This window comes from Mytilus californianus, unplaced genomic scaffold (assembly GCF_021869535.1).
Source record: "Mytilus californianus isolate M0D057914Y unplaced genomic scaffold, xbMytCali1.0.p SCAF_1, whole genome shotgun sequence".
In the NCBI taxonomy this organism is placed as follows: Eukaryota; Metazoa; Mollusca; class Bivalvia; order Mytilida; family Mytilidae; genus Mytilus; species Mytilus californianus.
In genome coordinates this window covers 2229959-2287421 of record NW_026262581.1, presented here as the reverse complement: position 1 = coordinate 2287421, position 57463 = coordinate 2229959, and the positions used below count along the sequence as shown (strand labels likewise).

At 33.7% G+C, this 57463-nt stretch overlaps 1 protein-coding gene and 1 long non-coding RNA gene across 4 annotated transcripts; both read right to left on the bottom strand.

Annotated features, from left to right (window-relative positions):
* Nucleotides 1-16934: 16934 nt before the first annotated feature.
* LOC127732933 (pleckstrin-2-like) lies at nucleotides 16935-57003 on the bottom strand. Of its 3 annotated transcripts, none has more exons than XR_007996555.1 (11): nucleotides 56943-57003; nucleotides 49017-49175; nucleotides 47893-48018; nucleotides 45722-45774; nucleotides 44254-44345; nucleotides 43470-43642; nucleotides 41216-41365; nucleotides 39847-39936; nucleotides 32065-32131; nucleotides 24336-25139; nucleotides 16935-24296 (listed from the first exon to the last, which is right to left on the bottom strand). XR_007996555.1 is itself a non-coding variant. In XM_052242183.1 (10 exons), exons 1-10 carry the CDS (start codon nucleotides 56988-56990, stop codon nucleotides 24997-24999), a joined length of 1101 nt encoding a protein of 366 aa, XP_052098143.1. In that variant the 5' UTR covers nucleotides 56991-57003; the 3' UTR covers nucleotides 16935-24996. The 3 variants fall into 3 exon arrangements, 1 of the variants encoding a protein (XP_052098143.1); XR_007996568.1 differs by having other exon boundaries at nucleotides 16935-24220; XM_052242183.1 differs by having other exon boundaries at nucleotides 16935-25139.
* LOC127734480 (uncharacterized) lies at nucleotides 49821-50891 on the bottom strand. The gene is made up of 2 exons (XR_007997633.1): nucleotides 50486-50891; nucleotides 49821-50174 (listed from the first exon to the last, which is right to left on the bottom strand). It is a non-coding gene; the product is annotated as an uncharacterized LOC127734480 (long non-coding RNA).
* Nucleotides 57004-57463: the final 460 nt, after the last annotated feature.

The window sequence follows — 57463 nt, the reverse complement described above, 5'->3', positions numbered from 1 at the left end:
GACATGAAATTTTAAAGTACATTTTTGTATATTACATACAGTAACTAATTATTATTACAGTGAAACCTGTCTAAACTGAACAAAATCTTCAGTCCCAAAGGTGTTCGGTTTAGGCAGGTTTCACTGTATATAATATTTATTATACTGTAGTTAGCTTGTATGCTTGAGCATCCACATGTTTCCAGTAGAAAGATACCAAAAATTAAATTTACCACCCCACTTTTTTCTCAGTTGTAATGGAAAGTATCCACATTATCTTACCCCTAGCTACGCCACTGATACTCCAGACTGTCGGCTCAGAGGTAAAATGTCTATAAAATTCAGTCCGCAAGTTTATATAGGGGAGGCAATTTAGGTAACAACATTTCAGCCTGCGATCGTCTGCACAGAGGCATATTTCAGCACATAGCACACAAATGTATATGAGGGAAGTAATTTTAGGTCATGACATTTCAGCCATCGAGTGTCTGATCTGAGGTATACGTGTATTTCAGTCCGCAATTTATATAGGAGGGGGTAATTTATGGTCACAATATTTCTCCCCGTGTTTGAGGAGGGTGCACCACTAATTTTCTATGGTTTCAGTATGAGTGCTTCAGTCCCAAATTTGTGTGGGGGACGTAATACGACTTCAGTCCCAATTTTATGTGGGGTACGTATTAATAGGTATCGACATTTCAGCCTGTGTTTGAGGAGGGTGCACCACTAATTTACAACAGATTCAGTCTCAAATTTATGTGGGGGTAAGGACATTTCAGCCTGCATTTTGATGACAAATATTTCAAGTTGAATTTATGACATGTATAATATGATTGTGGTGTTTGCCATGGGCATTGTGCATGTGACAAATTGAAAGCGTTGGCAAAGGCTGCCATGCCATGGGCATTGTGCATGTGACAAATTGTAAGCATTGTCCAAGGCTGCCATGCCATGGGCATTGTGCATGTGACAAATTGTGAGCGTTGGCCAAGGCTGCCATGATCGAGATCACTTCGACACGTTCAACACCCATTCCTTTTTTGGACAGTGGTTTAAATATGCAGTGAGTGAAAAGGGGTGGAGTGCATGCAGATGTGACAAAATGTGTAAGCGTTGGCTCAGGCTACAGGCACCCGACGTCAGGACCTTCCCCATTTTTATGTGTAAATCGGCCCCTAGGCCTAAAAAAAATTCTGTGTTTCCGGTAACATCATTTTGAAAAATATGGTCGTTCGGGAAATTATTTTTTTTTATTTTTATTTTTTTGTGACATCGTAAACGAAATATCATGGTTTTTCCAAGTCTGAATCCGTATTTAGTTTCAAATACCGGAAGTGCGTATAAGACGGTCTCCGAATTTGGATATTTTCTCAAAAATTGGCGTTTTCTGTGGAAAAAAGATTGTTTCAAAGACAACTTTAGGAAGTACAAACCACTACATTTATACGTCATATCACAAATATTTCTGACTTTGTATGGTTTCAGAGAACATGCGGCTCAATGAAATCGGTCTCTTTCTTCAGTAGTATAGATGTGGCACTATACTTATTTTCTATTGACTTACAATGAACAGTACTGAAATTATCTGAATTGTATTTATTTCGATAATAGAAATCAGCATTGTAAAGAACACAGCTCTAGTAATTCCCCAGGCATGCATAAGCCGTATTTAGCACAACTTTTCGGAATTTTCGGCTTTTGATGCTCTTCGTATTTAATTTTGCAACTGCTTCTTTGATGAGTTTTTACAACCCCTGAATCAATGTCACTGCCGGTGGACGTTTCGTCCTCGGAAGAGGGCCTCACAAGCCCAGTAATCAGCACTTTTGTGTTGGCATGAAATATCATTGATGTTTCTTCATTATCTGTACATTTACTGTTATTAAAATGTTGAATTATTTGAGTATAATACGTAAATACTTTCCAAAACCTGCAGATATGACCAACAAAAAAAAATGGATAATCCAGTTTAAACAATTATGACAATACAATAATTTTCTTTAATGTCTTTAATATCTACAGTTTTGGTTATATTACCAACCATTATGAATTATCTTGTGACTGGAGATATAACAACACAAGACAATACTGTGACCTGTAATTTACCGGTTATCCTCCGCTATGTACACTTATCGGGTGATCAAAGAATCCTCTAGTATCTGAAATTATGGCAATGTTAAAAGCTGGGCGCAAACGTTAATTTTTTTAATCCCCAAATGCGTAATGCGCCCATACACGAATAATTGAGAATTCATAAACAGTTGCAATTTTGGCAACGCAAGTGTATTCTATATTCAAAATTATGAACATACAAAGATACCTCTAGTATCTGCAATGTTGTTCAATACAAGATGTATCAAATATCTATCATTATTTCGTGAAAAAAAACAGAAATAAAATAATTAACAGCTGCGCTATGAGTGCATAATAAGTCGGCCGTTTAAAGCAATCTTTATAAAAGTATGGTAACGCATTTGAAAAATATTGATCAAATAAGTAAGACGTTCAAAGCATACTTCAGTTATTGGGAGACATGTGTGTCCCTATTTTTTGACGATTAAAGACGCGCATTTCTGCAACAAAAGTAGTGAAATCCCATAACATATATCGATCCTTCTTTTTCCATCATTCGCGATGAATTCTAAAGATTGAAGTTGATCTTTCCAGGCATATTCCAGTTAGAGCACTATGTGAACAAATACCTAATTTAAGTCCAGTTACTCTATAAAACAAACTCGTCAAAGGTATACTCACCCTTTTCTTATTTCTTAAGCGTTGGCCAAGGCTGCCATGATCGAGATCACTTCGACACGTTCAACACCCATTCCTTTTTTGGACAGTTGTTTAAATATGCAGTGAGTGAAAAGGGGTGGAGTGCATGCAGATGTGACAAAATTTGTAAGCGTTGGCTCAGGCTACAGGCACCCGACGTCAGGACCCTCCCCATTTTTATGTGTAAACCGGCCCCTAGGCCTAAAAAAAATTCTGTGTTTCCGGTAACATCATTTTGAAAAATATGGTCGTTCGGGAAATTATTTCTTTTTATTTTTATTTTTTTGTGACATCGTAAACGAAATCCAGAAAATTCGCGATGAATTCTAAAGATTCAGTGAAGTTTATCTTTTCAGGCATATTCCAGATAGAGCACTATGTGAACAAATACCTTAATTTAAGTCCAGTTACGCTATAAAACAAACTCGTCAAAGGTATACTCACCCTTTTCTTATTTCTTTCGGTGAAGTTTGAAGTACATCGCTCAATACATATTTGAGTCAGTGCTCGAAATGTAAAAAATTGCATATTTTTCAAAGATCAAAACGTTAAAAGTGAAAATCGTTAAAACGTATACAGGTCCCTAGGCCACCAATTAAAATAATGTCATAAAACTTTGTTTGATGTTAACCGTTTAATGCATACTTGCGTTACCGAACAACGCACGAACAGACGAAAAAACGGAGGGACAACGGAATACCATAATACGGCCGTCGTTATCGGCCGTATGAAAATTCTTTGGTTCCCAGTATTATGATAATACACGAATCGCATGAAACCTGCAATTATTTTAAAGTAAAACAAAAAAATAAATTTGTGATAATACTAGATTCCTTCGGCATAAATCATCTGTAATCTATAATGAGGGAAATGCAATAATACTTCAGTTTATACAATTATGACAACACAAAGAATCCCACAATATCTTCAATAATTGCAATTATAACATAGCAATGCAAAAATCCCAAGTATCTACTCTATTTTCTATAATCATAGCAAAATCGAACATTCTAGTATTCTTAAATAAATGATAACAATAAAAAAATCCGCAAATATGGCAATATCAGAATCCTCCAGTTTCTACAATCATGACCAGTACATGGCTAACCTATAGTGCCGCGAGTCAAAAAGCCAACTATAAGAGGAATACAAAACCCACAGTCAATACAAAGTGTCGGACAATACAAAAACATCCCCAAATTTCTACAATTATTGCATAGTTCCTCAATATCCAAAATCATGACAACAGATGCGGATCCAGAATTTGAGGTAAAAAAAGATCCCAAATACCTTCAAGTGTGACACTAAAAGAGTATCTACAATAATGACATTACAGGAATTCTCCAATATCTACTGGCAATACTGACATCACAAGAATTCTCGGCGTTAATTAGGGTTTGACGGTCACAAATATCTTACCGGGGTAATGTCATGAAAATTTCATAGGCCATGGAAGTATACGTCAATAATACTTCCATGGATAGGCTAAAAGACTTTTACTGTATGATTTAAGCTTGGTCAGACGATACAGGAGGATTAAGTATTATATATACTAGTTTGATGTTAAGTGCCAGTACCAAATATTGTCTCCGGCCCTTCGTATCTTATTAAGGATTGAATGTTAATTCTGGACTTCCATCGTTTCATGACTAGGGTCAATACGATGTCGGCGCTTGTCGGTGTGCGTCGATGGAAACAGTAAGCCGTCCATTTTGGTGACTTTGCTGTCTTAGTGATGATAATCTGAGACTTCTATAACACAGTATAGTAGTCTCAGTGTTTATGTTTTTCCATATAGTTGACGACGGTTATGTCTGTTTGTTTCTTTCGCGTGTTATTTGTATTACCTAAATTGTAATTATTGTTGGCAATATTTTACATATCGTTTTAAATTGTGTATATATTCCTTTTCATCTAAATATTGACTACAACTTGAAATTCATTTCATTATACATGTTTTCTTGTATATTGCTCGTGAAATGCCTGTTACAAATACCTAGAGTGTATGGTTTAGACATAACTTTTAATTGTTCCTCCTATTAGTCGTTTAAAAGACATCCTGTTGGACTGTGAGGCGTATATATATGTAACATGTGTATATGCATGGTTTTCTCTTAGAAATTTTCAATTTAAGGATTGTATAGTTTATGATTTAATCAAACGCAATAAATCTTACTTTTATTAGTCTACTTTTTGTTACATTAATGTTTTCGCTTTCAGGGACAATGTACCCTGAAGCCTGGAGATGTCGGTACGACTCTGTTCCCTTTTTATTGTCATACTATATGGGCAGTTACAAATTACAAGACCATTTTGTTATTTTCGTAATCTTAACAATTATCAAGATTAAATGCCGTGAATTATGATGTGAAAATATTTATGACCATTTCGCCTAAATGTAATTACTTAAACGAAAGTGTCTTTTTATTGATTTAACTGATGCGGGTAGCAAATTTGATCATAATCTGTCAAGTAAAAATCACCGACTCGTAAATACAATCCGCAATAAAATGTGCAGGTAAATAATTATTTATAAGTTTAAGGATACCTTCTTCACTTCATTTATGTTGCTGCAAAACTGAACAATACATAAAATACTAACATCAAAGTTAAAATTCTCCGAGACCAATCAATTTCAAGTTCGTTGCAGATTTTATCTGTTTCACACATAAATTAATAACCGATATTTCAAATTAATATCATCAAAGGACAATATTTCGATGCGACTAATTTAACATTAAAAGATTATATATGTGAAAATTTCGCTCACCCGAAAATAATATTTTTCTGACAAATTTCGTCTGGGTGAATCATTATGTTAATGAAAGAGCATCGAGCCAAAAGGTCTGGTTTGATATACAAACATATGAATTGAATATTCATATTACAAAGGTTTAAGTCGGTAAAATTAATTAATGGTGTCTTTCAGCATTCTTTGCGTTGGCAATAATTCTTTATCTAAGGGATAGTACTTCCTCGGATGAGAACATGAAAAAGACATGAAAACGGTTAATTAAACCGTGGGTTAGAATTCAACGTTTACTTCTATTTATAAAATTTTGAAACTTGTGATATCCTTTTTTACCTTGTATAAGCCAATAATTTGTATTTATTTTATACAAGCTATTTTTCTATTTACTTTTCACGGTAGGTATAGTGTCCGGTTGGAACTGTGTTTCTTTCGAGGGAATTGTTACTTTTTTCGAGTGTTCTGTAGACCGTTTTATCGATTGAAATAATATTCAACCAAATCGATTTACTCTTATTTCGGAAGTATGTCAGCTTTATTCAATTCTACGTAACTTATTTTAATGATTCTCATGTATTAAACACAAATAACGCATGCTTGTCCTTTATTTCATTTAAAATCAAGCTTTTTACATCGTCCGTGTTTTTCCGATTACTACAGTTATATTGTCCATTTTTTTCCTGATTACTACAGTTATTTTGTCCATTTTCTCCCGATTACTACAGTTATATTGTCCATTTTCCCCGATTACTACAGTTATATTGTCCATTTTTCCCGATTACTACACGGTTATATTGTCCATTTTTTCCCCGATTACTACAGTTGTATTGTCCATTTTTTCCGATTACTACAGTTATATTGTCCATTTTTTTCAAAACTTATCTGGTCTTTACGAAAAGTGATCATAAAATAAGGCACGGATAGTTAAGTGTCCGGTTGAGATCGTGTTTTCGCGAGAATCGGTCCGGTTTTTTTCCGAGTGCAAACTGTTTGTTTTTCGAATGAAAATACATGCGGTCAAACCGATTTACTCTTATTTTGGAAATATATCAGTTTTATTCATGATTGTCCAACTTATCTTTAATGCTAAACAAGTTTTTTGCACAAATGACGCATATTTTCTCTCATTTCTCTTTAATTACAACTTTTTACATCGTCCAGGTTTTCAACTAGTTCGGAACCAGTTTGGAAGAACAAATAGAAGGTTGGTTTATCACACCAACCAGAAACCTCAGTGTTTGGAGCTAATTTTTGGTGAGGATTAATGAGTAGTGTATCGTTTCCATTAAATGTAAAATTTCAGATCCGAGTTTCTCATTTGCGAAAAGGCTCAGAAATAAAATCAACAGATATCTGCTCTCGGACTTCAGTCACACTTAGAAAATAAGTACCGCAGCATGTGCTAAATATACAAGGATTCGTGTAAAACACTGATACAAATAACAGTGCGTACAAACTGATCAAACGATGATTTATTGTTACATAAATAAACTAAGTTTCCAAAAACAAGTGTTTATCCTAACCACCATAGAGTTCTCTTACTGAAGAACATTAAATTTGACACAAAGCAGGGGGATTTTGAATAAACTGATAATATATTTTTCATAACGTAATAAACTTCTTTTAATTTGCAGTTTTGTTTCTTTGACATCTGCAGATGAATAACTATAAGATATTAAACCCGATCCATAACGTTTATTACCAGAATTTAATATCAAACATTCTTTAATATCAGAAAATGCTGGAATAAATCTGTTCACCTGTTTAGAAAAGAACATAAATTATGATCGCATTTACCTGTGTATCATAGCTAAATAAACGAGTTTGAAAATAGTACTGACATTAGGGATAACATGTGCATTTATGATTAAATAAACGTGTAGGTCTTATGTTTAAATATTAATTGAATCAATTAAAATCTTAAGATTTGAAAGTCAGAAAAAACAACATATGTTCTGTATGCAATCTTAAAAGGCTCTTGTTTATGCTCTGCCGATATTAAGATTATTTTCAAAACAAAACTGCGCAAGCTCATTGTTTCTAAAGGAGTCGTAGATATTCATAAAAAATCTCAAGCCTGGATACGTAATAAATTTAGAATTGTACATCAAACCCACCACACACTACGATTTGGTTGACGAAAAACTAACTATTATAATTCACGTTTAAGTTCATAACGTGATATAGACGTAGCCACATAAATGCAGTTATGTGCTTTTAGAAGCTATACACATGTAAACTATAATTTTATCCTCAAAAGTTGAAAGAAAGACTTGCAATAAACTTTTCAAAATCCTTAAAAATGTATGCTCTTTATTGGCAATGTCATCTTAGTTTGTGGTCGCGTTTTCCATGCTGGAAACCAAAAGTAGTATCTTACTGTAGACAGTTTTTTAAAAATTTTAATCGATGATAGTTACATCTTTTTAAATGAAAAATAAAAAAAACACTATCCAGGGATCGTGGAACAGACCGAAGTAAAGCTGCTGTAACGGAGATAAATGATCATAATATAATATCCTGACATTAACATTTTGAAATCCTGGTTGTGCATAATGGATGACACGTTGTTAAAAGTATCAATTTAGTTTTTTTTTTCACAATTTCAAGACTTTTAACATATTTATGTGAAATATAACGATCACATCAAAACTAGAATATTATTACACACAAGGATTTCACACCTAGTCAAATTTTATTTCTTAAAGTTACAGCTTTATTTAACGCATGAAAAAAACATTGAAGGTTCAGTTGTCATACTAGCTTTGACTTTGAAAGTCTATTTAAAAATTCTAAATTATCCAAAATAAAGATAGTTTGTTTTGCTAACACACAACCGAAATATGACCAAGAAGCTTATGTGATAAACATAATATATTCTGAAAGACTTCATTCTCGTCTAGTTTCGCCAAAGAGCTTAAGCGGCGGTAATCTATAAGAATTAGTAAATTCTAATCAAAACTGTTTAAATCTTTCACTAACAGTCACAAATTGAAACGTTTTCCAGTACCAATCAAAACCCAAGAACGTCTTCCAGTACCAGTAACAAACCGAACATGTCATGAACAGTCACTAACAAGAAATGTCTTTCATTACCAGTCACAAACTAGAAACGTCTTCCATCACTATTGCAAGAAAAATACATTTTATACTACATCTTATACTACCAGTCAGTCACATTATATCATCATTTCTTATTGTGCAACAGGAATCTTCCTTTATTTCTAACAACAGACAACTACAAATACAAGTCACATACCATGGACATTTTCCATAATCAGTCAGGAACACTATACGCCTCTCAGTAACAGAGGACGTCTTTCTATATATCTTCTACCGCAACTTAAATCAAGTACGCCTTACACTACCAATCGCAAACATGGGAAATAATGGTACACAATAGTTATGTCTTTAACAAGTATACACCAGTGATGTTTTCTACAATCAATAACAAACCAGTGATGTCTTCAACAATCGGTTAAAACTAGTGGTATCTTCTAAAACTAGGGATGTCTTCTACAACAAATTATAGACCACGTATGTCTTCTACAACAAGGTACAGACAACTGATATCTTCTTCAACCAGTTTCAGATCACTGATGTCTTCTTCAGCCAGTTATAAACCACTGATGTCTTCTTCAACAAGTTAAAGATTTCTGATGCCTTCTACAACAAGTTACAGACTTCTGATGTCTTCTTCAACCAGATACAGACCACTGATGTCTTCTTCAACAAGTTACAGACCACTGATGTCTTCTCCAAAAAAGTAACAGACCACTGATGTCTTCTTCAACCAGTTACAGACCACCAGTGTCTTCATCAACCATTTACATACCACTGATGTCTTCCTCAACCAGTTTCAGACCACTGATGTCTTCTCTAAAAAGTAACATACCACTGATGTCTTCTCTAAAAAGTAACATACCACTGATGTCTTCTCTAAAAAGTAACATACCACTGATGTCTTCTCTTAAAAGTAACATACCACTGATGTCCTCTTCAACCAGTAACAGAGTACTGATGTCTTCGTCAAAGAGTTACAGACCACTGATGTATTCTTCAACAAGTTACAGACTTCTGATGTCCTCTTCAACCAGATATAGACCATTGATGTCTATTCAACAATTACAAACCACTGATGTCTTCTTCAACAAGTTACAGAACACTGATGCGTTCGTCAACAAGTTACAGAACACTGATGCGTTCGTCAACAAGTAACATACTTCTGATGTCTTCTTCAACCAGATACAGACCACTGATATCTTCTTCAATCAGACACAGACCACTTATGTCTTCTACAACAAGTTACAGACCACTGATGTCTTCTCTAAAAAGTAACGTACCACTATGTCCTCTTCAACAAGTTACAGACCACCGATGTTTTCTTCAACAAGTTACAGACCACTGATGTCTTCTTCAACCAATTACAGACCACTGATGTCTTTTTCAGCAACTCACAGACCATTGATGTCTTCTTCAACAAGTTACAGACCACTGATGTCTTCTACAACCAGTTACAGACCACCAGTGTCTTCATCAACCATTTACATACCACTGATGTCTTCCTCAACCTGTTTCTGACCACTGATGTCTTCTCTAAAAAGTAACATACCACTGATGTCCTCTTCAACCAGTTACAGAGTACTGATGTTTTCGTCAAAGAGTTACAGATCACTGATGTCTTCTTCAACAAGTTACAGACTTCTGATGTCTTCTTCAACCAGATATAGACCACTGATGTCTATTCAACAAGTACAAACCACTGATGTCTTCTTCAACAAGTTACAAAACACTGATGCGTTCGTCAACAAGTTACAGAACACTGATGCGTTCGTCAACAAGTTACAGACTTCTGATGTCTTCTTCAACCAGATACAGACCACTGATGTCTTCTTCAACCAGACACAGACCACTTATGTCTTCTACAACAAGTTACAGACCACTGATGTCTTCTCTGAAAAGTAACATACCACAATGTCCTCTTCAACATGTTACAGACCACCGATGTTTTCTACAACCAGTAACACACAAGTGATGTTTCTGACTACCAGTTACTGAGTAATGTTGTTTCTTAATACCAGTTACAAACTAATTATGTTTCTGACTACGAGTTACAAACTCTGAAATCAGTTAAAAACCAGTTATATCTACAGCTAGTTACATATCAGGGATGTTGTCTACAAACAATTTCAAACTAGTGTCATCTTCCACTACTATTTACAATCCAGTGATGTCTTCTAATAATATTTAAGCACCAGTGATTTTTCTACAACCAATTACAAACCAGTGATATCCTCTACAAAAAGTAACAAACCATAGAGTTTTCTTTCAACCAGTAATGTTTTTTACAACCACTTATGAACCAATGCTGTCTTCGGAAACCAGTAACAAATCTGTGATATGTTTTTATAAAAGTGAGAAATGTTTTTAAAAAAAGTGTGATATATTTTTATAAAAGTAACAAATATAGTGTCTTCTACAACCAGTAACAAACCATGAAAGTCTTCATTCAGGTAAAAACCAGGATGTTTTTCAATTTCCGCCAAAATAGTAATGTCTTGCATTACTAGTAATAACAGAGGTTTACACTCAAAATATTCTAAAAGAACGTCTTACTTTGGTGATAACACATACATCTTCCACTGAAATCCAAATACTTTCCAACCAATTTCAACTTTTCCTTGCTTAAAACAACAGGCACAACTTACTAAGTCAGGAATATGACAGCTGTTTTTCATTCGTTTGATGTGCGTTTGCTTTTGCCATTTGATAAGGGGCTTTCCGTTTTGAATTTTCCTGGGAGCTCGTTTCAAAAAATCTTCAGCTGTCAGGTACAATCCAAGAATGTCTTCTGCTATTATGTACAAATTACGGATGTTTTCAACTATCAGGCACACAACAAGGTCATCTACGACCAGGTACAATCCAATGATGTCTTCAACTACCAAGCACAAACCGTGGATGTCTTCTACGACAAGGTACAACCCAAGTATGTCTTCAATTACTAGGTACAAGATAAGGGTGTCAAACTATCATGTACAAACCAAGGATGTATTTAGCTACCAGATACAAGCCAAGGATGTCTTCAATTATCAGGCATTAACCAAAAATGTCTTCTACGACCAGTTTCAAGCTATGTATGTCCTCAGCTATAAAACACAAAACAAAATGTCTTCAATAACCATGTACAAACCAAGAATGTCTTCAATGACCAGTACAATCCAAAGATGTGTTCTACTACCAGATACAAACCAATGATGTCTTTAACTACCAGGAACATACACAGTATGTCTTCAAATACCGAGTACAACACCAATGATGTCTTCAACTACCAGGTACAAACCAAGGATGTCTTCATTTACTATGAACAAAACCAAGGATGTCTTCAACTACCAAGTTCAAACCAAGGATGTCTTCTACGACCAGGTACAATCCAAGGGTGTCATCCAATGAAGTCTTCAACTACCAAGTACAAACCAAGAATGTCTTCTATGACCAAGTACAATCCAAGGATGTATTCAACTACCAAGTACAAACCAAGAATGTCTTCTATGACCAGGTACAATTTAAGGATGTATTCAACTACCAAGTACAAACCAAGAATGTCTTCTATGACCAGGTACAATTTAAGGATGTATTCAACTACCAAGTACAAACCAAGAATGTCTTCTATGACCAGGTACAATTTAAGTATGTATTCAACTACCAAGTACAAACCAAGAATGTTTTCTATGACCAGGTACAATCCAAGGATGTATTCAACTACCAAGTACAAACCAAGAATGTTTTCTATGACCAGGTACAATTTAAGGATGTATTCAACTACCAAGTACAAACCAAGAATGTCTTCTATGACCAGGTACAATTTAAGGATGTATTCAACTACCAAGTACAAACCAAGAATGTCTTCTATGACCAGGTACAATTTAAGGATGTATTCAACTACCAAGTACAAACCAAGAATGTCTTCTACGACCAGGTACAATTTAAGGATGTATTCAACTACCAAGTACAAACCAAGAACGTCTTCTATGACCAGGTACAATTTAAGAATGTATTCAACTACCAAGTACAAACCAAGAATGTCTTCTATGACCAGGTACAATTTAAGGATGTATTCAACTACCAAGTACAAACCAAGAATGTCTTCTATGACCAGGTACAATTTAAGGATGTATTCAACTACCAAGTACAAACCAAGAATGTTTTCAAATGCCCAGTACAAAACATGGATGTCTGCACTATCCGTCCAAAACCATGGATGTCTTTAATTACCAGGTAAACAACCAAGTATATCTTCAACTACTATGTACAAACCAGGCATGCCTTCTAACAAGGTGCAATCCAAGGATGTCTTCAACTACCAAGTACGAACAAAGGATGTCTTCTATTACCAGGCACAATCCAAAGACGTCTAGGACAACAAGGTACAAACGAAGGATGTCATAAACTACCAGGCACAAAATAAAAAATGTCTTTAAATACCACGTACAAACCAAGGATGTCTTCAACTACCAGGTACACACCAATGAAGTCTTCAACTATTAGGGACAAACAATGGATGTCTTCAACCACCTTGTACATAACCAAGAATTAACTCAACTAACAGGTACAAACCAGGCATGTCTTCGACAAGGTAGTCCAAGGATGTCTTCAACTACCAAAAGTACACACCAAAGATATCTTCTACGACCAGGTACAAACCAAGGATGTCTTCTATGACCAGCTACAACTAAAAGTTGTCTTCAAATACCAGGTACAAACCAAGGATGTCTTCTTCTACAAGTTACAAATCAAGGGTGTTTTCAGTTATCAAGTACATACCAAGGATGTTTTGAACTGCCTGGTTCAAACCAAAGATGTCTACAACTACCATGTACAAAACCAAAGATGTCTTCAACTACCAGATACAAAACCAATTATGTCTTCTTCGACCAGGTACAAACCAAGGATGTCTTAAAAACTTACCAAGTACAAACCAAGGATGTTTTCAACTACCATATACAAACAAAGGAGATGGATGTATTTTACGACTAGGTACATACCAAAATGTCTTCTGCTCCAAAGTTCAACACAGGATGTTTCCTACACAAACCGACAAAGTCTTCAAATGTCGCTCAGAAACCAAGGACTTTTGGTCATTTTCCGTTTTTTTGCCATGGCATTTTCAGTTCGTTTTCGACTTCCCTTTGGTATCTTCTGCCTCTCTTTCACTCACCAGTCACTAACAATTGACATGTTCCATTACGGGGATCATACCTACCAGTATTTAAAGACTAGTCTTAATGTTTGGTTCTTTGTATGTTTCGCAGTTTGGTGTGGCGTCCATTTCGCTGAACTAGTATACATTATTGTTTAGGGGCCAGCTGAAACCCGCCTCCGGATTCGGGATTTTCTCGCTGCGTTGAAGATCTATTGGTGGCCTTGGGCTGTATTCTGCTCTGTGGTCGGGTTGTTTTCTCTGACACATTCCCCGTTTCCATTTTTTTATTCTATAAAACTTCTTCTCTTCTTTTATCTAGGGTATCCTGCTTATTCTGAGACTTACTCCTTCATTATAACTGTTGTTCTGTTGGATGTTCTCAGTTGGTTATAGGAACCAAAAAAAATACCTTCTCTGTCATCTCTATTAGACTGTTTTTTAAAACTGTTGCTTTTCGATGATAATGTCAAGCTGAAACTGGCACTGACCAGTCAATGTCGGCTGGAAATTTTTATACCTCTCGTAAACAGGACTTTTCTAGTAAATTCATCTCACAAATGGACTTCCGTTCTACAGCAAATATATACCAATGTTCTCGCTAACGATTGTTGATCACTCTTTCATCAACTTTTTAAAAATCTCAAGGTTAGATATTTTGATAAAATTCGGTTAAGTTTCACTGAATTCTTTGAATAGTCAACTGTAAACTGCAATATAAGCTCTATAAGTTTCATTTTTTTCACAAAAGCTCACATGGTTGTGATCAATATGCTATCCATATACTAGTAGTAATGTAGTAATGTGACAGTAAAAGCGATTGAAGTCTATGGATAATGGCGACATGCTAAAACTTAGTGGCTTCGTTGCCTATCCAATTACTAAAGAACTATGCTATAGATATTCCATAGAATTTTGATGTCCAAGTTCCAACACAATTATATATTTTCAGATATGACGAATTTTCCGTTTTATGGATCTGCATCGTCCTCATTCTACATTTGTGATTTTTAGAAGCAATTTTTGTTTTCGTTTAAATAATAGATTCATTCGATCTTACATTTTAGCATTCGAGTGTAATCCCAGCTACCAACAAGTCAGTACCAATAAGTGCCACAAGTGTCAGCTTCATGTCCACGTTCCGTTTAGTCTCAAAATCAAATGTTGCCATAAGTTTAAGGTTCGTGTCCATGTTCCTCGTCTACCTCAAAGACAGTATATTACTACTGAGGAATTGGAAAACTGAAATCGTCACGTTTGACATAGATCCTAGTTTGAAATCGTCTTACTGTGTCAAATTCAAAGAAATATTCAGAAATGAAAAGACCCTTCTATGTTTGCTGTATCCTTAATGTCAGGTTCACTTGGATATATTAGATGCAAACACTTCCCGAAATATTGGTAATAATAAATTGAGTGAGAGGATATCATCAATATATCTGAACGTGAAACTGAAAAACTCAGCGTATTTCTTTGTGTTTAGACTTTTACTTATACCATTTGCCTTGAACTTTGATCTGTTTGTGAACACCATCCCAGTAAAATAACATGGTCTTTTCTAACAAGGTACTGTCGTTTAAACATTCTGATTCTGTTTAAACAGACCTGCGCATCAGTCTGAGTAAAACCAGCCCCCACTATCCACTTGCGTTTACAAACGCAAAAACCAGCCTCCACTATCCAATTCAAAAGATCAATGAGAAAACTATTCACCCTAACATAATGCGAATGGCAATTTTTTCTCAAAAAACACTTTGCAAATAAAAAACATTAAGTAAGTTTTATATTTTTCAGTGCTCTTCAACTTCGTATTTATTTGGCCTTTTAACTTTTCTGATCCAGCTTCACTAATGAGTTTCTTGTAGGCCAACGCTAAACATGCGTCTGGTGTACAAAATTGAGGCCTGGTATCTATGATGAGTTTATTTATATGTTCACCTCTTTTGAAACCAGGATGTTAAAGCACAATTTATTTCTTTGATAAACAGGGATTAGAAATTTGCATAGAATCTAATTGTCACGTATTCCCTTTTAAATGGATTAAAATCATTTTTAAGTAAGTTTTAATGAATACAAAATAACATTGTATACATGTACATTTATTGTGTAAAAGTGACAAAAATATCTGGACTTGAGGTAACAATAAGGTTTAGTTTTATTTTCATTTGTGACAGTAACATTGTCACACTTCATAACCTTGATTAACCCATAATACACATTTTATATACATTACTGACATCCCTTTCATGAAAAAATAAATGCATCTTGTTTTCTCTCTCAAAAATTGTAAAATGTACTCAGTCCTACAAGCTTTAAGGTATCACCATCTTTATCAATGGCCAATGAGTATTAAAATATTATTTTACAATACAAAATGAATTTTGATATAAACCTGTTTTCTGAATTAATTTTCATAGATGATATAAAAAACTATTTCTCTTGATACATGGTTCTTATATTAAATCCATATTATCACTTTATCAATGTAGATATTCTCTTCTCAACATACAGATATCAGATCAGACATTGCCAATAGTATCAGATTCATTTAGATGTTGTATTTATACAGAATTATGTCACTTTTTGAAGGTCTTGACAGATTTCATATCAAGTATCTCAGCTTGTCTTGTAAACTTGCTGTGCACTTAGGATAATTTCTGTCATGACCTTCAAAAAACTGCTTATTTCTTTAGTTTATGTCCATTTTTTAATTCATATTTTTCATTATAGTGCATAGATGTTCAGTATAAAAGTATATTTGCATAATGTCAGGAAAGTTTTTAATCGTAATGTGTTTGTTTTGTAAATTTGGGAAATTTTTGTGTTGACAGTGGATTTTTGATAGTCTATGGAATATTTATTCAGTACTTTTCATATCTTTGCTGGACAAGGTTTACAATCCGGTCATATCCTGAGAAGAGAAGGGACCAGATCTTAACCCTTGGCTAGTGACAATGTACTTTTGTAGACTGGGGTGCTTTATATCTTGATATATTACCAAATTGTATAGACAGTAAGATTTCTATTGCTGAAGATGTACGTTGACTTTTAAATGGTTTTTGGTCTTTTTTGTATTGTTTGGTAACTGACTAAAATATACTTTACATCTACATCTATTCATAAACATAACCGTTTTTACATGGACTGATATATAATCAAACACTTTACACTTTACAGATATGAATATTTGCTGCAGGAAGGCACTTTCATTTACATTTGAAGAGTAGTGGTTTGTTTTAAAAAAAAAAATCAATTTAAATAAAGTCAATGGGCAGAAGATTACATGGGGACATTCAAAGCTCATAAGTGTAAGGGAAACTAACAATGACTTGGCAAAAAATGACTAAAAGTCAAGTCAACAAAACACTGCATAGAAACATAAAGACTGAACAACAGAAACCCATCTAAAAAGAGGGGATGATCTTAAGTGCTCTGGAAGGGTTAGCAGGGTTTAATAACATTCAAATTAAATGTATGATGAGACAAAATAGTGATTTCTTCCTGTCATTATTGTACATTTTTGGAACAGCTTTAATAAGCGAGAATAGTCTATATTTAATCGTAATATGTATAGAACTACAAAGTTCATAACAATATTCAACAACTTACATTTACTGAAGTTCATCGACCATCATGTTATAAAGGATAATCAAGATCATCCCTTTACTGAAAATATCTAGACGCCAAGTTTATAAATTAACCTGAATTAGAATGTTGCAGTATATTAATATTTGCATCCCAGGAGATAGTATGAAGTAAATAATGGCAATAATTTTATCATAAATGTGTTCCTTAAATGAAACTCAATCTCTATCTGTAATTAGCTCATCATTAAATAACTGTGTGATACTTATTTTCTGTACACCTAATAATGCTTCATACAGTACAATTTGTATGACATTATCAGTCCAAGGGCAATAATTCTGTCAAATGTATGTCAACCTATCGCAAACTATATGTTACTAATCATTATGCAACTATGAATCTAAATTCAGTGCAATATCTGTTGGAGGACAAAAATGGACAACTGTTGAATATTACAATAAAGATGGGGGTAAAACTTATACTACAACCACCTTATCAAGGAGGCATCAACTCTATAACCATGTCAAAGGGACATTTTGATTATGTTAAGATGCCATATTATACTAGGCATATGTTGAATGGTATGCAAAGAAGTTAAATAGGAACAGATAGACTTCATAAAAGTTGTACACATATATTTGTCACTTTTACATATCATTAATAATAAAGTAGACTGAACAGTAAGCATAAAAACCCAAACAAGCACTGGTTTATAAAATAACACATTTAAAACCACAAAATAAATAAATTTAAATAGTTTGTTACATTTGGCTTACTGAGATCACACAAAATAATAAAAACTTGGTGGCAAGCTGGTGGACAAAAATCAATGGTGTCATAAAAAGTACTGCAGCTACTCAGACCACTATTTGAACCTTATATAAATAGTTAGTAACAACTTGAATGTTATAATTATCAAATTGTAAGGGTTAAAAGCATGTTTTTAAATGTTTTTCAAAGTTTTTTGTTGGTTAAAGACAAAGTAAGAAACTAAGGATAATCCTCATATCATTGGTCATTTCTTTAAAATTTTCTACCACAACAATAAGCTAGCAAAATACTGGTACAATAAATAAAGACATCTATGACCAAATCTATTGTAATCTTGCTTAATCTCCCATTACTTTATCACTGGAAAAAAATATTGACTAAAGACAGTTGTCCAGAGTTTTGGATACTTGTCTGCCCAAAGACTTCATTGTTTCTCAACCATCAAGATTAATCTTCATTCAGCAGAACAAAACCAACTTGAATAAGGGTTTGCATAAATTTTCATCTTGTTTGTGTAAAGTAAGTGGATGCTATATTTCCTGATTTTCTTTAGAGTGGAATGATTACTGACTTAATGTGCAAATTTTAATAAAACAGCTTGTGGCATTGTTGTGTGAGTATCAAATTTTACATTGTGGTATGGTTCTTATTAGCCTTAATGAAATGTATGAGGCTTGGTTATGAGTATATGGTTCTGTTGTCGAGGGAATTTTGTAATTGAAGAAAGAGGATAATGACAATATCACATGACTGAGGTTTTTGATATGTCACATATGACAGATATCATATCCTTAGGGCTTTTGATGTTAAATATGTAAAATATCACACCACATGACTGAGGTTATAGATATGCCACATGTCAGTTATCACAGAAAGTTTTCTACAGAAATACACCTTTTCCTTCCCAACTATAATCATGTCAACAAAGAAAGTATAAAACTGACAACCATACAAACAGTTATGACATATATATAACCTCAGTCATGTGTGTGATATTGTATATCATATCAAGAACATTAACTCATGTGAAGTGACTGATATCTGTCATATACAACATATCAAAAACCTCAGTCATGTGATATCTGATATGTGACAAATGTATTAACTCAGTTATGTGATGTGGTATCTTACATATGTGACATATAAAAAAACCTTAGACATGTGATATATGGCATATGAGACACATAAAAAAAACTGAGTCATGTGATATCTGACATGTGACATATCAATTACCTGTCATGTGATGTGATATCTTATTTATTTGACAAATCAAGAACCTCAGACATGTGGTATATGGCATATGTGACACATCAAAAAGCTCAGTCATGTGATATCTGACATGTGACATGTAATCCGAGTAGCTGCAACACATTTTATTGGACTTTAGATTATTTTTTAAATGTTGTGTTCATAAATAAAGTATGAATAATTGTGTTAAAAATGTGAAAACATTTAATACTCAAATAATATGCACCAAAAAAATGTCAACATTAAGCATATATATTCCACATGTATAGCATGGGCTAATATCGTATATCGTTTTTTTTTCGCAATTTGATGACAAAATGTGCAGGTTAAATTTTCACTGTGTATAATTTTCGCTGAATGGGAAAATACACACGAAAAAATAACTATATCGAATTGTTTTAAAAAAAATTGATTAACTAACAGGTAATGGAATACAAAAATAAATATGAGTACTACAAACGAAAATACACATAATTCTGAGAACTTCCAAGGAACGTAAATAATGTACATGGGGCATGTTAAAAATTGAAGGTTTTGATCATTACAGATAAACAAATATCCGTGGATTTTTGTTCTGTGATTTTCACATTTTGTGCAAAATATTCGGGTTATGACACCAAGCAATAGATCGTAGCTAATAAACAATTTCTAACATGTCACTGATTGCTGTGTTGTCAAAAGGTGTGACATGTATGATAAGCTAATTTAGTTATTATGAAAACTGAGATCTTAATTAAGTATGCTCAATCTTGTTATCTGTAAAACAACACAAAAGATTTGATAATTAACAGTATAATGATAATATCTGAAATTTTCAAACAACAATAAATCTTGGAATTTGCAGGGAAATTTACACGGGGTCAAATTTTCGCATTTATTAAACACACGCCAAAAAAAACAGATATACGGTACATCTCAGGTTCCCAGGTTTAATTTTCAGTACTGATTTTAAACATTTTAAATACATTTCTTTATACCATACAATATTATCACTCATCATATCAATAAAAAACAAACAAGATTTTCATGCAAGCAAAGTTACAACATCTTTATCAAATCCAATTCAAACAATAATAAATAAATCTAACACATAAATTCTACATATTCAAAGATGTAAAAATTAATTTAGACCCAAATACTGTGAATTCTTGATTATTCATGGAGTACTCATTTTTGAGGATTTCATGGGTATAGGTGAATTATGAATCTAAGTTTCAACAAAAACCAAATTTTCTAAAGACTTGAATGCAGAATCCGATAAAACCCATGAAATCCAAGTATCCATAAAAAAAAATATATGTTTTCTTATTTCATGAAATCTGGTACCCACCATAATGAAATTATCCACAATATAATGCTGCTTCAAATAAATTTATCAATAAGAAATTTGGAAAAATTAACAGTGGAGCAAACAAGGATCATAAATGCCACTTCCTTAGCTTTTCTAATGCAAAACAAAGTAAATAACATTCTTACAATTAATAAGACTAAAAATTAAGAATGACTAAAGGGTAAATTTCCAAAAATTATAAATGACACTAAACAAAGGTACCAGTATGCTAGTGAAACAGCAAATCAAATATCAATGGATAGAAAAGTACTTGTTAACAAACACACTTATTTCAAAAACTTTTAATTTCAACAACGTTAAATTCTAAATTTGCTGAAGCATGACTAGGGGTAGGTATCTAGTCAAATATTATAGAGAAAAGAGAAATTTCAGGTTGATCATGCAACAACATTAATGGTTATAGGTTCTTCTTAACAAATACTTGTAATAAAATGGTTTCACAGCATTGACAAACTAGAGTAAAAGTTTGGTAAATGTGTTAATATAACACCCTTAAATTACCATATTTGTGACCATAATTAATAACACAAACATCAAAATAAATAATGAAGGTATAAACAGGAATGGTGGGAAGGCATTACATACTATAAATTTACTTATTTTTTTTCTTTTTACTGTCAATTCAGAAATTATTGCCTGCATTTATCAAAGTGATTGCTAAACAAAGAAAACAATTTGACATGAATTAATGCCATTTTAAGAAATAGTGCATACAAATAATGCTATCAGATTTAAAATGCGAGTTTATATTTTTACGACACCTATCTCATTGCAATTTTTGCAATAATAAAAAAATCACAAAATATTTCTGAATTTACAGTAATTTATTTCATCAACTGCTAATTTGCATATATGATGGTGTTTTTCAGCAGCATTCTTGTTTCAGGAAAATTTTAAGTAGCATGGCACAATTAAACTGCATAAAAATCAAGATTGCATAGGTGATAAAAAAATATTGAGAATTCATAGTAAAAAACAAACAACATAACAAATAAAAGTAGGAGCTCTAACCAGCCTGTATCGTCAACCTGGAATCTGTGCATAGTACTGAAAAATGTTTCTCCCTGCATCCAAAAAGAGGATAGTCTTTTTATAGTTGCAAGGTCATTTGAAGAACAAAAATTCTGATAGAAGTACGTAAATATGAAGGACAGTGTTATATAAGCTCAAAATCACAAAGAAGGACTCAAACAATGGAGAAAAAGTTGATGTAATTAGATCAATAGTAGATCAATTGTAACAAAAAGTAAAAGATCTGATACGCAATAGCTAATATAATAAACTTCAAGGTTTATTTAATAAAATTAAATGTCCATACTGGCAAATTTCTAGTAAAAACAAAAGTCTTGAAAAATAGGTGGCATCCAAACAATTAATGATTGATTCTAATAAGATACAAAATTCATACACAATTATAAACAAAATTCAGAAATAGATCTGAAAAAAAAAACATCTAAAAAAAGCAGAACCATTCCAGAGGTTGTATTTAGTTAGATCAAAAGTAAGAGATCTGTAGCTATCTATTTTTCAATTCTGAATTTAATTTAACCTCAACATCATTTTTATGTCAAAAGGCTGCAAAATTTGCCAAAGTGTGAGTAAACCTGAACAAACTTTACACTTAATCTCACTTAAGTACCCAAACAGCAACTATTTACTAACTATAACCTTCCTATCTGTATGAGGGGTTACAATGAAGGAGAAACTTGTCTTTTTCATGAAATGAGGTAAAAAAAAATATATGAAATAAAGAAAGTCAACCGTAATGAAACTCACATGTAATCTGTATATCCTTATCAAAGAAGTATGGGAGTACAATGTATTCTGTTAGCCATCTTGGATCACTAATGACAGCGAATGATCGGTCAATATTTTACTGAAATAAGCCAATTTTAATGCAGAATGCAATTTAATTGTTGTTTATTTTTTCAGATGATGACATATATAAAATGTTATTTAATGACAGAAATTTATATATTATTTTATGGTTGAAATTTATACAATGTTATTTTATGGTTGAAATTTATACAATGTTATTTTATGGTTGAAATTTATACAATGTTATTTTATGGTTGAAATTCATATTTTGTTATTTTATGGTATTTATGTATTAACTGTTTTTTTTTTAAACACAAATGATTTAAAAAAAACTTTAAACTTTGCTTTATACAGGGAGAAAACTATAAAGATAATTACGCTTTATCAAAGAATGTATGGTAAATTTATCTATTTTGTTATAAACAAATTATTCCATTAAATGCAGAAATGAAATGGCACATACAATTGTGCTAAAGTTTGGTTAAGATTGGAAATATGGATTAAGTGGAGAAAATCTTAAAAAATATATGACCCCAAAATGATGGACAAACTGAAGATGGATAATGGATGCAAAATGATTACAAAAGCTTAAACTGGCCAATCAGGCTGGTGTACTATAAATGCTTAAAATTTGACATGAAATAAAATGAGAATGTATAATAATTATGTATAAATAAGGACAGTTGTCTTGCCTTTAAGTCCATTTCATTGAAGACATAATATTGATACATTGAATTTAGTTATAAATTGTGCATGCATCATTATATTTGGTCAAATGGTAGTTTTAAGACAAAATCCTGACACAATATGATAATACATTAATTGTTACGAATGCAGAAACAACAGATTATATCATACCACATCTCCTTATTTTTCTATTTAGCAAGAATGGCTAAAAATCTTGATATCATTTATATATGCTATTAAATTCTAGTGTAAATGATTTGATTTTGGTTTTGATATACATTCTGTGTTCTTCTCCAGTATACACAAAAGGTATAAAAATTAAAATCATTATATCCGTTAGAATGAAAAAAAAATGAAAAGTTTATCAAAAGAAAGATAATACCCAAAAGGTTAATTTTATAACAAAACCTTGTATAATAACTACACACTGTATTAAGGAATACATATTAGTTTTAATGAATATTGTTAAATTAATACATTAAAAAAAGTAAAATATAATATTGCACTGAATAAAGGACATATACAGGTTTGTTAGTGCCCTATACATCTGAATACTGTGATACGACAGGTAAATAAATGTCCCTCAAAATACACAATAATACATGTAGAATAGTATGTGAACCACATGGTGGTCAATAAATAAGGTGTTTCCATCTATATTTTTTTCCCAATAACAAATCTGGATTTGAAACTTCTGAATACTTTCCATTAAATAATAATCAAAGAACTAACATCTCCCTCACAAACTGATCAATTAAGTATTCATAAGGTTAAATATGTATAATCTAGTTATGTATAGGACATATATGTTCTTTTTTCAAAGACAACTTTCTTCACATTTAAAAAGTAAAACTAAATACTTTTGGTTCTTCATTTCTACACATTTAAAATGCACCGTTAAATAGTAACAATTCAAATCACCAAAGATTACTTGGATGAGAAGGAAAACAATTGATGGTCAATATTCAACTTCAACAAAACAAGAATTCTGTAGACGCAGCTACTTTGTAGTAAATAAATCTATTTTGAAATTATCATAGGAGAGGTGGATGTCTTTTAACTTTTTAAATTATCATAGAAGAGGTGGATGTCTTTTAACTTTTTAAATTATCATAGGAGAGGTGGATGTCTTTTAACTTTTTAAATTATCATAGGAGAGGTGGATGTCTTTTAACTTTTTTTTTTTTTTTCAACTGAATTAAATTGATGCTACATGTTTGATGTTTTACCTCCCTGAATTTTTTGACATCAATGAAGTTTACCTGATAAAAATAGTTATGAACAAATCAAAGAACTGAAAATTAATTTGATGAGGCCTTCGGTCTGACAACTTCTAATTTTTGGAACCATTTGACAGTTCGTTTTCCAAAACACTTAACTTTAACTTGTCAGCTATTCCCTTAAGGCTGTTATTTATTGTTGACCTGCAGATATTAAGTTGACCTTCTAAACCTTTAACCTTTGGTGAATAGTTATTTTATTTTATTAGATAATTCTAATATAAATATTGGCTGATAAAAAGTTCCATCAAGCACCTTTCATTATTAGAACAATGTGAAGTTGGAATGTGAAACAGGATAAGTACATATATATTAGAGAAAATATAAAGATGAAAAAGTATATTCAAATTATGTAAAAGTATTATACCTTTAATAAAAAAAATATTAAAGAGTAAAAAAGTCCTTCTGCGACATTCATTTCAAAATTGTGAACAGCACTGTTGAAAAACTTTTGCTGAAAGTATTTAACAAATACACATTATATGTAAATACATATTCAAATGCCAAAATTTGTGTTTGACAATATCCACAATTACCCTGCTATTTCATATATTCATCAAGCCTTTTCTTTAGGTTTGATGCTCTGACAAAGTGGTTGTACAACTGTCATCCACTGAGATTTTTCTGCTTCATCTTTGAACTTGAACACATGCAATCTTCCTGTCTGGTCTTTGATAGTCATCTTACTCTTGTTACCCCCTGTAATAGCAACAATATCAATAATAGAATAAGGTATAAATCTGGTGAAAAAGGTACTACACTGTAATAATAGATCTTTAATTATATCAGTATCAAGCATTTGTGACAAAAGATGATAAATTCATTTATTGTATGTACTATGGCATTATTGCAGAATTAATTTTACAGCAGCGTTTGAAGTCAGTCAGTTTAACAAGAGTGCACACACTGAAATGTCTCGCCTGCTCAGCTGATCATGATGGAATTTTATGTTGAAAGTCTTTATGATAAAGGTAACATGATATAAATAACACATAGCTGAGAGGGTGATAGAGCAGATTTGTTACCCAGAGGAAACATTGTCAATGAGGCGAAGCCAAGGTTGACAATGTTTTTTCAGGGGGTAACAATCTGCTCTATCACCCTCTCAGCTATGCGTTATTTAATTTATTATACTGAATGTTCTGTCATTATTATCTTTTCATATTTATTGAAAGTAATTAACTATGATGTCAGGTACATAACAAGGGTACAGTAATTAGAAAAATTTACAACAGTGAAGCAAGATGTATTTTTGAATAGTCTATGAAAAAGTTCTGATGCCAAAAGTAGAACTTGAGCATTGTTCATAAAATTATCGATGTAAATTCAATTCATTGTCCTTTATATAATCTATTTTTGATTGGTCTGCATGAGAGAGCGACATTCAAAAATTGCCTCCATCTGAGCCATGGGATAGAGTAAATTGTCTCACTCGTATTAACCAATCAAAATCTGGCATTTTAACATGAAGTATAATAAATAAACTTAACATTATCAATGATCCCTCAAAATGAAGTCATGGTCAGATCAACCTTGTAAGATGGATATGTATATATAACAATCTTTTCATACACAAATAGTTGACCTACTGCTTATAGTATTTGAGATATGGGCCTAATTAAGAAAACACAAAAATGTTGACCAATGAACAAGGAAAATGAGGTCAAAGTCAGACGAACCCTGCCAGATAGACATGTTCACCTTACAGTCATTCCATACAAAAAATTTAGTTGACATACTGCTTATTGTTTTTTAGAAATGGATCTAAAAAAGAATAAAATGCCTCGCTGGGCACAGCTTGATACGACCGCAGAGGTCGAACCCTGAACAGTTGGGGCAAGTATGGACACAACATTCAAGCTTGATACAGCTCTGAATTTGGATTGTGATTAAATATTTGACACAGCATAGGTTTCTGACACAGAAAGAATGTGGTCTAAGAACTTGAATTTTTTTAATTTACCAATGTCCAAAATCAAAATTCATGGTTAGATTCAGCATATCAAAGAACCCCATATATTCAATTTTTGTTGAAATCAAACAAAGTTTAATTTTGGACCCCAACTTGGACAAACTTGAAAACTGTGTCCATAATCAAAATCTAAACACATGTTTAGATTCAGCATATCAAAGAACCCCAAGAATTCAATTTTTGTTAAAATCAAACTAAGTTTAATTTTGGACCCTTTGGACCTTAATGTAGACCAATTTAAAAAACAGGACCCAAAATTAAAAATCTTAATACACAGTTAGATTTGGAATATCAAAGAACCCCAATAATTCAATTTTTGATAAAATCAAACAAAGTTTAATTTTGGACCCTTATGACCTCAATATGAACCAATTTGATAGCGGGGCCCACAAATAAAAAATCTAAATACATGGTTAGATTCAGCATATCAAAGAACCCCATATATTCAATTTTTGTTGAAATCAAAAAAAGTTTAATTTTGGACCCCAACTTGGACCAACTTGAAAACTTGGCCCATGATCAAAAATCTAAACACATGTTTAGATTCAGCATATCAAAGAACCCCAAGAATTAAATTTTTGCTAAAATCAAACTAAGTTTAATTTTGGACCTTAATGTAGACCAATTCAAAAAACGGGACCCAAAATTAAAAATCTATAAACACGGTTAGATTTGGCATATCAAAGAACCCCCAATAATTCAATTTTTGATGAAATCAAACAAAGTTTAATTTTGGACCCTTTTGACCTCAATATGAACCAATTTGATAGCAGGGCCCACAAATAAAAAATGTAAATACATGCTTAGATTCAGCATATCAAAGAACCCCATATATTCAATTTTTGTTAAAATCAAACAAAGTTAAATTTTGGACCCCAATTTGGACCAACTTGAAAACTGGGCCATAAATCTAAAATCTAAATACATGTTTAGATTCAGCATATCAAAGAACCCCATATATTCAATTTTTGTTGAAATCAAACAAAGTTTAATTTTGGACCCCAACTTGGACAAACTTGAAAACTGGGCCCATAATCAAAAATCTAAACACATGTTTAGATTCAGCATATCAAAGAACCCCAAGAATTCAATTTTTGCTAAAATCAAACTAAGTTTAATTTTGGACCCTTTGGACCTTAATGTAGACCAATTTAAAAAACGGGACATAAAATTAAAAATCTCAATACACGGTTAGATTTGGAATATCAAAGAACCCCAATGATTCAATTTTTGATGAAATCAAACAAAGTTTAATTTTGGACCCTTTTGACCTCAATATGAACCAATTTGATAGCGGGGCCCACAAATAAAAAATCTAAATTCATGGTTAGATTCAGCATATCAAAGAACCCCATATATTCAATTTTTGTTGAAATCAAAAAGAGTTTAATTTTGGACCCCAACTTGGACCAACTTGAAAACTGGGCCCATAATCAAAAATCTAAACACATGTTTAGATTCAGCATATCAAAGAACCCCAAGAATTCAATTTTTGTTAAAATCAAACTAAGTTTAATTTTGGACCCTTTGGACCTCAATGAAGACCAATTTAAAAAACGGGACCCAAATTAAAAATCTAAAAACACGGTTACATTTGGCATATCAAAGAACTCCAATAATTCAATTTTTGATGAAATCAAACAAAAGTTTAATTTTGGACCCTTATGACCTCAATATGAACCAATTTGATAGCGGGGCCCACAAATAAAAAATCTAAATACATGGTTAGATTCAGCATATCAAAGAACCCCATATATTCAATTTTTGTTGAAATCAAACAAAGTTTAATTTTTGACCCCAATTTGGACCAACTTGAAAATTGGATCTAAAATCAAAAATCTAAATACATGTTTAGATTCAGCATATCAAAGAACACCATATATTCAATTTTTGTTAAAATCAAACAAAGTTTAATTTTGGATCCTTTGGACCTTAATGTAGACCAATTTGAAAACTTAAAAATCTAAATACACGGTTAGATTCAGCATAACAAAAAAATAAATGTGGTCAAAGATTTTACATACTGTGCAATTAAAGATTACTTCTTGAAATTTTTCAATATTTGAAATTTGAAAAAAAAATAATATTTGAGGAATAATTCTTTTTAATTTCTGAAATCTGAAATGAGAAAAAATTGACCCCTCACAATTACTTTTTACCCCCCCCCCCCCCTTTTTTTCCCCCAAAAAATTCTTTCCCTCAAGATATGGTCATAATCTCAATTCAAATTTCCAATGGAGTTTGCAACCATAATTACCCATTTAAATTTACCATAGTGCTAACTTAATCTATTTTATAATAGAATTTAAAATATAGTGTCAAATCTTTCATATAGATTTTTTTGTAATCATTTGCAGATATTTTTACTGGTCTTCCTTTATAAATATGCATTTCTTTAAACATAATTTAAAAGCAGTGTAAGGGAAGTAACCAAAACGTTGTATTTGGATAACCTCCCTTACACTGTTTTAAATTATCTTAATTGTTCATTAACCATTACTTTATACATAATTTAAAAGCAGTGTAAGGGAGGTTATTTCAATGATGTATTTGATTTATCTCCCTTACACTGCTTTAAATTATGTTTTGTACTTAAGTATTTGTCCATTAACCAGGACAACCTTGTTTTTCCCCCTTTTTTGCCCCTAATTCCTAAACGGTTTGAGCCATAACCCCCCAAAGCAAATCCTAACCATCCCTTTGTGGTATGGAAACTTGTAGTATAATTTCAGAGAGATCGATACACCGTTCCACAGTTATTGTCTGGAAACTAGAAAATGCTTATTTTTGGCCCCTAATTCCTTAACTGTTGGTACCATAACCCCCAAAATCAATCCCAACCTTCCTTTTGTGGTATTTAACCTTATGGTAAAATTTCAAAGAGATCCATTCACTTAAACTAAAGTTAGAGTGTGAAAACCAATGTGTCTTCGGACGACGACGCCAACATCATACCAATATACGACCGCAAAAATTTTTTGCTGTCGTATAAGAACTTAACATTGATCCATGAAATTTTGTCAAGGTGATGTGAATCCAGTCTGAAGGATATGTATACCTTGCAATGATTCTGTTTACTAAATACATATGTCATATCATTCATAAATACTAGTGTTGTCATTGGTTAACTGTTTAACTGATTTATTGTGGTAAGGACCGAATATTGATCTTTAGATATCAATTTTCGTGGATTTCAAGGGTACAGGTGAACCACTAAATTAAATGTTCAATGAATGAAAATTTCCTATAGGCTTGTATGCAGACTTCAGCAAAACCGCTAAATTAATTACCGTAATCGCCCTTGTGTAGTTTGCACTGGTACATTGTCCACACCCCCTTCTCGACACGAGAATTCAGGTAAAAAAACTTTTTGTAACTGTTCGAAAACGTTTAATGAAACTCAGGTAATTTCAAATTGTGTGTGATCGTTTGCGGTATTTTCATGAAAAAACCCGTTTTCCATCATCAAATAAAAGTTGAACATGTTTAAAAATGATTCTAGAATACTTCACGCGTGTTAACATAAGTCCAAATCACAAAATAAAACAATTGAGAAACTTGTGTATGTTTAAACTGAAATTTAGAATAGCACGTGTAAATGAAAATTAATTACGGTGAGAGTGGCGGAAAATCCGTACTAAATAGATACCACTAGAATACAACTTTTAAAGTAAAACAGCTCCATCCTTTAGTAAAATGCTGTTAAACATATCCATCATATTAATGTTTGAAGGATCTTAACCTAGTAGAACAAAACACATGCGTCATTATGAATCACCAAAACAGAACGAATAACCGATTAAGTTTTGTAGTTTATACATCGTTATGCATAAACTGGTTCCTGGCTAACTAAAACACTTTTTTCATTCTGTTAAATACAAGTGGTTTCCAGTTTATGTTATGCAATGCTGTGAAAAGAAACGAGACATTTGTAATGAAGCATTTAATTTTGAAATTAATCACTTTATAATGGATTTTGAATTAAAATTGCACATTCATATGGATTAGGTAATACATTAGTTTTGAAAATGATAAAGGTGTCCTCTACAATTTCAATAACAAACATGGCGGAACGTAAACAAACCTCGCGAAATCAAGTTTTTCTCTTATTTCTTGCTTATCGTACTCTATAATCAGCACCCTTGTCTGGCAGATTTAATTTTGGGGAATAAAACCACGGATTATACAAGCCTGAATTCCGTATCCAGGAACATGTAAGTTTTCCTTAATCCACAAAAATTGATACCCATGAAAAATAAATGAATCCACAGTATCAAAACAATGAACAGGTTAATCAGACCTTTTTTCAATTTAGTTAGACTTGATATAAATGTTTATTGAAACCATTAATAACAATGTTGAATCTTATAAAAATCATCAAGGTACTTAATAGAATCAAGTGTCCAGTATATTGATAACTTGATTAACAATGAAAACATTCCATTTTTACATAATTAATTCACATAAAGGCATCTTGGGCAAAATCTAAAGTATACACAGTATAGGTGTGTAAAATAAATACATTGCATAGATGTAAGCTGATCAATGATAACGATTTAAATCAATCATAATTTCACTTTAATTTAATTGTGTGGATGTACATGTAATAATGTTTATCATCCACATCTAAGGCTTGGTCATATTTCAAAAGCAATTCTGATTAAAAAATTGTGAAATGAAAATTTTTGTGTATACTGGTCATGCCATGAACAAAACGGAATCTATAGGATAGGATTTCAATATAAACTTCAATACATCATTCATATAACCATGCATTGGTAAAGTAATGTAGACACTAATATAACCATGCATTGGTACTGTACTGCAGACTATGTCTTTGAACATCAAACTTTACTATCTTTTTAGCTTTGGCTCATACAAGTCATTTCTAAATACTAATGACAAGATCTCAAAATGAGGCTATTTTTACAGATTTTGAAGTTTTGAGTGAAATGCAAGAAGTTTGAGGCCCTAAACAATACATAAGAAACAATACAAAAATGTTAAAACTGATATTTGACAGATTACTTTATGTCTTGTGACTATCTGGAGCATGTTATTTGATAGAATTATATTCGTTAATCAAACTGCCAAAAATGTGGCCTTATCACAGTTTCGATTTCAAAGTTAAAAGTGGATTAACTCTGAAGAAAACTCAATGCCTGGAACATTACACTCATGTTTACTTTTTATTATAGAATGTAAGAAGTTTTCATCAACAATTAATAATTTGAGGATTTGGGATGAAATGATAGATGCATGACAAAGTCATAATTTGTAAGTAATTATGAGGCAAATCTTTGGGGACAGGAACATCTCACCCATCTCTGAATACAAGAATCTAACAATGTAATATGTTTCATGTAGATACATAAATCATGTCTGAGAAGTTAGGACAATAAGAACACTAGTAAAAGCATACAATAAACAATACCATATCAAAAAAGGCTTGCTGCTAGTCAGCCTCTTTTCAGATCTAAAAGACCATGAACTAAACATTTCAATAAGCAAAAAAGTCAAAATAAAATTCAATAAGCAAAAAAGTCAAAATGAAATTGCTATACAATTGAGGAATTAATGAGAATAAATATGAATGACCATAAACAAGCTGTAAACATAAATATATATCTAGCAATATTTGTATGATCTAACCTGCTTTCTTTGATTCTTGTAAGCTGCCCCGATTCAGTTCAATCACTTTATATTTTGTCTCAATACCCTAAAAAATATATATGTTAATCTATAATAAACTGTTAACACAGAGATATGTGTCGCATTTTGTAATTTTATTAGTATAATGCAAATGTTGAAATTAAAATGGCAATATTCAAACATGTAAACTAAGCAAATCAATCAAAGTCAATAAACCATGACTGAAAGTGCAGGGCCAAATAACCTTCATGCAAATGAGAAATGACAATGCTTATAAAACTTTATACAAAATACCATTTTCTTATCATTAGTGGTTCTCTTTAAACTATTTAACCTAAACACAAACTTTAACTTGTAAACTATGTAAAAGTTTCAAAGTCAATGAACAATGACTGAGGGGGAGGGGCAAATAATCTCCATGTGAGAAGAGATGTGCCAATGCTAATACATCTACATACCAAATATCATTGACCTACCACTATTGCACTAATGGTTCCCCTTAAACTGACCTAATAACAAACAAATGCATGTAAACTAAGCAAAAGTTTCAAAGGCAATAGACCATGACTGAGGTGGGACAAATAATCTCCAAGGAAATGAGATATGCCAATGCTTAAAAAACTGTATACCAATTATCATGGATCTACCACTAATGGTTCCCCTTGAACTGAACTTATCACAAACTAATAAATATAAACTAAGCAAAAGTTTCAAAGAAAATAGACCATGACTGAATGGGAGGGGCAAATAATCTCCATGTGCATACCAAATATCATTGACCTACCACTCATGGTTCCCAATAAACTGACTTAATCACAAACTAATACATTGTTGACGCCACTTCGTCGAAGCCAGACAAAAATGAGAACCAATGATATAACATGGTTATAAAGTTATTAGATCTGTTAGGACTGACTAAGAATTGCTGTAATGATATGATGGCTATCTGTTAGGAGATACTTAATGTGATTTCTAGTATAAGCAGGTCTGTTAGGCATTTCTATCTGAGACTCAATTTTTTTTCACTTTAATGACTGAAAGCTTTTAGTCTCTCTTATTATTACTGTGAAAATTCAACAGTAATTATACCAAAAGTGAGTCAACCAGAGCTAAACACAATAAATCTTCTTCTGATCTGCACTTCTGCATGCATTACAAAAATGTCCAGACAAGAACAACAGCTATATTCTTAAACAAACATCAGTCAACTGGAACAAAACACAAACTGTAACTCATCATTGTATAACAAAAAACAACAAATCTGCAGGCATTACAAAAAAAGTACAATATTAAAGAATTTGTTTAAGTCCAAGGGCTGTAATTCAGCCAATAGTCAGTAAACCAGAAAACAATGCAAACTGGATCCGTAAGTCATCATTATACACTTATGTACCAAAAATCAGATCAACATCTGCAGGCAGAACAAATAAGTTACCGACATCGCTTTGATTTCCAAAGGACAGACATGGGTAGCACTATATGCTCATGCCACTTAGTCACGGGTGCATAATATGATATTAGTGTGTCATATAGACACCTCATTTAAGAATTGAATGCTTCTTTTTGTAAATTCATTGGGGTGTAAAAGCGTTGACCAAAGTACATTTGTATAAAGCGCTTCATTCTTAAAATGAACGCATGGTCAACGCTTTTACATCCCTTTGAAATTACTAAAAGAAGCATTCAATACTTATAATTACATTTTTTCGTTATGATCATGAAAACACAATTACTATCAGTCTTTCTTTTATTTACATGTGCACTTTACTGTGTAAACGTGTGTCATCATGTATGTTTCAATTCATGCAATTCATTTTGAAATGAAGAATGACGTGAGATTGCTGTTAGCCAATCAAAATAACGTATAATAATGAAACATACATCTAATGTAATTATTCAGATTTATAAATGAAAATTATAATTTCCCTTACTCCCAATGCCATAAAATATGTTTGGTATCTAGTGATTGATCATATCAATAAATAAAGAACAGTTTAGTTAAGCAGTTAATTAATATTTTAATGAATGTGTAATGGATACATTCTCAGTGCCCATCATAACAGTTGGATGTAATTGCCTGTTTACTCTGATACTGTTATATAATTCAAACATATATATATGGGCAAATATATGTGGTATAATACAAGGGTTGAGATCATTAGATACCTTAACTTAGATAGGAAGGGGTATAATGATTTTATAGCTATAAATACGTTACCATCATAAATTCTGAGTGTAACCCCAATTGCGTCATAGGTCAGATAGATAATCCCGACTAAAAATAAACGTACTCTCACTGGTCCGGACATATACCCCTGTTTGCCCATATTCTCCCATTCAATTTCCATCTGCGACATTGGTCACACATGCAAATTATTACAGATTCAACAGAGAAGTGTTTAGTTGTTTGTAAAGTTTTTTGAATAGCTTAATTGCTTTTCATATATTGTGTATATTATTGGAAATTTATTCCCTTGTTTAGTTTGAATTTCTAAACAAATTATTTGTGTTTTTTTGACTAAAGTAAATTTTATTATGGACTTTAATTTGAATAGTCCGTACGTAAATATTCCTGGTTCGGACTATCTCCTAGATGGGTCACTACCTTTAAGTCCCCCCCAAACTACCAGTACATTGACCGGAGTTTCGACAACGGTGTCTGGTAATGCTACCTATCCGACCCTTTCACAAGGTTCGGCCATGCATTTTGGGGGGTACCTACGTCAACTTCTGTGACTCATACTTTATCTAGGCCTGTTAATTCATCGGGTACTATTAGTTCTGTCCCAGGTACAGCTATGGGCTTGAACTTGCCAGGTTCTAGACCCCCATTATCCTATTGTGGGTATATGCTTCCCAACTCGGGCACACAACCTTTACCCTCATGGTCTCAGCCACCTTGGCCACAGTCTTACCCTTATGGTGGGTTTATGCCAAACCAACCTGGTTTTTGGCCTTATAGGGACAATTTCTATGGTCCCCCTTCTGGGGTAGCTAATGCACCACCTTTAGCTCCTGCTCCACCCGTAGCAGTATCTTTGACTCCTGCAGTAGCTCCTTCTACCACCGTACCTGACTCGCGAGCTCAATCTTCTAGCTCTTCTCATTGTACTCAGGGTTCTGATCATGCATCATCTTTGGATTGTTTTCAGAAGTTACTTTTGGACTTTGGTGAGTCTTTCAAGGCTGAATTTAGTACTCTATCCAGTCGTATGTCTCTACTGGAGAATAGAGTTTCTTCTCATCAACCTTCTCCAGCTAATTGTGTGGAATATGATGAGAGGGAGGATGACGAGCTTTCTGTTTCCCCTGGGAGTCATGAAAGGGCTTTCCTCACTGATGAGGATGTTGAAAGTTCTTCTTCTCCCAAGGTATCGAAGACGGCTCCTGAGCCTTCTTCTAAGTCAGCTCAACAACCTCCCACCAAGGAGACTGAGGATCCTCCATCCTTGAAGGATCTTAGGGATAAGGTGTATACCTTGATGAGGGATGAAGACATATCCCTTTTGCCTCTCCTTCCAAGCCGAAGAAACCTTCTTCAACTTTTGAAGCTTCCTGTGGTATTTCTCAGGATACTGTGACTTCTCACAATTCTTTTCCTGAATCTGGCCATATGGCTCTGGATTTGGAATGTCATCCTTTTCTGATCAGGTTACGTACAAGGATTTTGATATCTTTGATTCTTCACTGGGTAGACTTGTTCCCAGTTGTGACAAATCTATGTCATCTTTATTGGGAAAAAAGCCAGTAGATGGTCTTCGTCTCACTCAACCTGTTTGGTCAAAGACTGAGAATCTCCTTCGTAGTGCTTCTCAAGTTCTTGGCACAGCCGAACATTTTCTAGCTGCAACCGGACATTTGCTTAACAGCAAAGATTCCGTTGTTCGAGCAGAAGTACGATCCTTCTTAATTCAACTGTATAAAGCTCTAGGTTTATCTCAGTTGCTTTTAATGGGTTCTATTGCTAATTGCACCCTATCTAAAAGAGCAGAGTTTCTTGAAAACATTTCTGTTGCTGAGCCTTTGAAAGATTCTTTACTGAAATCTCCACTCACTGACAAGATGTTTGGTTTACCCTTACAGCGGGTTCAAGAGGAACTCAGCAAAAACCCTCCTCCAGTCAAAGTTAGTGTACAAGTTACTAATGGCAAGAGGTCGGTTAATGCTACATCTAGTTCTACTAGTACTTCTGCTTCAGGTGGTCCTCCTTCTTCTGCTAAGAAAAGGAAGAATAACTACGACAAACCGCAGAACAAACCCCATAACTCCGGAAAAAGCTCAGGTAAGCCTTCTGGTGGTTTTAAGGGTCCCAAGAAACCTGGGTCTAGTACCTAGGTTCCTGCCCCCTCGTACGTTATTGACAGCTTCCCCAGGGGAAAATTTACAACAAGTTCCTCAAAAATCAATACCAGTAGGGGGGAGGTTAAGTTTTTTCCTAAATCAGTGGAAGAAAATTACCTCAGACTGTTATGTGCTGTCAATAATTCGAGGGGGATTAACACTTCAGTTCAAGAACCCACCTCCTCTGTCTGCAGTTCCGATAAGTTTGTCTCATACTCAAGACCCAGTCAAGTATCAACTTCTATCAGTAGAAGTGGACACAATGTTACAAAAATCTGCAATAGAGGAGGTGTCGCTCTTAACTCTGTCTCCGGGATTTCATTCCCGTCTTTTTCTGGTTCCAAAGAAGACTGGAGGAATGAGGCCAGTCATAGACCTATCTATTCTGAACAACTTTCTTATTGTTCCCCATTTCAAAATGGAAACCAACAGATCAATCAGGGCTTCAATCCTTCCAGGAATGTGGACTACTTCTCTGGATCTTTCAGATGCTTATTTCCACATTCCCATTTCCCATACTTACAGGAAATACCTTCGCTTCGTTTGGAACAACAAAGTTTTCCAGTTCAAGGCTCTCCCTTTTGGCCTGTCTACAGCCCCTTTGGCTTTTACCAAAATCATGCAGGCAGCTATAGCTCACCTACATTCCCTGTCTATTCAGATTCATTCCTACCTGGACGATTCCCTTCTCAAGGAATTTTGCCCAATCAAATTGAGGGTTCAGACAAATTTGGTCATCAATTGTTTTCTGTCCCTAGGCTTCCTAATCTCTTGGAAAAAGTCAGAGATAATTCCTTCTCAAGACTTTGTTTTCCTGGGAGAACATTTCCTAACCAGTGTAGGCCTAGTCCTCCAACCAGAGGAAAAATTTACAAAACTATGTCAGAAAATACATTTATTCCTGACGGTTCAATTAGTCACAGCAGGTCAATTCTTGCAACTTCTGGGTCTATTGAACTCTCTGGCAGATGTAATTCCATTGGGACGACTTCACATTCGTCCGCTTCAGTTTTATCTGCACAAGTTATGGATTCCAGCTTCACAAGAATGGGAAGCATTGATTCCAATCACTCAGCCTTTATTTCCACATCTTCAATGGTGGTTAGTACGGGAAAATGTAATGAGGGGCCTATGTCTGTCCCCTCAAGTTCCCAGTCTAACATTATTCACAGATGCCTCCACCCTCGGTTGGGGAGCATATCTGGAGGGGCTTACAATCTCGGGAGTCTGGAATCCAGATATTTTGGAAGAGCATATCAATGTATTGGAAATGAAAGCAGTTCTGTTTGCACTGAATCATTTCCAAATGTCTCAAAAGAATCAGTCTGTCATTCTGGCCACGGACAACACAACAGTTGTAGCTTATCTCAAGAATCAGGGAGGAACTCATTCACCTTCTCTTTATCAGATAGCCAGAGACATTCTCCTTCTGTGTTTTCAACTCCAGGTTCATCTAGTGGTGAGACATATTGCGGGGCACCTCAATATTCTAGCCGACACTCTATCCAGATCCCTTGCTCCAGTAAACACGGAGTGGGAACTACTTCAAGTAGTTTTCAAAGCTGTGACTCTTCATTGGGGGTCACCTCAGATAGATCTGTTTGCGACCAGTCTCAATCACAAACTTCTAACATTTGTGTCTCCGGTTCCAGATCCAAAATCTTTTGCGGTAGACGCAATGAGCCTATCTTGGAAAGGAATGTTCGGGTACGCCTTCCTTCCTTTCAGGTTTCTCTCCCCAGTACTTCAGAAAATAGCAGGGGAAAATTGCAAGATCATAGTTATTGCTCCAGCATGGCCGAAACAGTCTTGGTTCCCAGACCTTCTGCGCCTATCATGTGCTTGTCCTCTAGTTCTACCTCTGAGACCAGACCTTCTGTCTCAAATCAAGGGCAAGGTTCTTTATCAAAATCCAGAAAAACTGCATCTACACGCCTGGCTTCTCTCAGGGTTAGCCTCAAAAAGAGAGGTTTTTCTGAAAGAGCAACCAAGCATCTCACAAAGTCTGTCAGAGACTCCACTAGCATTGTCTATGATGCAAAATGGTCAATCTTCTCAGATTGGTGTAGTGAGCGGGAAATTGATCCTTTCCAAGTCACTGTACAACAATTAGCAGACTTTCTAGTTTTTCTTTTTGAATCCAAAGGATTATGTCCCTCTACTATTAAGGGATATAGATCAGCTATTTCAAGAACTATTCATATTTCTGGTGGCCCAGATTTTGGAAACAATGAGCATATTTCTCTTTTGGTTCGTAGTTTTAGTCTTGAAAGACCAAGACAAAAAACTTTAGTTCCTAAGTGGGATCTTGGACTAGTTTTATCCTTTGTAAAACTTCCTCCTTTTGAACCAGCAGAAACAATAGATTTAAGGTTTCTTTCCTATAAATGCTGTTTTCTTTTAGCTTTGGCTTCTGGACGGAGAAGGAGTGAAATCCATGCCTTCTCTATTTCTGATGCTTGCCTTCAATTTAACAGGGATAAATCTTCTGTTACTCTTTTAACTGATCCTGCTTTTTTGGCAAAGAATCAGATTCCAGATAAGGGTGCAGAACCAGTCGTGATTCCTGCACTCCCTAGCGATTCTATTTCTGTACTTTTATGTCCAGTAAGAATCCTTTCTATTTATCTGGATAGAACGAGTAGTTTACGTTCTGTTTCTAACTCAAGACTCTTTATTCCTATTAAAAAAGGAATCTCAGATCTTTCTGTTAAAACTATTTCTACTTGGATATGCAAATGCATATCTTTAGCTTATGGTTCTTCTAAGGCAGAACTTTTAAATAGTTTTAATGTTAAAGCTCATGATGTTAGGGGTATCTCTACATCCTGGGCTCTGTTTAACAGTGCATCTTTAGAAGAGGTACTGTCTGCAGGTTTCTGGAGAAATGAGAACTCTTTTATATCTCATTACCTTCAATCTATGGCTACTTTTGCCGAGAGTTTATACTCTCTTGGACCTATAGTTTCAGCGCAAAGATTGAACTTTCCTCCTGTTTCTTCTGTTACAGGGGATTCAGCTTTACGTTAGATTCTGTTACTCAGAATTTATGATGGTAACGTATTTATAGCTATAAAATATTCAAATTTTAAAGTAAATTTGGATTTTATTAGATAAATACTTACCATCATAAATTATAGGTCCCACCCACCTCCCCTTCATCCCCTTTCCTTACATTTCTGTCTTGAGGAAATTGAATGGGAGAATATGGTCAAACAGGGGTATATGTCCGGACCAGTGAGAGTTCGTTTATTTTTAGTCGGGATTTTCCATCTGACCTATGACGCAATTGGGGTTACACTCAGAATTTATGATGGTATTTATCTAATAAAATCCAAATTTACTTTAAAATTTTAATAGTTTCCCTTTACTTCATTGCAATATATCAATCTTAAACCCTTATTCATACATGTATTAAAACACTCAGATAATTAAACAAACCTCTGGTGAAACAGGTCGACTGTAAGCCATAACAGATGGATTTTGATGAACTGTTACTCTTCTGACTCGCCATTCTTTCCTTATATTTTTCTAAAAATAAAGAAAAGTGAAAGTAAACAAATTTTTCAAAAATAAATTGTAGGCATTATGATGATAATGATGATCATGATGTAGTGATGTTTAATGTCTAGAGCCAGAACATGTTAATGCCATGTGATGATAATGATGATCATGATGTAGTGATGTTTAATGTCTAGAGCCAGAACATGTTAATGCCATGTGATGATAATGATGATCATGATGTAGTGATGTTTAATGTCTAGAGCCAGAACATGTTAATGCCATGTGATGGTAATGATGATCATGATGTAGTGATGTTTAATGTCTAGAGCCAGAACATGTTAATGCCATGTGATGGTAATGATGATCATGATGTAGAGATGTTTAACGTCTAGAGCCAGAACATGTTAATGCCTTGTGATTATAATGATGATCATGATGTAGTGATGTTTAATGTCTAGAGCCAGAACATGTTAATGCCATGCGATTATAATGATGATCATGATGTAGTGATGTTTAATGTCTAGGACCAGAACATGTTAATGCCATGTGATGATAATGATGATCATGATGTAGTGATGTTTTAATGTCTAGAGCCAGAACATGTTAATGCCATGTGATGATAATGATGATCATGATGTAGTGATGTTTAATGTCTAGAGCCAGAACATGTTAATGCCATGTGATGATAATGATGATCATGATGTAGTGATGTTTAATGTCTAGAGCCAGAACATGTCAATGCCTTGTGATTATAATGATGATCATGATGTAGTGATGTTTAATGTCTAGAGCCAGAACATGTTAATGCCTTGTGATTATAATGATGATCATGATGTAGTGATGTTTAATGTCTAGAGCCAGAACATGTTAATGCCATGTGATTATAATGATGATCATGATGTAGTGAAAGTAAACAAATTTTTCAAAAATAAATTGTAGGCATTATGATGATAATGATGATCATGATGTATCGATGTTTAATGCCTAGGACCAGAACATTTTAATACCATACTAATATGAACTCTGCGTTGTACTAGACCTACACTATAAGTTAGATTTTTAATGTGCTAGTTCACAAGGTAACAATCCACTGAAAGACATGTCACCTACCACAACACATTATTATGAATATGTGTCCATCAAACTTTGCTTTTACTCCTAAATGATGTGTGCTGAGCAGAGAAGCAGCAAATACAAATTTTTAAGTTTATAGTTTGGACCTATGATAGAACTCACAGTCTCCTGAACTCAATGTTCCCATTCTATACTGGTGAAAATTAAGTTAGTGGTGTCTTTTTAGTCTTACCTTTTTCCATAGGTAACCTGCTTTGATTATTTTGCCTTTCCTAAGTTTGGTTGCATCTTCAGCAGTGTCATCTTCATCTTCTGAAGAACTTGATTCACTATCTGTACTATCATAAAAACTGTTCCTCTTCATACCAAGATTTAATGAAGTCTGCAAAATATTTATGTCAATAAACAATAAAATATAAACAACAATATCACACATTTGCTTCTAATTCATTTTAATCCTAACATATCGTTTTGTTTTTAACGGTTAATATTTCTTATAAAATTTTATTTATAAATTTTGAGTTAGTCATAGTTCCTTAGATATCCTTTATTTAGACATATTCCTACAGAAGAGATATATAAAATTTACTAACATGAAACTTACTAACATGACATATGTGAGGAACCATCTAAAATTCTTGCAGTTTTTTCTACCAAATAATATGATTCCATGTATAGATTATTGGATGTAACCTATATTATCCCCCCCCCCCCCAAAAAAAAAAACAACAACAAAAAAACAAAAACAAACAAACAAAAAACATGGAAATTTGAGATGATCAAGCTGGCAGTCACTTATATTACAAATTTTTGATATTTTATTTCATATGGCTACAGAACACAATTGCCAGGCTTTTATCAATCACCAACTTTTTCCAAAAGCTAATTTGTACCCTATGGTTTTCAGGTTCCTGAATGGATAAACTTTTTATACAGTAACATCAGTCATGTTGGTCACTCGGCAGGCATATACCTCATAATTTTGTAAACAAGAGTGAACATACTGATATATCTTGCTGACTTTACTGTTTTTAATTGAGATTAAGCTGAATATCTGTAATATCAAGGTCTTACCACGTATAACAGTTACTTAACATTATCAATAATCTATACAAATCAGATCAAGGTCAGATAACTCTGTAAGACAGACTTATACAACTTGAAATCATTCCATAAACCAAATATAGTTGACCTATTGCTTAAAGTATCTGAGAAATGGACCAAACCTCAAAACTCAACATTGACCAATGAACCATGAAAATGAGGTCAAGATCAGATGAACCCTGCCAGACAGACAAAAAAACTCTGCAATAATTATACACACAAAATATAGTATTTTTATTTTTATTTTATTTTTGGTGTTTTAACGCCACTTTTAAGCACCGTTTTTGGGCTATTTCGTGGCGGCCAGTTTTTAATTGGTGGAGGAAGCCGGAGTGCCCGGAGAAAACCACCGACCTTCAAGAGAAAACTGACAATCCTAGTCAATTAAGATTGGAGTCGAGTGCACCCACAAGAGTGGGGTTCGAACTAACAACCTCAGTGTTGACTGGCTAGTGATTACAGTAGTAACTACTTAGACCACTCGGCCACCGAGGCCCCCAAAATATAGTATACAAATTGCTTAAAGTGTCTGTGAAACACACCAAACCACAAAAATTTACTATTAACCAATGAACCATGACAATGTGGTCAAGGTCAGATGAATGCTACCAGAGACATCATTCAATTTACCAAATATATTTGTCCTTTTGCTTATAGCATCTGAGAAACAGACTTAACCATAAAAACATAACATTGACAGATTAACCATAAAAATGAGGTCAAGGTAAGATGAAACCTGCCTCACAAACATGTACACAATAAAATCATTCCATACACCAAGTATAGTTGACATATTGCTTGTAGTATATAGACTTGACCATGAAAACTATACCTTTTTCACTGATATATGAAATGAGGTCAAGGTCAGGTAAACCCTTTCTCTCAGGATTTGACCTTGTGAGGATCACATATACCAAATATAGTTATCCTATTACTCATAATAAAGTTTAAATTTCAAAGTTTTTTAAGCAGTCACTGAACCATGAAAATGAGGTCAAGGACAATAGACATTAGACAGATGGAAACTTTGTAACATAAGGTATGAAGCATTCAGGTCTTTTAACTTCTGAAATATAAAGCTTTATGCAAAGAGCCTATGTCTGGCATTCTGCGAATCATTCCTTTTGACATTCGAAAGATAGCTATTTAAAATAAACCAATAGATGCAATGTTTACTTTGATTGCAAAAGAACTCAGTATTTGTGTTGTTTCGGACAAGGTCCTGACCGATTTATGACGTTTTGGTGTTGTCATCAATTTCTGTCAGTCATGGATATTTGAGCATTTTTATCATGAAACATACAAAAAAGTGAAAGAAGAAGGGGATATCTTAGTTGTTATTAATTAGTTCATTCAATATCTTGATAATAATTAAGTCATACAAATCTATATAGCTTGTCTCCATCAACAAACTTTCTGGCAGCACCAGCAGCACCATCTAAAATATCTACTTCCTGGAGATGACCTAGTTTCAATAAGGTCTGTGCCATAGCAACTCCATCATCCCGTCTTCTTATGATCGACCATCTTTCTAGCCAGTCCACTATACTGTGGCCTATAAAAGAAATTCTAATAGACCACCCCTCATCCAAGTCTACTATACTGTTGTCTGTGATAAAAATAAACCATAGACCATCCCTCATTCAAGTCTACTATACTGTTGTCTGTGATAAAAATAAACCATAGACCATCCCTCATTCAAGTCTACTATACTGTTGTCTGTGATAAAAATAAACCATAGACCATCCAACAAACTTTTCTATTATAGACAATCTTTCTATATTTTTACTTTAGAAAAACATAGAATAAACAGAAACACAATTCAAAAAGAACATGAATGAAAAATGTCTAGAAACAACATACTGTCATCAATTAAAATGTTTATTATCGTTTATAAATGGTATATCCTTTATGATAGCAGATCCTTGCAATTGATAGGTCTCTGTTCCATTTCTTCATAAATTGTCCAGATTTAGGAAGATTGAAGGCTAGATAAATTTTTGAAACTTGTCTGTTGTTAAAGACTACATGTTGACCTTTAAATGTCCTTTAGGCTTTTGTGATATGAGTTGCTGTCTCATTGATTAAAAAACCCTTATTCACACACTTAAAACTTTGGACCACTTTCAAGCAACATCAATATAAATGTAATGAAAATCTACGTACCTTCAAAGCAATTTTTATGAACATCTCCATTTCTGACATGGCTGCCAAGTTCTACTCCCGCTTCCGGCTCCTGTAGAGCACCAAGGATCTCACTACAATTAAATATTAAAGTATTTTTAATAATATAGTTACACAGAAACTACAGACAAGTTCTAAATTCTTAACAACACTGAAACAGGTAAAAAATAAAGATAAATATGAAAAAAGTTCTTAGAATAACAAATGTATGCAAAGATAGTAAATGATTTTGTTGAATCATATTAATGCATATCCTTTATCTCCTTATACTCATATTTTCTGTATTTACATACTCTGTTCTATGGTCGGGTTGTTGTCTCTTTGACACATTCCCCATTTCCATTCTCAATTTGATCATATATTCTGTATCAAAAAGGGCATAGTTCTAATGAGAAAAAAAGTTATATCATTTTTTTCTAAGTCAATTTGTATTAACTGAATATGTGTAAAAATACATGCATTACATGATTTCAAACAATAGTAGTTAAAAACAAGTTTTAAAACCTTTCATTTAAACATTCATATTTTTTAAATATGGTCAGTTACAATAATTTTGTTGAAACCTAAGACATTAAAATATACTATGACTCAAAGACTTTACACAAACAACAAACATTTTGACAAACTTGTATATTTAGGACAATTAAATGTAAATGAAATATAAACATCCCCTACTTTATACTAAACTGACACACTGAGTGTGGTTTTTTAATATGCTGGGTCTTTAGGAAACAGTCTGACAGCTCACCTTATTTAAGATGCATAATTCTGACTCCAAGCCAAGTAGTCTTTGATTTTTCTCATAATGCTGTATGCTTTGCAGACAAGCAGTTAAACACAAATTTTAAAGTCTTTGGTTTGACATAGCTGGGATAAAACTCAAGACCTTAACACTCAAGGCCAGCATTCTACAGATTCTATGTTAAAATTTGAATCCCCTTAATAGATTGTTTATGGCTCAATTATGTTCCATTTGTTACCAAGGTTACAGAGGAGAAAATATTTTAAATAAGATTATGATAGCCACACAACAAACATTTAGTTATTGAAATAGCTCATACAAATCTTTTTGGCCAGGAGGGCTGAAAAGTATTTATCAAATTTTATTTTGGGGAAACTTGTAACATACTTTATTACTTTAAAGTTAAAAAGCAATTATTCAATTTAGTTTAGAGTTATCTTTGTTATATCTTTTGAAAATCTGATAGTTTCATTCCAACAATATCAAAATATTGTGGTAGTTCTTGCCACAAAGCAGTTCTTACTATTGCATCTGTCATTCTTTGAAGTGTGTGAATTTATATATCATTTGGTCAGTAATCGTAGAGGTTAGGGTCTAACAAAAAGACCGAATAATGTGTGATAAGTCAGATACATTCAACAGATGAAGCACAGCAGTTAGAACTGTTCTAATATAATGTATTATCAAAAATTATCATGTCTGCCTTACCTGACATTTGTATTTACTCTAAATGCTTGGAATGGAACATTCTTCTCTGAATCCTACAATATAATGTAATACTATTGATTCATTTATTTTCTTTGATACCAATTTTCGTGGATTGAAGAAAATTTGTATTTTCTTGGATATTTGATTTCATGGTTTAGCCAGTCTGCATTCAAGCCTATAGATAGTTTGTAATTCGTTGAACATTTAAATTTGTGGTTTACTTGTACCCATGAAATCCACTAAAACTGGTATTCCACAAATAATAATGATCCACAGTATTCAATAATCAACTACATTTGTATTTTTCTATTTTTTTAAAGCTGATACTCCTAATAATATATACTTGTACAAATGTGATCAACTTGATTTTTGAATGGCCCTGCATGCAAAAAAACTTGAAGCTCAATAGTGAAGCCGTTTAGAAAAATAATCTGTATAAAAAATAACTGTTATTTTCACTAAATTTTCAAAGTCTAAAGCACATAATTTCGGCAAATATCAGCTGAGCGGAACCAAACATAAACTTGATCTGTAACTTATCATAGTAGACTCATATACTAAAAATCAGCTCAATACGTGAAGGCATTTAGAAAAACGTCTGTATAATTGTTCGTTGCGGAATGACAGGATGATGGAATGATGGACAAGGGTAAAACTATATGGCCCTTTGTGGTCAGGGCCATAAAAAGTACTATAAATCTACCATATGACATCCTTCAGATGTTCATAAGACATTAGTCTGTCGGACATCAGTACTAATATCTTTGAATTTTGTCTTACATATTAGCATAATGGCTTCAAACTTCTTACATTTAGTGCAAAACATCAAAAACTGCCAAAAAGTCTCATTTTGATATCTTGTCATTGAGATATTTAGATATGAGCAACACCTTTACCCAAAAGAGTTTTTGCTACAAAATGCATGTTAAAGAGTGTAAAATATCCTTTCGGGTGAAGCTGTTACTTGTATATAAATTTTAACAAAAAACTTAGGCCAAATATGTAAATCATAGCGAATCATAAGTGACCTGTCTGCACTCAACAGTCCCAATTATATTAACCTGTTCATTAATCACTAGAATTGACATTAATTGAAAGGCTTGACAAAGTTTTGTATTTTTGCAATTTCAGAGGCCAGAGTGAGGCCAAATAATGGCTCTTCTCACCTCCTCCTTTGTGTATGCTAACCCGGTTCTACACAATCATTGAATACACTACAGAACTTATAATTCTGTGTATGTCTTTACAAGGAGAATACACTCACTGGACTGATAAAAATAAATGATATTGCTGCTTTTTAAAAGTGAAATACAATATTTCACCACTTAACGGCATACGATACAGTAGCAGGGGCAGATAATAACTCACAATTTGTGCATTGCTTGTGCCATGTTGCATATAATATGCATCCAAAATTTACCAGAAACACACTGAGGTCAACAAATCAGTTGCTTGAACTTGATAGCAGTCTCAGAGGAATATAGAGATGCTGTTTATGCAGGTGGCTAATATCTACTGTGTGACATAAATTTCTATTTAATAGAAAAATGGTAACCTATACTTTTCTGTCAACAAAATAGTCAATAACTGTCAGAGATTTGTATGAAGTGGTTTGTGAGAGGGAATGCTTACATGAGGATGTGGTATTCACAATACAGTGTGATCTTATTTTGTGCTAAACAGAAATGCTGTCTTTAGCAATAAAAAAATGAAATTTACTGCTTGGGGAAACTACCTTAAAAGCATATAAAATAAGGAACACTATACAAAAGACTGGGTGAAAATATCTCTTTTCGTTTGAAAGCTTTGCAATTTTTCAGGCGAGGTATTGAAATGAGAAAATTCGTGTTTTTACATCAAACAGGCCAAAATCAAACGGAAATGTCTCATAAGTCATGAAGGTATATTTTTCTTTGCATATTTTGATAGAGCATATAAAAATTGACTTTGTGTCAAAAATTTATGGAACCACCAACGAGGGATCTCTTTTACATCCTAATGTCCTTACACAGATTCCAACTTTCAAGTTTCAAAACATAAGGCTTCCAGGTATTTTTAAATATTTGAAATTCAAATGTCAAGAGTAGACAAATGTGGAAGATCAAATGGAAGAATCGCCTTCTCTATTAATGTTTATATTGAATTTAAGTACACTTTGTGTATGATTTTACCTGATTAGACACAGTCAGTGACCTGAGGACAGCACCAATAGCATGAGCCCATCCATCACAATCTTCCTTTCCTGCAGCTCTAAAACATAGTTCCTCTCCTTTTGGTGTGTGGATATGAAACTCACCCTGAAAAACAATAAATACATAATTTCTTCTTTTAACCTTCACTTTATTGCGTTAAAATTTGGTCATGGTTATATGAAATATCCTACATAATGTTCTTAGTTTTTTTGTCTATTTGTCCATCAAGAAGAATTTATTCTATTTATGAACTCTTTGTATTCAATTGATCAAAATAAAACGGGAGGGTAAAGAACTAACAACTTGTCTAACCCACTATTAAATGCAGCTATGATGCCATTAAAAATATACTTCCACAGGATTGATAAAAAATAACATGCAACAGGTAGATTGTGGTCAATTTTGAAATTGTTTTTAGACTGGAAAATATAGAGTGCATGTGAGTAAAAATATATTAACTGTCATGTAAATATTTAATAAATACTTAAAATATTTCAATATTTTCTACTCTGTCACAAATATGTCATAATTATGCATTTTTGTCATATGTTGTAGATAAATTGAATTTTGCTATCCATCAGCAGTTAAATCTGTGAGTGTTCATAATATTCGTAAGAATTCACAGTGAACTTTGCACTTACCTTAAAGTTATATATAAAGCTTTAATAAAATTCATGCCATTTTGCAATACCTGGTACTTTAAAAACATATACAGATCAAAAGTCCTAAGGATTAAGTGCACTCCCCTTATCTCCTATCATTCACATACAATTTGAAAATAATTCAATAATAAAATTATTACATTATGTAAAGTTTCTGAGAAACACATCTATTCCAAAGACTTTAAACCAGGTCACACGTGCACAAAAGTGAGGTTGATAATAATGACTGGTTGACAAGTCTTATACAATTGTAATAAGCTACCATGTTGATCTTTATGAAAGAGCTATAATATAAAAAGGAATTAGCAATTGCTTACACTGCAGCTGACTACAAAAACGCAAATATCAATGCTATGCATCCTGTGACTATTTGCATGGATCATATAAACCTATGACAATCAGTCTACAGATGAGGAATTCAATAGAAAAGAGTATACAAACCAAACTCTCTGCTTTGAAACTGGTCAATGAGGGGCAGACAACTGATGCACCATGTAAATTGATTGTATCTATGACCACATATCTATCTCGTTTTGGATGACACACCAGCTGATCTTCTTCCAATGTAAACCATCTGATCTTCCATTTTTTGCTCTGTTCCTGTAATTGAAAAAGTATATACATTTTTTTTTGTACATGTAGTCAATGGACTAAAGTGTGCTGCATACTCTTTATTAATGCAATTACATTTACTAGCACAGTTTATGCTAATACCTGATGTTGACTTGACAGCAATAAAGCTCAGAACAGAGACAGAATACATAAAATCTGAGTATCATGACATGTCAAACATCCTTTAGTTTTCCATCTTTTCATGTTTCTTCAAATAGAAACTTACAATTAGTTATTGGTGTGCAACTTATTTATTTTTAAAAACTATAGTTTATTTGAAGTTTCACACCTAAGCATGCACACAGGGGTCAGGGCCTAATCTAGGATTTTGGAGAGGTAGAAGTGACTTCCCCTTCCATGAGAGAGTAGGGAGAAGTGGGCAACTTCTTGAAGTGATATTCCATTACCGTTTTAGTTGAGTAGTGTTTTCATGCTTATCATTAAGAAAATTGTTTTATATATATGCAATAATAAAATGCTCCGCTGGGCGCAGCTTGATACGACCTCAGAGGTCAAACCCTGAACAGTTGGGGCAAGTATGGACACAACATTCAAGCTTGATACAGCACTGAATTTGGATTGTAATTAAATATTTGACACAGCATAGGTTTCTGACACAGAATGAATGTGGTCTAAGAACTTTAAAATTTTTAATTTACCTATTCAAACCATATCATTATTATTTGCTTTTATATATAAATCAGAAATAACCAATTTAAAATGGAAAATTTTAAAGAAAAAAAAATCCCTCCCCCAAATTTTTTGAACCCCCTTATGATTCATCACCCCCAAACTCAATCCCAGCCTTCCCTTTGTGGTATGGTACCTTGCAGTACAATTTCAGAGAGATCCATACACTTGAACACAAGTTATTGTCTGGAAACTAGAAAAATGCTTGTTTTTAGCCCCTTTTTGGCCCCAAATTCCTAAACGTTTTAGACAATTACCCCCAAACTCAATTCCAGCTTTCCCTTTGTGATATGGAACCTTGTGGTACAATTTCATAAAGATCCATACACTTACACACAAGTTATTGTCCTGAAACTAGAAAAATGCTTGTTTTTTGCCCCTTTTTGGCCCCTTATTCCTAAAATTTTGAGGCAATTACCCCCAAAATCAATGCCAGCCTTCCCTTTGTGGTATGGTACCTTGCAGTACAATTTCAGAGAGATCCATACACTTGAACACAAGTTATTGTCTGGAAACTAGAAAAATGTTTATTTTTGGCCCCTTATTCCTAAACGTTTTGGGCAATTACCCCCAAACTCAATTCCAGCTTTCCCTGTGTGATATGGAACCTTGTAGTACAATTTCAGAAAGATCCATACACTTAAACACAAGTTATTGTCATGAAACTAGAAAAATGCTTGTTTTTTGCCCCTTTTTTTGCCCCTAATTCCTATAATTTTGAGGCAATTACCCCCCAAATCAATCCCAGCATTCCCTTTGTGATATGGAACCTTGTGGTACAATGTCAGAGAGATCCATACACTAACACACAAGTTATGTCTAGAAGTTACAAAAATGCTTATTTTTGGCCCTAATTCCTTAACTGTTGGTACCATAACCCCCAAAATCAATCCCAACCTTCCTTTTGTGATATTGAACCTTATGGTAAAATTTCATAGAGATCCATTCACTTAAACTAAAGTTAGAGTGCGAAAACAAACGTGTCTTCGGACGACAATGACGCCAACGTCATAACAATATACGACCGCAAAAAAAAATATACTTACCAGTACAGTGTTTTTAAATGACATTGTGTGTACTGAAAATTCTTAATAAAAAACTTTAGACAATATAGTTGTTATTTATTTAGTCAGATTATGTGTACTGTAAACTTGAATTAAATTTCAATAAAATGTGTTGCTAGTATATCATGCGTTATCTCATGTACATCTCATGTACATCTGCCTCAATTTATTGTTAAACATTCAGAAAAATATGACTCTCAGTTTATCTGATAACTTGGCAATTTGTTTTATATCACCACTTCTTGTCATAATTTAGTAAAACATCATTGGATGTCCAGGCCATCATGTCAGTTGTAATTTGAGATTCTCGTGAATGGTTGTAGACCTATAAATGAAGATATCTGTCAATCACATATAAATTAACTGATAAAGAGCTAAATTAATGAGTTGGTCGTGGAAAAAAACACACTGCTGATCACAAGCTGACCACGAGTTGTACATTTGCAATCAAATTATCCATCAGCTGTTTTTTTATTTTTACTCTTTACATATCAATTTTTATCAGTGAATAGCAAAAAATCACCCGTTAATAAACGTATTTACACTTTTGGTATTTAGCTGAATTTTGTCTCTGAATGACCTTAGATCTGCTCCGAATAACCTTCTGATGTCAAGCAACAATCACTTTTTAATTATGACGTCAAATTTTTTCAAATTACTGAAAACAAATCAGCTGAGTGCTAACGCAACATCCTCATGACGAAAATCATTGTAAAATGATAACTCAAACAGTCGCTCCATTTCCCGTTTCAATAGTTTTGAATGTCAAATCCGAGGATGTTCAAAGTCTCTGTTGTATTTATTTCATTTAATCGCCGATAGAATTAGTCCTTGGTTGTTTAGAAAATCTCGATTTTCCTTGTCCGTCGCCATTTTTGTTTACTGTGGGACTTGTAAATCACAAGTTGTCTCCCTTATACCGATTTTGATAGCAGCTTGACTTCGCTATGGAGTCAAGTTGGCTGGGGAGTTTAAGCCATTTTCAAAATTCTTTGGCAACTTAAATCGTCATTTTGCCGGCACGATAATGGCCTGACAGGGGTATGTAGGCAAACTTAATGGCTATCACTGAAGCATGGCAGCGAGTCCAATTTTTCCACCAGCTCACCCCACTTTTTACCAATTAGCACCACTCTTGTTAACCAACTTGCACCACTTTGGCGGCCTTAATTCAGAAGGACTTAATTCGCTACAGAATTCAGATGCTCTGAATTCCGAATTCTAGATCAAATGTGGCAAGCATTTAAGGAAGGAGTAACATTTCTTAGGCCAAAATAAAAATATTGTATGTTTGCCCAAACGCGATTGACCCAAAAAAAAAACCGCCCACTCAAATTCTTTTTTTTGCCGTTTTTTTGGAAGAACTTTTTTTTTCAGTTTTTTTTCGTGTCCGCTCCGTCATCGTATAAAACTTAATGTTCGTCGTCTTTGCGTTTGAAAGTAACTGTGAATAAGATTAAAAGAAAGTGTGTAAGAGACGCAGTTAATCGATATTCGATGTTCTCGGTTTTTATCTTCTGATTTAATGAACGTAAAGAAGTAAAACATGTAAAAATGGCAGACAGTTTATTTACGCTGTCATCGTCTGTACTACTTAAAATAAACCAAAAAATAAAGCCTATTGTGTCTAATAGGCTTTATTGCTTTAACAATAAGAAAACCTGGAATGATGTTTTTGATGAGGTTGCCGATCCTGATGAGATGGACATGCCGAAAACCGATGAAGTCGTTGTTACTGTATCCGACAAGAGTGGGCTACAAACTTTCGAGCCTGACATGAGTGAACCTATTGAGGTTGTACAGGAATTTGACAATAAACTTAAGTTTGCTACTTTTACTGTGAAAAGATACCATTCTGAGTTGTTGAGTGATTTAATTCTATATAGTAGACTAATTTATACGGGTCTTAAATTCATGGCTTTTGATTGTCTCTACAAAGGTTTGACGGAAAAAAAAGATATACTGTTTTAATATTTTCATGCAAATTCTGATAAAAAAAAAAAGAATTTGCCTACCTTCCTACCCACACCCAGTCATCATTGGGTCAGGTTTGGGCAAACTGAAATATTTTTAACTGTGGCCTTATTGACACTCATATTCCATCTAAGATGTCATCATCAAAACACAAACACCCATGGGTTAACACTCAGACTCGACGCTTGAGTAGAAGGTAAGCAAGAGCTTACAGGAGAGTAAAAAGCACCAACAACTCCAATGACAGGACATGTTATAAGAGACTAAAAGCAGAAACGCAGAGAGAATTGAGAACAGCACAGCAAGATTTTATAAAAACAACAGTAAACGCTTTTGGTCCTATGTAAAGAGTAAGAAGCAAGAACCAGCTGGAATATCACCTCTTCTGAATAAAGATGGATTTTTACACAGTGACAGTCATTCCAAAGCTGAAATCCAGAACCACCAATTTCAGTCTGTGTACACAGAAGAAGACTTGACCACCATGCCAGATACAGGACCAAGCCCATTTGATAGCATGAATGACATACAGATTAATGGAATTAGCATCATCAAGCTATTGAATTGACTTAACCAATACAAAGCGTCCTGTCCAGACCAAATACCAACCAGGTTCCTGAAAACATGTGCAGCTGAGATCTCACCAGCACTCGTCCTACTTTTCCAGTATTCCATAAACTTGGGAACTGTACCATCAGACTGGAGAGAGGCTCTTATTACACCGCTTTTTAAGAAAGGAGAGCGCAATGTTCCATCAAATTATCGGCCAGTGTCCCTCACATCAGTTGTCAGCAAAGTTCTTGAACATGTCATTCATTCGTCCATCATGAGCAGTGTTCCAGCTTGAATCTCAGGGCAGAAGGGTGCTAGTTGTCTGAAAGGGCACTTTAGCGTTATAACCCAGATTTTAAGGGCAATGTTGGACAGTGTATAAATTACCTTGAATATTGCTAGGCTCAGCTGGAGAACATTAGTTGTATTTAAACCATATTCAGAAATTAATGTGTTCTTGATGTTGGTTCCAGTAAGAATTTTTTTCATCAAATTATCATACCATGAAGCAAAGCATATCATTTTGATGTTAATCTTAACAAACTTGTACATTTGGTGTGGAAAATAATCATCAGAAATTTCAATGTTTTATAACTTATACCAAAATAAACAAGTAGTTTTGAAAGATGGAGTTATACATGCAAAATTGAATGTTGAATGTAATTAAATTATCTACATTTAAATTAATTGTTCAAACATATAGTATATATGTTATTGAGAGTTATTTATTATCATTTGAATTGTTACAAAAAAGTATTTTTAAGTGCACACCAAAGTGCTCCTCAGTAAGGAGTTTTATAACAGGTGAGACAGGAGATGATCATATTTTATATTGATGCAATAATATATTGCAGAAGGTATAAACAGTTACTTTTTTCTCCATCATTGTTAAAAATAAATTTGTTGAGTGCTCCTATGTCAGGAGGATTATAAAATACAAGAAGTATTAAAAACAGGAAGTGAATCTTGTTATGTTCAAAGTACAAATTTCTTTGATTCCTCTTTAAATTTCATACTCATGGTTATGAAACAAAAAATTTTTTACCAATTAAGTCAAAACTATGTATGCCTTTAAAATTGTTTAAGATTTTATTTTTTATGTTATGCCTACTGAAATAAATTTTTTCAGGTGTACATGCTGTACATAAACATTACAAATGGATAACATGTGGACATTTCATTCTGTATTAAATATCTAGTATTTGTTCAATTATCTTAAATCCACTAATTAGCAGTAAACAATCATTAACAAAGGTGATAAAACTGCCAAAGCACTAGGTATTTAACTTAATCCCATTGTCAGTTAATTAGTGTTACACAATCAGGTAACAATTTTACCGGAAACGCCGGTAGGCATGAAATTTGGAAATTTTATTTTTTTTCCAAAGGCAGAGGGGTGCATTCTTTTACTTTGGAGGGCAGAAGGGCGGGGGTAAGGGCACCAAGGGCGGGCCGCCCTTCTATTTAGGGCAGGCGGGAACACTGATGAGACATCTAGATAACTTCAAGATTTTGACAGATTGAACATGGATTCCGCTCCAAAAGATCATGCGAATCACAGCTGATATCAACAATCCAAGAAATAGCAGAAAAACTAAAATCAGGGAGAGATCAGGTTGATATCATATTATTGGATTTTGCCAAAGCTTTCGACAAAGTGCCACACCAAGGCCTTTTGTACAAGCTAGGATTTTATGGGATTAGAGGAAACACCCAAAAATGGATATAATAATTTTTGTCATCTCAGACACAAAAAGTGATAGTAGAAGGCTCCGTTCTAGGTCCACTCTTGTTCCTGGTATACATTAACGACCTGCCTGATACTGTTTCATCTTCCGCAGTTTGACTTTTTGCTGATGACAGTTTGTTATAAAAGCACATCAGGAATCAAGCAGATGCAAGTAACCTCCAACAAGACCTGGCTGCCCTAGAGCAATGGGAACATATATGGCAGATGAGCTTTCACCCTGCTAAATGCATAGTCATCAGAGTAAGCACCAATCGGAAAAACACCTTGGAGACACAGTACATGTACCACCTACATGGACACCAACTCGAAGTTGTAGACAGCAGCAAATATCTTGGGGTTACTCTCAGCGAAGATCTAACTTGGAAAAAGCACGCAGAGATAACTGCAGCCAAAGCCTCAAGAAATCTTTGATTCTTGCGCCGCAACTTCAGATTGTAACAGAACATTCCGAGAAACAACATACAGATTCATGGTTCCGACCAACATTGGAGTACGCGTCTGCTGTATGGGACCCATACAAAGTCGAAGGCATAAACCACCTCGACAAAGCACAAAGGAGAGGAGCCTGTTATGTCTGTAATAACTACAGAGATAAAAACCCTGGATGTGTCACCAAAATGATTCAGCTTCTTAACTGGGAATCACTACAAGTCCGACGTAAGGACCATCGCCTGTTGATCATGTACAAGGCCATCAATGGCATGATTTCCATACCAGAAACCGACAGCATCATCAACAAAAGTGAGTGGGAAGGATTGGCAGACCTTTATTTTTTGGGATTAAACTACTTTTCAATAGTGAAGCCAGTTGGCAGGCCTTTAAATCATCAGGATTTAACTACATTTCATAAGTAGGGCCATTTGGTAGGTCCAAATTAAGCGGGATTAAACTATTTTTCATAAGTATTTTCATAATGTTTTTTCTACATTGGCTAGAGGTATAGGGGGGGGTTGAGATCTAAAAAAACATGTTTAACCCCGCCGCATTTTTGCGCCTGTCCCAAGTCAGGAGCCTCTGGCCTTTGTTAGTCTTGTATCATTTTTAATTTTAGTTTCTTGTGTATAATTTGGAGTTTAGTATGACGTCCATTATCACTGAACTAGTATACATATTTGTTTAGGGGCCAGCTGAAGGACGCCTCCGGGTGCGAAGTTTCTCACTGCATTGAAGACCCATTGGTGGCCTTCGGCAGTTGTCTGCTCTATGGTCTGGTTTTTGTCTCTTTGACACATTCCCCATTTCCATTCTCAATTTTATCAGATCATATGTTTTCGTAGGTCATATGAATTCGTACTATGCATACTTTTTCAATGGAAATTGTGACGTCACAATGCATTCTTAATAGCACGAAAACCCATGAGACGAGGATATGTTGTCATTGTTGGTTAACATGAGTGGGTTTAAATGAGCTTGTATTTACACTAATTACTCATTGTGTCACTTTTATGAACAGAAAAGTGTGCCTGTGTAAGAGAAAACTGTTTAGCCATCAGAAAACACTTCCCTGTGATGCTTCGAATCAAGGACGTATGTTAGTTATACGTCCTTGTTCGAATGTTTACAACTATCTGACAGAAAAATAGCAGATGAATGAGGTCATTGAGATTAATTATCAGTGGATACTTTTGACAAGTAAGAGCAAAGTCAACTGAACGCAGCTTCTCATATTACGCGAGTTGTATGCAAATACTTAATAAAAAAAAGTTTCTAGTAGTAAGATATTACCAATCGTAATAAAAATCCATTTTTCAAACATTGTACATCTTTTTCCATTCTTGTCTGCTACTTCCGGAATAAGGCGATCATAATTTCAACATGAGGTTCGGAGAAAACGTAATAATTTTCCGGTAAATGAGCAAAATGATTTTATATTCGAAATAAATTATGTATATGAAAACTCGGTACTTGCAAACAGGACTGACATCACAATTAGTTTAAGTGTCATCCCAGACCTATTTACCGTGTTGACTACTATAAACTGCCACTTTACTGCATAATTCATCATTGGACTCCACTGATATAAACAAATTTAGCATGTACAAGAATTACGGACATTTCAAGGCGAGATAACTCGTGTTACTTTTCTATTTTGGTTTCCATCTTGTTCTCATCGTCTGGTGACCAGGCCCAAGACCACAATTAATGATCACGAATATAGTTCCTTTTAATTAGAGTGTAGTTTTTCTTAATTTTTTTTCTTTCCCTTCCTCACTCATTTCTTAGTTTTTTTTGGGTGGAAATAAAAG

Coding starts and splice junctions, on each gene's coding strand:
- LOC127732933 (XM_052242183.1), bottom strand. CDS start 56,990: ATGGAAAAAGATGTACAATGTTTGAAAAATGGATTTTTATTACGATTG. Junction 48,019..49,016: donor GTTTCAAAGCAGAGAGTTTG/GTTTGTATACTC, acceptor ATTGTTTTTCAG/GGTGAGTTTCATATCCACAC. Junction 41,366..43,469: donor GAGACAAGCTATATAGATTT/GTATGACTTAAT, acceptor AATATTTTGCAG/ACTTCATTAAATCTTGGTAT.